Below are 72089 nucleotides of genomic sequence, written 5' to 3' on the forward strand. Positions count from 1 at the left end.
CTTGAAAATACATAGATTTTCATTTAAATCCCCAAGTTTGTCAAGAACACTACAAGTTGGGATTTTTATAAGTCTCACTACAAGTGGTATGTCTACCATCACTAACTAATCTATGGGGATTATTTATGTATGGAATATGTGTTATAACTTAGGGTATGGTGATTGGAAGCCATAAGTTCCCAATTTAAATACATAACCATTGTAGAGATTGAAAGGTAATTATTTGATGGAATTTTGTTGGTTGGGTGTGGATGGATGGTCATGTATGTGATGTTGGAAGTTAAGAATTGTTTAAGAATGATGGTGGGATAAATTATTGGTAAATGGTACTATTTGGATGAACTAATTCTATGGTTAAGAGATGTATAGATTCATGCCTACTAGGTATTTGATAAAATGCTCTAATGAGCTGAAACCATTAATATCTTCCTAATTTGTGTTCAATTTTGTTATGTCTCAAATAGATTGGGATTGCTAGAATTTTCGGAACGTTGTACTAATTTAAGGAAATCTCAAAGCGAGGTGTGTTGGCTAAACTTTCTCTCTTGTAATTGAATTCCATAATGTCCCCATAAGTTTCAAAGTATGGGTTGCATATTAAAATGTTATGACTTTGAGTCGTGTTTCAATGAAAGATAGTATGCCAAATTGTGTGAGAAAATCTCAATATTCTTACGACTATTAATTGCTCATATGTGTAACTAAAGTCTTGATTTGGAAATGTCTTATTGTTGATAATCTATAAAGATGGTTGTAAGTGAAATAAGTGAATTGGGGATATAGAGTGTGGCCAATGTGCCAAGAATTTAAGTTATGACTGTGGCTAGTATTGCAAATGATTTGATAGAATGCGATAAAGAATATGAAATGAGCCTCGACTCAACTGTGTTAAAAGTGATTTGTAAAATATAATTTTCCTAAGAGCTTTTGTACTAAATTCATGCCCATTAGTGGCTGCTTTAACTAATGCTTTGCTTGATAAATATATCCAGTGTGATTCGAGTTCTATATACTCATGTGTTGAAATTGTACTTTGTCATTTCTGGGGAAGAGTATTGCAAGAGTAAATGGTGTATTGATTGTTTATGATTTTTCATGTGTGTTTCTATTGTTGGTTGGTATGCCTCATTCTTTGGAAGAAACCATTTGTGTTTGAAGTTCCTATTTCAAATGGATTTGAAGTATATGATTTCTGAAATTTTCTATATGTTGATATTTGATGATGATCTTTGAAATTGAAAGAGGTGAAAGTGTGGAATATGAAATACGGCCATCGTGCCAGGAATAAAGAATTTTGTGAATGGCCAAATGAGCCAAGGAAATATTATCGTTACGATTGACTGGAAATACTAATGAGAATTTATACAATGTGAAAGATGTTGAGGTGAGTACAATTGTAATTATCTTACCTCTATGTGCAAATCAAAAATAAAATGTTTTTGGGAGCATCATTAGTAAAACCGAGGAAGGGTGGGTCATAAGGCCCACACCTGAAATTACACGTGCCGGTATAGGGGTGGATTGTGGTTATTCCCCTTATTTGGGATGAAATTATGATATTATTCCCCTTAATTGGGATGAACTGGTAATAATTGTGGAATGGAAAAGTCAACCCAGACGGAATATGTGGGAAGACGGCCTAGATGATCGGGTGGAGATCGGACTCCATGTTGCGCACATAGTGGTACTACCCTTGGTGACAACTTTCGTTTGCATCACCTGTCAAACCACATTGTCCGTGGAGAGATGGCCTAGCCGATCGGGCGTGATCGGACTCCGTGCTAACAAAGACGGTGGAATATTGATGCTAATGATCTCCGAACCAAAATTGTTTATGAAGTTCGTATTTTGAAAATTATTATATTTTAACTGGACATATGGATATTGTTGATTGAGACATGCTGTTTCTATGTGTTGCCTTTTCTTATATGGGCAATCTATTTTGAAAGAAGACTTTTAGCTATACATATTAGTATTATTCGACAGTACTAACGTCCCTTTTGCCGGGGGCGCTGCATCTTTAATGGATGCAAGTGGTTTTATAGCAGGCGGCATTGATCAATGATACTAGTACACTCTTTTCAGCTGATTTGGTGAGCCCCACTTCATTTCGGGTCATGTATCTTTTTTTTTCTCATGTACTGTGTTTTGAGGTATAGCTAGGGTCTTGTTGTCAGCATTTCCATATTACTCTTCTATTGTACTTAGAGGCTCTGTAGACAGGTTGTGTGTTGTGGTTGATGTCGGGAATTGAACCAGAAGTGTTGGTATTTGGAAATCATATTTATTCATTAATTCTATAAACTCGTAATATTTTGGAAATTATGAATGAAGCTGCAAATGGGAATGAAATGGAAATTATTAATGAAATCTTTTTAGTGTTGATTAATGGAGTACATCTACTCTTTATTCATGGATGAGTTTGGGTAGAAGGTAATCTAACAGTCTTGCTCAGCCGGGTTCTCTCGATTGAGCGCCGGTCGCGCTCCCCGATTTTGGGGCGTCACAAACTTGGTATCAGAGCCTAATTTTTTAAAGTGTTCTAGGATGTCTCGGAGCCGTGTTTAGTAGAGTCCTTCTTATCAGTGTGTTGTCGACCACATCTATCATGAGGAGGCTACTTGGGCATTTAGGAATTTCATACTTCTTTGGTACTCCATATCGTGCGATAGAGCTCAAGATAGGAAGCTAATTTCCTCACCATGTCTCATTTTCCAGATGAGTAATCCACGAGTTCAAAGTAGCGAGGAGGGAATGACCACGCCATTGAATCTGGGGGAGATTACACAAGAGTTTGTTGGGAGAATGCGTCAAGCCGTGGAGGGATTTGAAGAACTTGTTGCTAAGGGAAGTGTCCCTGTTCCTACCAATGTCACCACACCACCGGATCGCATGGTGAGAGAATCTAAGAAACAAAAGAGGGATGTTGGTGCTAATGAACTAGGTTGTGTGATTTTTAGCAAGCGACACTTGGGAACATGTTGGATGACCCTTGAAATATGTTACGGTTGTGGAAAGAGGGCGCACAAGAAGAACAAATGCCCTAGGTTGGGTACACATATCCCGGTCTGCCCGATGTGCGGGAAGGAACATTTGGCATCGTGTGGTGAGTATGCTCAGCAGCATGTTAGGGGTGGCAAGTTTGGGAAATTCCAAAGGCCCATACAGCAAACCGATACGGGGTTAGTTACTCCCGCATTGGAAGCTTGGAGGAAGGATAATGGGGATTCTTATAATGTATGCAAAAAGGGTAATTATCAAGTCAGTGGGACGAGTGAGTTTAGCAGACCTCATCCCCATTGTGTGAAGTGTGGGAGATTTCATCCAGGAGTATGTCACTATAGTACCTATGTACGTTACAAGTGTGGAATGAGGAGTCACATTCAGAGAGATTGTCATTCGTCTCGCCAGAGCATGGGCAGGGGTGCGACACAACCATCCAGTTCTATAACCACTACCTCCACAATGCCTCCCCCAGCTAGAGGCACTATATCGCCCGCAGGGCGTGGAGCAGCTAGGGGTGGTATTCAGAGCTCGGGAGGGCCCAGCAGGTTTTATGCTATGAGGAGGCATCAAAAGTTTAAGGCTTCTCCAGATGTGGTTACAGGTATATTGACTGTCCAATCTCATGATGTATTTTCTTTTATTGATCCCGGTTCCACTTTGTCATATGTCACTCCTTATGTTACTATGGAAGTTGGGATAGAACCGGAACAACTTTATGAGTCATTCTCTGTATCTACTCTTTGAATGAGATGCATTATTCGTGAATCCACTATATCACAAATTCTCTTATTTACAACCTCTTCTGGAATTGAGCTATATAATTATGTCCTTGAATTGAGTTATAACTCTAGGATTAATACTTCCCACTTGATTTCCTAAATTCTCAACAAGAGACCATACCTGATGAATTTCGTACAGAACCTTTTGATTCAAATGTATAACTTCTACTCATTTGTGCTTATGCATGCACAGTCATAAAGTTTACCTATGCGGTATCAAATCCAATGTATAGCGGCCTAGTGTTGAGATCATTCTTGAGACACTATTTTTCTCTCCTGTGTATGTGCTCCTAAGATTAGAACAGTCGCTTTACACATTTATGAGTAGTATCATGAATTGTTTTCACTGTAGAGTAACATGAGAGTATATCTCAGCACCATCATATATGTACCTGTCAATTGAAAGGGGTCACTTGTCCGCATAAAGTTTCTGGAATTTTGAGATTTTCACAAATTCGTCATAGGAAGATCTTATGGTTCGCCCATCTCAGTATGACTTTCATGTCCACCTAGATCATGTCTTAGCGAGTAACTCACACTGTTCCTAGCATTGTAGTTGCCCATGAAGTGGCCAAGTATTGCATCTGAGAGTTGTTATGGCAAAAACATGTCTAGCTCACAACAAAGTATTCATTCTCTCTAACCAATACATGATTTCATCGCAACATTAAGATGTCCTAGATAAATGATTTCACTTGTGTGAGGTTGAAAGTTAAGCAGTCTTATGATGAGCATATTGAATTGAAAGACAAATTTATCGTATCTCTAGTCCTCTCATATAGGACCAACTATTGGCAAAGGTTAAGTTGTGAGAATGATAATAATCTCACAAGTGTTCAACTTCTTTTTCATCCTCATGGGCTTGTGGCATATCCATTCCTTGTGTAAGTTAATGTTAAGAGCGAAATGCAACTACATGTGTTTTGAAACCCATATCACATTCAGGGTGCCAGAATATTCTCATTTCGAGTTAAACTGATTTTCCCTACATTCCAAGAGCGACTAGTGTCACGTACTTGGCTATTTATCTTTGAGTCCCACTATTGCCGAACAAGGCCTGTATGGAATGAAACAATTGTTGATGTCCTTTTCATGGCTCATAGTCTTCCAAGAATAACTGACGCTAATGTCTTTATCCTTCCGATTATGCCTCCCATATATCACATGTCTAAAATGACTCATTTTTGTTACACCTTAGGATCATGTACATGGTCCCTACATTATCAATGCCTACTAGGCAACTCTATGCCTCATGTGTCGAATCAATGATGTCATCATAATGATTAACCATGTCAGCACTATTGGTAGTATCCTTCATGTCTCTTAGGATATAACCTTCTGAAATGCCCTGCTCAGCACATTGATGGAATCTTGAAAACAATTCCAGCCCAATATCGGACCTCGTTGTTCCTATTTATAGTAACCTATAGGGGTTGAAGGTTCAAACATGTCAAAGAAGAAGCGACATCCAGTGAACAAACATATTGGATAGGAAGTTTTATGGTAATATTAAAGCTAGCACATCTTAGAGTAATTGATGGAGGTCGCTAAAGGGTTTAGTTTGGGTGTTCGGCGTAGTGATTTAGAGTTGAAGAAAGTGAACGGGTTATTCTCAAGATTTTCTCTATGAATATATTGGGTGAATTGTTAAGGAAGGTAAAGTATGTGTAGTCACATTAGGCCTTATGGAATATTGAAGGAAATAGGTCAAACTATGAGTATGATGTTTTCCCATTGTTGTCCTCCATGCACCCGATGCATCATGTATCTAGGTTCTAGAAGGTTGTTGGAAATCCTTTGCCTATCGTTCCGGTGAAAATTATTGAAGGTAAAGTTAATGGGTAATTTGCTTATAAGAGGTACCTAGTTGGCATCCCTGTTAGATAAGTTCAGAAATTGAGATCTGCCTCTGTCAAAGTATAGGAAGTATTCTCACATGCTTGTATAACCAAATGGTTGTGATTCAAAAGGGTACTTGTTATATATTATGATTTAAATTTGTGCAACGCATGTCTAGATACCACTTCTGTTAATGTAATGGCCTTAATATTGAGCTCAATGTTGTTGAAATATACTGTGATGCTTTGTTGAGTTATGGATATGTTGTTAGGATGGTTTTGGTGATTCTCTGGCAGGTGGTTAGGCCCAATTACATGAGAGACTCTGCCAAAATTTCTGAAAAGTTTTGGAGTTAGTCAAATTTGGGGGATTGTAATGTTTGAAAGAAGAGTCGAGTTATGTTAAGTGTTTGGTGCCGGACTCTACTCCTCATTCGAGGACGAATGATCTTAAGTGGGGGAGAATGTAAGGCCCCGTAAAAATGTTCTAATGATTTAAGATTTTAATGTGGGCCAACCATATTTCGGAATAACGTATTTGAGTATTAAAGGATACCTATGGGATAGAGCCACACCATGTTGAATTGATAATGTATGTTTAGGGTGTGTTGGAACATACTAAGGTGTTTTGGGAATGGCAAGAACTTGTGTGGAACAAGTTGGACACATTAAGTGGAAAGGATGTTTCAATTGGCACAAGACCCAACTTCAAATGAATGGAAATCCCTTGATATAATGACTTAGGTAGTGATCTACCTATCACATTAAATCCCTCTGAATCTAGTTTCCAACGCATCAAACAGTTTGTCATTTGGATATGTATACAGAAAGTTATGGCCATTTGACTAGACCTGTGTCATATGCGCGCCCAGATGCGCGACCTCGCATATTTTAGAGTTTCTGCCTCAGGTGTGTGGACAATGCACGGCCGCACACGTAGGAACACATTAAATACTCCCAAGACCGGGTGGAGAGAGATATAAGTCATTTCTTTGAGCTAGGGCTTGTATATCAAGGGGAATCCACCCAACACCTCCCTCCCATGAACCAAGGTAATGTTTTTGGAGTAATTTTTAGTTGATTACTACTCATAAACACTTGTATTAATAAGGATTAATCTTAAGATCCATAGATTTCCATTTAAATCCCCAAATTGGTCAAGAACACTACAAGTTGGGATTTTCATGAGTCTCACTACAAGAGGTATGTCTACCATCTCTAACTAATCTATGGGGATTATTTATGTATGGAATATGTATTATAACTTAGGGTATGGTGATTGGAAGCCATAAGTTCCCAATTTAAATACATAACCATTGTAGAGATTGAAAGGTGATTATTTGATGGAATTTTGTTGGTTGGTGTGGATGGATGGTCATGTATGTGATGTTGGAAGTTAAGAATTATTTAAGAATGATGGTGGGATAAATTGTTGGTAAATGATAGTATTTGGATGAACTAATTCTATAGTTAAGAGATGTATAGATTCCTGCGTACTAGGTGTTTGATAAAATGCTCAAATGAGCTGAAACCATGAATATCTTCTCAATTTGTGTTCAATTTTGTTATGTCTCAAATAGATTGGGATTTTTAGAATTTTCGGAACGTTGTAGTAATTTAAGGAAAACTCAAAGCGAGGTATGTTGGCTAAACTTTCTCTCTTGGAATTGAATTCCATAATGTTCCCGTAAGTTTCAAAGTATGGGTTGCGTATTAAAATGTTATGGCTTTGAGTCTTGTTTCAATGACTTCCTCCAAAGATCGTAAGTGCCTGTCTCAACAACATGAAGCTTAGGTGCAGCTTCTTTGCTTGTTCCTCCCAGATTCTTAGGTGTGTAAACTATGCCAGTTCTAGTCAAACCTTGCGCGGCACATGTTTCTTCCATTTTGGCTTTTCCTTTTCTTCTCGCTTCCGCAACATAATCCCATGGGACGGCATCAGACTTGTAAGATGGTGTGGAAGCTACCATTATAGTGAAGGGTGTAGCTATCTCGACTTCAAATGGTACCTGCGTTTGTACCACAACTGGTGTGAGGGTGACTTTGGGATGTTTTAGGATTGTTTGCCTCTCGAATGAGTCTGGTGGACCCTTCTTGAGCCCATTCCTCATCAATTTCTATCACGTTCACCCCCTCACCCCTATAATTCGTGAGAGGGTTATTGCAGACATTCGGTGTGGCTTCCTTTGCTTGTATAACCTTAGTGCCGATCAGTATCTGAATCTTGTCTTTTTACATGCTGCACTCCTCAATGGTATGACCCTTCATGCCTGAATTATAGGCACAAGTTTTGTTGGGATTGATCCATAGGGAAGGGTTCTCAACATCAATAGCAGTAATAGGGGTGACGTAACCAGCTGCCTTCAGTCTCTCATATAGTTGGGCTATGGTTTCAGCAATTGTGATGTATTGTCTAGGAGTTATGCAGTCAAAATTTGGGCGTGGCTTTGGGTAGTTTTGGCGGGCAGGTGGAGGTGAAAGGTAATATGGAGGTTGAGTGTTATAGGTATGGTAGGTGGTTGCAGGGTATTTGTATTTTGGGGGTGAGGGTTGATATGTGGGTGGAGGTGTTTGGTATGTGAGGGGAGACTTAGGGCCCTGGGATACCATCACAGCACCCACTTCATTCTTCTTTGAGATACCTCATGATTGCAAGGCTTTATTTGTGGCTTGAAGCGCCTCAATATTAGTCACCATCCCACTCTTCATTCTTTTTTCTATTCTCTCTCATAACTTGATGGTGTCTGAGAACATCTGATTCTCGATGACCATCAACCTTTCATAATACTGTGAATCTTGAGCTCTAACAAAGAACTTGTTCATTTGTTCTTCTTTAAGTGCTGGCCTTACCTTTGTGGCCTCTGATCTCCAAAGAGTAGCATACTCGCGGAAGGTTTCTGTCGGTTTTTTCTTCAGGTATTGGATATAGAAAATGTCTGGTGCGTTCTCTGTGTTAAACCTGATTTTGTCCATGAAATCTAAGGCCAAACCTTCCCAATTTGCCCACTTCTTCGGGTTTTGACTGATATACCAAGACAAGTCATCTCCTGTAAGACTTCGCATGAACAGTTCATGCGGATTTGTTCATTCATACCCACTCCTACAAGTTTGTCGTAGTAGGTTCTTATATTCACCTTCGGATCACCAGTACCATCGAACATTTAGATGCACAAATCTTCATAGTTTAAACCTTCGACGCCTTTCCCACCTTCAAAACTCTGGACTCTCCCTGTAAGTTTCTTGAGTTCCTCTGTCATGTTTCGAATGAGCATGTCCTTCTCAATCAGCTAAGGTATGTATAGGGTTTGCTGCGGGGTATGGGGTAAGGTTTTCATATATATCGGGTTGCTTTGATGAGTTCCTGGAACTTGGGTGTATGGGTGATCGTTGGTTGCATTTTGGGGATTGAGAGTAGGTTGTGGTACATTTTGAGGAGTGTGATAAGTAGTGGTTTGAGGGTATTGAGTTCGGTGATGGTGGTGTTTTTAAGGGGTTTGCACTTGTGGTGGGTTATGATTTTGGAGAGGCGCGGGATTATGTTACTGGTGCAGTGTGGGAGGATTCAGAGATATGGGTGGTGGATTCTGGTTTTGTGTGTTTTGTGGTGGTGTTTGGTTTTGAGTGGTTGGGTTTTTCTGGTTGATGTCGGGAACATTGAGAGTAAGTTAAAGTTTTTCCAGATTTCGGACCTGCTCAAGCTCGCCTTGTAGCTCCAGGATTTTCTGCTCCAAACGTAAGACCAACTCATTCCACCCTGGTGTACTTCTCCCATCTAAGGTTTCAACATTCTTTGTCGCAGTAGCATTATCTTTCCGAATAACACTTATGTCATCCATCGTTGCTTTGCCCTTGCCTTTGCTTTTCAGGTCGCTAGATAGAGGAGGAGGTGGAGGACCTCTGGATCTACTGTGGTATGCTGATGATGCCAGTATGCACGAACTAACCTTTGGAATGGGAATAAATAAATAAATATAAACAAAAGGTAACCAAGTCAGTAAGGTAAAATAAAAGAGTGTTTGCAATATTTAAACATATTTTTTTTAAAGTCATGCAATAATTTGCATCCTAATTTGGGGGACCTCGTTGTGCCTGCGGTAGGCCTAAGAGACACATAGACTTGGAGAAAATTTATGCCAATGTTTGCTTCATCTCATTAGTGCGAAAATATAATAATAATAATAATAATAATAATAATAATAATAATAATAATAATAAGAATAATAATAATAATAATAATAATAATAATAATAATAATAATAATAATAATAATAATAATAATAATAATAAAGTCGCTAATGGCATTAAGCCTTATTACATAGAAATCTAATCTAAACTAAAAAGCACTAAAGAACATCTTCTCCTAATCTATTTGGTCCCTGGAGGACCTTCTCCATGCCTGGATCTCTTGACGCCATCAAGCATGTTTCCCAGATCGCGCATGTCCAGCAATAAGTAAGCCTTTGCAGCTTTCCTCGTTCATCGCCGTCCATGCCTTGAAAATCCCAAAGTCTCTTTCTCATCTTCCTTTCTAACTCCAGCACTCCTTGCTCCAAGTATTCTAATCTCCCCATCGACTTAGTGGCAATCTCTTTCCATTCCCTTATAGCCTCCTAGTTTACTCTATGTTGCTTCAGATGCTCAGATTCAGATTCGAACACCCTTTTGCGTAGCCTCTTGTACTTATGTGCCTCCGCCACTTCGTTTATGATCCTAGCCTTCAGATTGATTCCCGGTTTGACATCCCCAGTTATATCCTCTTCTAACCATGATAGATAGTAGTACATATGGCCAGCGTGATACCTGTCTAGCTCAATAGTTTCTCCTTCCACGATGATCTTTTGGTTCCACATGTGTTGCGCTTCGAACTTAAATGGGATGACATCTCACTTGAAATCTGCCTTGTACTGAACCATGTTGTAAACCCGAGATATGACTTGATTTCTTCCAGCTTACCTTATTAACCTTATAAGAGCGTAAGGGTAGATGCCTCGCAGCCCGATCAGTACCAAGTGAGTAGTTCCTTTTGATCGGTTGATGAACTCACTAATAGGAAACCGTTCAAACATCTAATTCACTTGCTCGTCTGTCAAATTGCTGAAGAAACGTACCCAGCCTACAGCATTTCCAGGCTTTGAAATCTGTCCAGAATGAATGTCATTTTCTTTGGGTGATAGTTGGCTATGTAGTCTTTCAGTGGCCTTCGCAAGTGATCTTGACGATACTCTCCCCTTTGAAAGTGTTCCAGCAGCCAAACTTGTAGCAATAGATTATAACACTCAAAGTGTCTGAACCCCTCCCTGCACCGATCCAGAGCACGGTACATCTCAGCTAAGATCATGGGGATGATAGTGTAAGTTTGTCCTTCGATGTCATCCATTATTGTCCTGGAGACCATGGCTAAGAGGGTATGAATCATTCCTCCTCGCATTAGAAATATCAACAATCTCAATAAGCAGAAAATGAAAACATAAAATCGTCGGTGCACCCATCCCAAATAGGTAATGGCTAGTTCGTCATGATGAAGGAGATATGATTTACTATGTCCATAACACTCGTACAGAAACTCAAAAGGGATGTATGATTTCGTTAGACAGAGCAATTCATCATTCTTTTTAAAACCCAACATTTTCATAAAACCACGGGGAGTGCGATTTTCTGGAACCTGTAGTTTCGGACTATCCCATGGTAACTTGGCAAAACTACCTATTTCTTCTAGGAGAGGAGTCATTTCTATATTGCCAAATTGAAAAATTACTCTTTTCTCGTCCCAGAACATGGTAGTAGCCTCGATCAGTTCCCTATTTGATGGAATGTTCAGCAAAGATGGAAAGTCACCATGTACTCTCCTCACATGATTTTTATCACAAGGTGCAAGGTCTTCCCACTAGTCAATTAGCAAAGGTGGGATATTTTGGACCATACCGAACCTGGGGACTTCATGCTCCATTTTTTGCAAACAAACAAAGGTTAGCCTTTTTCCCCCTCCAGATTCGACTACTTACATAATAATGATCAACATGTTGGTAAATGTTCTCCAAGTAATGCACATAGAATGATAGTGTCCTTTGGGATTATGGAATTCCCGTCGAACATTGGACAAGGTTTATCTAAGTGGGTTGTTACATCACTGACGCCTCAATCTGTATTAGGTTCAGCATGATGCATGTACATTTCAAATTAGAGTAGGGTTTCTAGAAGGTTGTAGACCGGTACTCTCAAGTGCACAACTCATGAGGGAAAAGCACGAGACCGTCAACTGCACCACTAATCGACTAGTCTACCGCAAATAAGCCTTTCCGATTTAAAAGGGTGATTTAAGGAAAGTGCGGACACTCCTCAAGTGCCGGTATGTTGATAATAAGCATGAGTGGAGTATGATGTGGAGCATGCTTTATGCATAAATAGTAACACGTTGCCAAATATTTGAATGATAAAAGTGCATAAAAATAGTAAATAACACGATAAAGATGAACATGAAAAGAAGAGCAACGAAAAGAAAGAGAAAAGAGAGAAGTCGGTCTAACTCATGAAAACACGTTAGAATGTAATAAAGCAAGTAGGGAAATAGGGACGGGAAAGTCATGATACAAAAATCTTTAGACAAGATGTGGGAAACAGATAGAGATCATACATATCATATCAATAGAGGGAAACATGGAGGGGATGTGCATGTTATATCAATTTAGACAAATATAGAAAATAAGGGAAATAATCCACATAACTCAATTTCTCTATGGTAAGAGCCTAAGTAATCCCCAGCAGAGTCGCCATGCTGTCGCGTCCCGTTTTCTCGCAAAAGCGAGTTTGGGCTTGTGACAACTCTTTTAAATGAGTATTAAATGAGAAAAGTCACCACGTAACGATTTTCAGGTGCGTTAGGGCAGCTATTTGCAAATAAATCTGTTTGACTAGTCACCGCCACTAAAGATTGGGTAAGGGCTCAAATTTCGTCAAAGAGAAGGTGTTAGGCTCTCTTCGAGGTCCACAACTATGGTTCCCGGCCGAAGTTTACGCTATGTGGATTAGATAATTAAACTAGGTGATCAAATAAGCAAAAATCGTAGAAGTTGAAAACTCTATTACACCATATGAATTAACTATATGACTAATTGATACAAGTCTTAAAATCACAAGGAGTATAATTACGTCGATCTATGACTAAGTGTGAACAACAAGTATATAAAATAATGGGGGTCCTAAGTGTTTTAGACTAAAAGATCACCCCCATGCAACATAAATAATACTTCGCAACTCCCTTAGGGTAGGGGTTGCTCATATTATTCAGCGGGCACAGACTATCATCTCCTGCTACCCGATTTCTATGTTGAAGTTATTACTTAAAGGCGCTCTAATTGAATTCTAATCCTTATCCTATGCGTGCACTACCCGTCCCATACTTATGGTCTAGGAGGCTTTGGACCTACTATCGGGTGGTTCTAGACTTTACTTAGGTTGCTCAAAATGATAAAACTAGGCGACATTCCAAAAATATAGGATTTCACACAATTGCAATTAAAGGCTCAAGTGGACCTCCGCACATAAACAACAAATTGCACGCAGGCAGATTCAGCAATATACAATAGATAGTTTCAGAATTAAGGCATGCTAGAGTCGTTAAGTTCTATAGACATAGCTTCTATGTGATCCAAGTTCAAGACGTCCTACATGCAATGCTTCTGTTACAGACAATCGACTTTGCCGATTACATGTATTATCAAACCTATAGGCATGATCTCTAAGTTATTTGTGCCATGGGGTAGTAAAAGCTATTAGAAAACTCAGAATTATTCGTATTTGATCCTATAGACATGCTTTCTAGGCGAGTAACAGTATCGTATAGGCAAGAACTCTAATAGTTGGTATTTAGACCAGACACATCATGCATATTCCTACAGATACATTATCTAGGCGGACAATGTAATAAGAACAACAGAAGTAGTCTATTAATTAATTAATTAGAGCTCTATAGACATGGTATCTAGATGAGTATTAGCAAAGGTATGTATTATTGCAATCCTATTGGCATAATTATATAGAAGTAGACATGGGAGCAGGTAAATAATTTACTAAGACAAACATGCTTTTGATAGTGTACGGGCATCATGCAAATTGAGTAAGTGACGTGTGTGATTCCTTATAGGCATGATTTCTATTAGTGTATAGAATTAAAGCACGGCAAACTGCAAGCAAAGAAAATAAGACTTATGGACAGGTTTTCTACCGATTTAGGAAAAAATACAGTATACCCGCTTCCCCCATTTTACTAACTCCCCAGCTATTTGTTTGAAAATTATTACTAGCCCAGAAAATGAACATAAGTATAAATATTATAAGGAACAACAGTAGGCCCAAATGAAAATAACCAGTACTGTCCGGGCCTTCAACGGGCTCACTTTCACACGAATAGCAATCCCAGATCCAAATGCATCTCAAACAAGATAGTATGTCCATTTGCACAGTCCAAGGCCATACCTGAACTTATACAAACCCAACAGTTACAGATTAACCACTTAAAACAATAAATTAATGAACCACACAAGAAAATCAATTAAACAGCCCTGAAGCAATACCTCATAGAGATAAGATTTTATGATATTTAGCAAGGTTCACATAAACACATTGGCATTCCGAAACCAAGAGTGAAAGGATTGATCAGGCCAAAAACATGAGAACTAGGAGAATCACTAGGTCTTAATATTTAAAAGGGTGAGTATTACACAGAAGAAAACATAAGTACATGCATAAGAAATTATTCAACAAAAGGAATAAGAGTAGCATGCTGAACATAGTCAAACACTATGAAAACTTCAGAGGCATATCTATTTAGGGTGAACAAATACAATGCCAAGTTTCAGAAATAATGCTTAAGGCATGATCTAGAATTAGTCAAAGGGACTTTAGCTATAAGACTTAACACGAGAACATGGCAGAGTCATAGACAAGAATAAGTGGGATACAATAGAATGTCCAACATAAGAGCCTAGTGAGAGTAGCATAACAGAATAGGTCCACGAGCAAACACTTTAGTTGAACGTGAGATAACTTTAACATACCAAGCATCAGTCAATACCAGAAGGATTTATGGTAAACAAGCAACATGTCAATTCCATATCAATAGGACGGGCAATCATCAAACTGTGCACTTGTTGGCCACACATAGGAGAAAAGGCTAGGTATGAGGTTTACCCTAAGGTCTCAAACAATACTAAAGAACTCACGATTGCACAAGTCAAATGCATATACTAGAACCCAAATAACATGGAAGCATGCCCTAGCTAACAGCATAACCCTAGAAACGTAGCAGGTTGGGCGAGATTGACTGACCAAGGATTGGGACACATGATTTGGTTACCATAATAATCCAGAACAATGCAAGGAGAAGACTCAGGGCAAGCATCATGTATCAACATAGATATGGCAGGCTAAACAGGTAAAAAAAAGTTATTTATGCTAAACTCATGTGATAAGAATACACCATAGTTTGAACCTAGGAAAGTTCAGATGCTAAGAGTATAGTGTCACAATAATATTTAAGAGCAAATAAGCTACAAAGAAGATGGGATAGTAGGACACTGATTAATGCAAGTTTCAGTGTCACAAATCATAGATATGAACAAAAGATAAAGAAATTTCGAAGGCAAAAGACTTACCAATACAAATTATAAAACAAGCAAAACAAGAAGAACGATCTCAACAATATCCCAATCGTCAATAGCCAAAAGAGCAGCAGAACCCTAGAATCTTAGTGCGTTAGAGTTGCCAAGGATTTCAAGTGAACCCCAGGCAGTACTCGCACTGAGAAAAGAACGACAATTGAATTCTGGCGGCCTTGGCTTTCAGTCGGCTCATGTTTAGAACAATGAGAGAGTAATAGCAGTAGTTTCGTAAAAACCATTCCGACTACTTAGGGAAATGGGGAATGGGGGTTTATATAGTGACAAATTAGGACGAACAAACAAGGAAACAATCAATTAAACCTAAACCAGGAAAGACAATATCATATGCATTCTAGTGTATGCATGAGTTATTTTCTCTTCTCTAGTGTATAGAAGCACAATCGCACCTAGAATCATAAATGAGTAATAGTAGCAATAAAGGTAAGTAAACCTCGCGTATGGACGCGTGTAAGGAAAGAAAAAGAAAGAATCTCCATGGTCGAGTAGGGTTTAGTATGAGAGTGGAGATGAGAGAATGCAGGGGCGGCTGAGTGAGGGAAATAATCTCCAAAGTTTGGTGTTAGAGTATAAGGAGAATGAGGGTTCTATTTTGGGCCGTTGATCATTTGAGATCAACGGCCAGGACTAAAGAATGTGGGCGGGTCTAAAAATGGGTCTAGGCCGGGTTAGGTAGATGGATTGTTTGGTTTGGGTTTCTGAAGGATAAAATAAATGGGCCAGGTGCCTTGGGATTGTTTTTGGTCTGAAAATTAGCTCTACGTTGGGCTATAAACTAAATACATGAAATTGTTTAAACAAAAATAACTAACAAATAATAAAATATTACTTATGAAATAAATGATTGAAAATAATAACTTAACATTATAAAAAAATATAAAAATACTATTTTAACATGAATAATATAATAAATGTAAGTATGCATATAACACAGGTTATTATTGCAAAATTATGTGAATGGCTCAAAAATGCAAAGATAATTATATGAAATGAAGTAAAATATTATAAAACATATATGTAGATGTAAATAATCAATTTTTAAAGCTTTAAAAATTATGAAAAATTATAAGAAAAATACTTGTATGACTCTTGTAAATACAAAATGATATTTTGAAAGTATATAAGACATTTATAAAACATGAGGACAAAGTTGGGTTTCAACAATACAAATACATCATTTCTAGTTTGACTTCCCAAAACAAAGGTGCCACCCATGCTATGTCTACGAGGCCTCTAATAGATACAAAAGAGTAGAATGATGGTGCAGACAATAAGGCTCCAACTATACCCCAAAAAATATACATAGAGGACAAGAGATACAAGACCCCAAAATGAAATGGAGCTCACAAAGTCAGTTGAGGAGAGGGTGTGTTGTTATCACTCATCAATAACACCTGCTATGAAACCATCTGCATCCATTAAAGATGCAGCGCCCCAGCAAAGGGGACGTTAGTACATATGGAATAGTAGTAGTATGTAAAACTAAACACCCTCTCAATAGAACGAGTAACAATAAAAGGAGAAGGAAACATGAAATCAATAAGAGCCTCAAACAGATCAGGGTGTCAAGTTAGGAGAAAAGTAAAATTCAAGTAAGTTTCAATATTTTTAAGTTGGGAGATCTTTAGTACCGATATACCACAGTGTTTTTAGCACAGAGTCCAATCTCAGCCCGATCGGCTAAGCCATATCACCCCGAGATATCCAATCACAATACCACCATGTGCGTGGCATGTCATCCGACCTCAACCATATCAGCTAAGCCGTCTCACCAAAATGCCGTGTGAGTCCACATCACATCACATCCTTCTAGAAATAATCTCATCCCACTTAAGTTGATATATCTCAACACAATAATCTTATCACATATATAGGGGAAACAATCTCGTCACATCATCACGGGCATTTACCCCTCAATCACTCCAACACTGGTACGTGTAGTTTCGGGGTTAAGTTATTTTGACCTACCATTTCTCAGTGACTAAGCGATACTCCCAAAGCATTTATTGATTAAGGATTTACAACACATTTCACAATCTCACACAGATCTTTCCATTTTATTGGCACTAGTGGCCACAATTGTACTATCATTCTCGGCACGTCGTCCGTATTTCATATTTCATACTCACCCCTAAAACTTTCAGGCGTTACCAAGGATTATCATCAATAAGAGAATTTCAAATCTAGACCTTAAGTACATATATGAGCAAACACGAGTCTTAAGCACATTGAGTTTCTCTACCGTGATTAGGCATACTAGCTTGGAATTGAAACATGGTTTTTAAATCACAACAACTTTGATACATTGATCATAGTAGATTACATTCTCGGAAGGAATCATGATATGATAGGATGATTTGGAACGTATTTTGGGTACATACATCTTTCAAGCCAACACTTATTTTACGATAATCAACTCTATTAGGAAGGACTCGGAACATGAGATATAAGAAATTGAGCCAAGCATAATCGCAACTTACAAGGACATTATGAAAATCGATTCTACAAGAGTAGTTTAACCAACATACCTCCCATAAGCTTCCTTAAATCATTACAATGTTGCGGAAATACTAGTGACTTCAATCTATTAGAAACATGACAAATTATAATTAGGACTATACTCGGGGTTTCAGCTCATTTTAGCATTTTATCAAGCACTAGGTGTGCATTAAGGTTTCAAGGTCCTCCTATAGTAGATTCCTTTACCCCACAATCAATCTCCACTTCAATAGGCAAATACTTCACAACCTTCCTACCACCCATATTAGATTATACATGCATAAATACAACTCTTATTCTCAAAACCTTCTTCCCCATTACCTATTCCCAACCCAAATTTCGAAATTGAAGGCAAGGGCTAGAGTCTTACTGTAACACCCCGAAAAATTTTGAAGTACTTAAGCGCTAATTATATTAATTTATGTGCAGACAAGAACTATTAATATGATGGAACCAGTCCATGCCCATGATAGCATCAAAATCCAACATCTCTAGCTTAACTAGGTCGGCTGAGGTCTGACGACTATAAACTATCACCTTATAACCTCGGTAAACCAGTCTAGCAATAATCAATTCTCCGACCGGTGTAGATACCGCAAAAGGATAACTTAGTATTTCAGGCACTATACCAAACTTCCCCGTGACAAATGGGGTGATACACGATAAAGTAGATCCTGGGTCTATCAAGGCATAAGCATCTTGAGAGCAAATGGTCAATATACATATCACAACGTCTGGTGAAGACTCCTAGTCCTGTCGACCCGCTAATGCATAGCTACGATTCTGGTTACCACCTGAAATGGAACCTCTACCTCTGCCTCGATCTCTAGCCGCCGAAGACTAAGACTCGCACCCTGAAGGATGCACGGACATAGATGATCATGTTGCTGAATTCGCTGGTTGTGCCATAACCCAGAATCTCTATTTGGGCAATCTCGCATCATATGCCCCGGGCGTCCACATGTATAAAAAGCATCGGAACTGGCTCGGCAATCGCCCAAGTGTCCTCTACCATAGATGTCACACCGCGGCGGAAATGACCATGTCTTCCCTGAACCTCGTTATCGCTGTAAACATGACGCCCGTGAGCTCTCACCTGGTCCTGAATGAGTATACCGATCATACCGGTAACCCTGTAACTGAGGTAGCGGAGGCCTATGTGGCCGTTCCAAGTATTGAGGTCTATAACTACCCTGAGACTGCTCCTAAGTCTTGGCAAATCTCATCCTCTTATGATGCCCTGACTCAGTCCTCTCTGTAACCTGCTGCTGATGCCTACCCCTTTTTATATTCTGGGAAAATGCCTGAATCCAGGAGATATACATACTATCGTGCAATGCAGCGGTGGCACATGCCTCGGTCAACTCTAGGGCCAACCCTGCTATAAACCTGTGAATCCTATCCTACATATTAGCAACTATGGATGGTGCATATCTGGCCAATGAGTCAAAATGGAGACTATACTCTCGAACACTCATATTGCCCTGCTTGAGGGCTAGAAACTGATCTACTCGAGCCTGTTGGATCTCCCGTGGTAAGTACTGGTCAAGGAAGGCATCAGAAATATTTTCCCAAATAGCAGGAGGTGTATCAGGTCCCCTGGACCTCTCCCATCCCTCGTACCAAAGGATGGCTATATCTCGGAGTCAAAAAGCTGCTAGCTCAACTGCCTCTTTCTCCGTGGCATGCATAACCCGAAAGATCCTATGAAGCTGATCTATGAAATCCTACGGGTCCTCCCTCGGATATGTCCCCCTAAACCATGGGGGACTCAAAGAAATAAACTCTCGGACCCTTAAACTCCCAGACCCCTCAGAAGATCATGCACTAGCGGGTGCCCTAGCCTATTGCTGGGTAGCTTCCAACTGTGTCAACAAATGCACCGAACACCTCAAGTCCTGATCTGATGGAAGCGGAGGGGGAACTGGATGTGCGGTCTCCCTAGGAATCTCCTCAGGTGGTGGAGGAGTCAGTAATGGTTGATTAGGGGTCTCTCCCTGGGCCTCCGATTGGGCCCCATCTACTGGGGGTACCCTACTAGTCCCCTCACCTACTGTTGTATCTCTCCTCTGGCTAGCCGTAGTCTTCCTAGTCACTGTCATTTGTGCATACAGATGCCAACACGTAAGTTTAAATAGAATTTCCTATAACTCAGTTCTACAACACGATTTAGATTTGAAAGAAGCATAACAGACTCCTAAATGCCCTGTAGTCCCCTATTTATATAATGTGGTGCACAACACATCTATAAACAAAACCCTACTAGACACGGCTTGTAGACTCCCTATGACATAACTGCTCTGATACCACTTTTGTCACACCCCGAACCTGGGGGGCGAGACCGGCACCTGGTGCCTCACCTATCCTAGCATACCAACTTGAGATGAAGGGACTCTAAGCATATAATGTCATACTTCGGCCATGTCTACATTGCAAGACAATTTGCGAAGCAAAATATAAAACTGAACGGAAGCTAACGCTGACTAATCATCAATATAAAGCTGGGCCGACAAGGCCGCCATAACTACTATAGCTGACAAATCAACAAAATATGCATACAAGGCCTACAAACCCAACATACTGCACTAACTGACAGGATGTGTCTACAAGCCTCTGCTGATGGATGTACTGTGATCGGAACATGGCCCCGACCTACCCATAACCTATTTACATATATACACAAGATGTACACAAAACTCTAGAACTGGCAACTCCGAAGTACGTGGATCTTACTGATAAAGCTGAACTTGGGCAATACCTAGTGAGGAGGTCTACCCGTCTGTCTGTCTGAACCTGCATGCATGAAATGCAGCGTCCCCAGAAAAAGGGACGTCAGTACAAAATAACGTACCGAGTATGCAAGGCAATAAAATAACTGAAAGCTGAAACTGAACTGATAATATAATAACTGAAAGTAACTGGGAGTTAAAGATGATCTTGAGATATACTTACCTGCTGATACTGACTCATCTCTCTCAATATAGTAAGTAAAATAGATGTCCGGCCCTATAAGGCTCGGTATGTGTAACTGCTCTGCCGTAGTAGGCTCTCTCATAGGCGCTCGGCCATACTAGGCTCTGTATCTCGGCCATTCTGGGATCGCTCATAAGTGCTCGGCCATAATAGGCTAGGTATATAACTTACCATCTGATCAGAGGTTGCCCAATAAGGGCCTGCCCATCGATTATAGCTCGATGGTGGTGAAAATACTGTAATACTGTATATATATATAGACCCTCTGTTCTCTTGACTGGAAGGAAACAATACTTAACTGAATATAAAGTCCCGATAAGGGAGAATACTGTAACTTCTAAAACTAGTGTAATGGGAAAATACTGTAACTTATGAGACTAGGATAATGTATATAAATTCGGGAGTATGAACTTCTCTATGCCTAGTTATCAAACGCATGTAGTTACGAGATCATGCCAAAATGAAGGAAGGGCTTAACCTTAACATACCTGGAGTAAAAAAAATCCGTATGATATTCTTGGGAAAGATTGCACCGTACTCCCTTAGAATCGCAAAATCCCGTTGCTATTATGCAGTATAATTTCGTATGAAATGTTTGCTTAAGATCGTTACCTTGCTGAATTTTTAATCCATCTCTCTTAATGAATTTGATCACAATATTATATAACTTTTCTTGTTGAAGCTATCTGTCACTTTGAGGATGTAAATGTCTTCATTTTTATGAATTAAAGAAGTCTTTTGATAACATTCTTTATCCCAAAGAGATAAGGTGATCATCTCTTGAAGTGTTGCCACCTTGCAAGCTGATTTAAGACTCAGTTAATGGATTCCATGTGGCTGCCACGTTAAGGAGTTAATTCTTATCCCATAATTATCCACTTAATTCCTTACTCAATTTGTTAATCCCCTATTAACCAATAATTACCCAATTATCAACAAAATTAGGAATTATCTCAAATTATTTAAAATACTACTCGCTTTTAACACATTTTATACACCTTACTATCATGGTCACGTAGTACCTTGTATGGTACTAGTCCATAAATACCGGGTACTATAGCTCGGACCGTATTTTTTTCCCAAATCGACAATCTTCAGCGAAACTCATTTTCTTTGATTCGTTTACCCTTTAACCTTCACGGAATTTTACTTATCGCCTATTATAAATAACATAAATTTTAATAATCTTAAGATAATCTCATCCCTGAATCTACATCGATTATCTTATGACGAAACTTTAACGTATGAAAACACGAGATGTAACATATCCCATGGCAACTTGGCGAAGCCCCCTATTTCTTCTAGGAGAGGAGTCATTTCTATATTGCCAAGTCAAAAAATAGCTATTTTTTCATCCCAGAACATGATAGCGGCCTCAAACAATTCCCTGTTTAGTTGAATGTTTAGCAAGGATGGCAGGTTATCCAGTACTCTTCTCACATGATTTTTGTCGCAAGGTGCAAGGTCTCTCCACCAGTCAAGTAACAAAGGTGAGATGTTTTGAACCATGCCGAACCTGGATATTTCATGCTTCATTTTCTGCAAACAAACAAAGGTTAGCCCTTTCCCCCTCCAGATCTGACTATTTACTTAATAATAATTGACATGTTGGCACATTTTCTCCAAGTAATGCACATAATATTATAGTGTCCATTGGGATTGTGGAAATCCCGTCGGACTTTGGACAAGGTTCATCTTAGCGGATTGTTACGTTAATAATGCTACAACCCATACTAGGTTTAGCATGATGCATGTACATTTCAAATCGGAGTAGGGTTTCTAGAATGGTCTAGATAGGTACTCCCCAAGTTAACAACTTGAGAGGGAAAGGCACGGGACCGTCGATTGCACCGCTGATCGACTATTCTACTGCAAATAAGCCTTTTCGATTTAAAAGGGGTGATTTTCAGGAATGTGCGGACACTCATCAAGTGCCGCTATGTTGATAATTGGCATGAGTGGAGTATGATGTGGAGCATGATTCATGCTGAAATAATAACATATTGCAAAGAATTTGCGTGTAAAAAGCAATAAATAAAATAGCAAAAGTGAGCATGAAAAGAAGAGAAAAGACAAAAGAAAAAATTCTGTTTGGCTCATGAAAATGTGCAAGAACGTAATGAAGCACGTATGGAAATAGGGATAATGTAGCGGTCAAGATGAAAAGAAATGAAGAGCATGTCAATCAAAGGAGAACAATGAAAGGGACGTGCATGTCATAGCAAATTTAAATAAATAAAGATGAACAAGGGAAGGGATGTGCATGTCATAGCAAATTTAAACAAATAAAGGTGAATAGGGGAAGGGATGTGCATGTAACAAAGAAAGTAATCCACATAAGTCATGTTCGTTATGGTAAGAGCATAAGTGTAAATCCTCAGCAGAGTCGCCATGCTGTCGCGTCCCGTTTTCTCGCGAAAGCGGGTTTCGACGTGTGACAACTCTTTTAAATGGGTATTAAAGAGAAGAGTCGCCACCTAATGGTTTAAGGTGCGTTAGGGCACATATTTGCAAATAACTCTGTTTTAACTTGTCAACACCACCAAAGATCGGGTAAGGGCTCAAGTTACCTCAAAGAGAAGGTGTTAGGCACTCTTCGAGGTCCATAACTGTGGGTCCCGGCCAAATTTCAAACTATGTGGATTATATGATTAAACTAGGCGAGCACATAAAGAAAGATATGAAAGTTGAAAGTCCTACTATAGCATAAACCAGTGTAAGGAAAAACAAACTATATGAATAATTGGTACAAATTTAAGGATCACTAAGGATTACAAAAGCGTCGATCTATATTTAGTGACTCAATCCTTTAGCAAGCATGTAAGGGAAAAAAGGGGGGTCCTAAGTTTTTTAGCATAAAGGATCACCCCGTGCAATATAAATAATACTTCGCAACTCCCTTTAAGTAGGGGTTGCTCATATTATTCAGCGAGCACAGACTATCATCTCCTGCTACCCAATTATTATATTGGAATTATTTACTTAAAAGCACTTTAATTCAATTCTACCCTATGTGTGCACTACCCGTCCCGTGCCTATGGTCCAGGAGACTTTGGACCTAATATTTAGGTGGTTCTAGACTTTACTTAGGTTGCTCAAAATTATAAAACTAGTTGCACATTCAAAACAAGTATGACTGCACATAATAGCAACGAGTAGCTCATGTTAGCCTCCACACATAGCAACAAAGGCACGCAAACGGATATTAGATTAGGTAGTGAAGAGTCGTGAGCAATTTTAGAATTAAGATGTATGAAAGTCGTTTAAACCTATAGGCATGGCTTCTATGTGACCACATGGCTTAATAAAATCTTATGGGCAGTGCTGCTAATCAGATTATCGAAGTTACATATTATAAGTATTATTAAAGTCTATAGACATGATCTCTAGGTGGTATGCGCCTGGGCAGTGAAGACATTGGAAAAAATTCAGAATTACTCATTTTGATCCTATTGGTACGTTTTCTAAGCGAGTAGCGATATCCTATAGGCATGCTCTCTAGTAGTTGATATTCGAACACAGATTCATCATTTTTATTCCTATATGCATGTTGTCTAGGTGGGCAGTATGACAAGAACAAAAATACAACAATTTGATTAGTCAATTAAAGCCCTATAGACATTGTATCTAGATGAATATCGATGGAAGCCGATCTTAATTATTTCACACGATCCTACAGGCATGTTATCTAACAATCGCACAACAATAGCACAAGTTGGGCAAATAATCTAGGATATTTGAATCTGATAGGTATGCTATCTAATATTGTATAGAAATAAAGCACACGAACAAGGGAAATACTTATATTTTAGACATGTTTCTAATGTTAGCAGGTAACACATTTAAGTTCTTATAGGCATGCTTTCTATCACTGTATAGAAAATAGGGCTTGTCAAACAAAGTAACAAGTAAAGCAATTAAACCCTATAGGCATGCTTATACCCATTCATGTAAGAATTAAAGTGCCATATCCCCTTTTTCACTAATTTCCCATTTGTTCTATTTATAATTTATTACAGGCCCAAAATAATGAATGCAAGTGCAAATATTATATACTAAAGGACTACAGGCCCAATAAACAGAGCAGGCTCCAATGAGAAATAACCCAGTACTGCCTGGGCCTTCAGCAAGCGCACTTTTCACGCGAATAGTAAACTCAGATCCAAGCACACCTCAAACAGGAGAGTGTATCAATTGCACAACTTGGGGCCACACATGAGCTCATACCAGGCTTAGATGGAGGAACCATACATGGCAACCAATTGACAACTCTGAAGTCTATATTACCTCATAGGGACACGATTACATAAAAATATAGGCACTTGATTTTTAGAAGCTAAGAGAGCAAGATTGATCAAACAAGAGGGCTTGAACATCCAACTAGGTGGACCAGCAAGAACCATCTTTAACATAGCAAGTTGACATAGGAAAACTAACAGCATATTGAGCAATCATTCGGCAACGAAAAAGGTATAGCATGTTGGATACAGTCACACATTAGGAGGACTTAAGAAGCAGGTCTATTGGGTTAACAAGGTACACACACACACATATGCTAAGTTTTCAGAAATCAAGTTTAGCATAAGGTATTCACCAAAATTAGTCAAAAAGACTCTAGACATATGAGCCTAATCATAGTAGTTATAGTCAGAGGGATAGCGATTTAATGGGAGCCTAACATTATCACAATCAGTACAACAATCCTAATAGTGTGGTCTATAGCAGACCACAACAGTGCCAAAATCCAAAGAACTCATGAAAGCATATCAACGTAAGAGGAACAGGACAAGCAAGTATAATAACTCATACCAATTACCCAGACATAAGAGAAGAAGCTAACATAGAAATTTTCCTTAGAAGCAATGCTGAAGACAACAAATCAAACATACATTAGAACTTAAATGGCATGGAAACATGCCTTAGCTAATTAGTACAACCTCAGAAACTTAGCAGGTTGGACAAGAATAACTCAATAAGGTCTGAAAACCAGGCATTGATATGTCACAAGGATACATGACAAGGTGGGGAACACACATTATTTTATGAATAGCACGTTTAGTCTAATAACATAATCAGGGGTTAACTCTAGAAGAGTATTAATTTGCACATAAATGATTTAACAAGAATTAGAACAGGTTTTGGGCATGATACAGAACAAAGCAAGAAGTTAAACTCAGAATGAGCAACAGTAATAAGCATTCGAACACATACAGTAGAGCAAACAGTCTTAAGCAAACAAAATTTAGGCAACAAATAGGCAAATTTGATTACTAGAAGGTATATAGCCTCAAGAAGAACTTCAGAGCATACAATAGTATGTCGATTCATAAAAAGGATCTCGGAAACATAGGCATGCAGAACAGGATTTCAAATGAAAGAGAATGAAATTGCAAGGGTCATAGGTACTTACCAGTTACAAATTGACAAATGAATAAATAAAGAACAATTTCAGCAATATCTCGAACGTTAGTAGTAGAACGAACAGTAGAACCCCAAACTCTTAGTGAGTAAGAGTTCCCAAGGGTTTCAGATGAACCCCGGGCAGTGCTCGCACTAAGAAAGGTTGAATAATAAAATTTCGGTGGCCTTGGCTTTCAGCCAGCCAAGAGTTTAAGTTTCAAAATGGTGTAAGGAGAGAATAAGAAAGTCAGTAGTAGTTTTTTAGCGATTAGAATCTGTTAAACGGAAAATTGGGGCGGGATTTATATAGTAGTAAAGATCAACACACAGAATAAGGAAATATAATCAATCAAACATAAATAAGGAAAGAAAAGCATACAAAATCACTCAGAATCAATTTAGGAGAAAATTGGGCAAACCCTAGTTCAAAAAGAGGACATAGATAGTCGAAATATCACTGAATCAGACCCATATAGCCTGGTAGTAAGTGTATCCTGACGAAATATCGGTTAAGTCTCAAAATTTAAAGGTGATGGCACGTCATCTGGGAGATTGGTACTTGCCAAAAAAGGGGCAAGTACTATGTAATACTATAGTCTTGTAAGAAACAACGAGATATTGCATACATGGTAAGGGAATCATAGATTGATTCCATTTTGGCGTTGGGTTTGGAGAAGATTCAGAGATACGGTAGCTAGGGTTTCTCGGAGATGAATAGAATAGTGAGGATTTATGGGCGTCTATTAGGCGGAAGTGTCTCTAGGGTTTGGGTGAGGAAGATATAAGGAAAGGGGAATGGCCATTGTGGGTCGTTGATCATCTAAGATAAACGGCCATGATTAAAGGGGAAGTGGGGCGAGTCAGGAGATGGGTATAGGGTAATGGGCTGCTGATATTGGGTTAAGGAGTATTGGACCAATGTTTTGGTCCGAAAATTAGCCCTATATTGGGCTAAGAATTAAATACACCAAAATTGTTTAAAATAATTTATAAAAAAAATAATAAATAATAAAAATATTACTTATGTAATAAAATAATTTAAAATAATAACTTAAGATTATAAGAATATAAAAATGCTATATTAACATAAATAATATAATAAATGTAATTATGCGTAGAATATAGGCTATTACTGCAAAATTATGTAAATAGCTCAAAGAATGCAAATATAATTACATGAAACAAAGTAAAAATATTATGAAATATATATGTGGATATAAATAATAAATTTAGATGATTAAGTTATCACAAAATAATTTGATGGAGTAATAAATATTTTGAACAATTAAAATGTAAGAAAAATTAATTTTAAAGCTTTACAAATTATAGAAAATACTTACATAACCCTTGTAAATTGAAAAATGATATTTTGAAAGTATATATACTATTTGAAAAATTATTAGGGCAAAATTAGGTATCAACAGATATCTTGTTGAAGAACTAGTTACACTCTTATGGTGGTTAACTCTACCTCTAACGAATCTCCGGAATCAACACATCAAGGCAATGAATATAATAGTTATGATTAAACCATCCTCATGCTAAATATGTTAGATTCACCTTCGGTTTGGCCTTAGATTGAGTGAATTTAGAGTGGATGATATTTCCTAAAAGTAAAGATAAAGAGTTGTTCTGCCTTTTATACCATATCCAGCTTATGATATTCCGCCGCCCCACATGCAAAATGTGTCACCCCGCATCGGCTACTGTGCCCGGTGGGACAGCTGGAAAAATTTGGTTTCATGTAGTCGCCTCTTACCTGTTAAATCTTCAACTTCACTCGTGGGGAAAATAGTGTGTGTGTAACATCATCCCCCCTCCCTGGAACATTCATCCTCGAATATTGAGCTATAGTCATTCCTTGCAAACTTCATTAGTCGTTCTGAGTGGATCTCGCCGTAGTAGTTTCATTATTGTTTTCCGCAGCATGGAACAAGTGGGGGTACCTAGATTTCATTTCTTCCTCATCTTCCTAAGTTAGTTCTTTTGTATTATTGTTACTCCAAAGTACTTTCACTGAAACTACCTCTTTCGTTCGCATCTTACGAACTTAACGATCTAAGATAGCCACTGGAACTTCCTTGTAAGATAGGTCCTTTGTGACTTGAATATTTTCAATAGCGATAATACAAGTAGGACCACTCAAGCACTTTCGGAGCATAGAAACGTGAAATACTGAATGCACTTCTTCCAATTCCGGATGCAACTCAAGCTTATAAGACACTTGACCAACTTTCTGAATAATGTGATATGGTCCAATATATCGGGGACAGAGTTTTGCCCTTTTTACCAAACCTCGTCACGCCTTTCATAGGTAACACCCTTAGGAACACCTAGTCTACCACCGAGAACTCCAAATCTCTTCATCGGTTGTCCGAATAATATTTTTGTCTGCTTTGAGTAGTCAACAAATGATCTCGAATTGTTTTCACCTTCTCAACAGCCTGTTGTACGAAATCAGGACCCAATAACTTTGCTTCATCAATTTTGAACAAGTCGATTGGAGATCTGCATTTCCACCCATATAGTGCCTCATACGGTGCCATCTAAAAGCTAACATAGTAGCTGTTGTTGTAAGCAAACTCGATGAGTAGCAGATGATCTTCCCAGTTTCTCTTGAAGTCTAGAACACAGGCTAGTAACTTGTCCTTGAGCATTTGAATGGTGCGTTTGGCTTGGTCATCGGTTTAAGGATGAAAAGTCGTGCTGAGGTTGATCCTCGAACCCAATCCTTTTTGGAATGATCTCTGTCCGATATGATGGAAACTTGTTTCCCATTAAGTCAAACTATTTCTTTGACGTATATCTTAGCATAGTCTTCTACTGTAAAGGTAGTCTTAACCGGTAGAAAATAAGCTGACTTAGTGAGTCGATCCACGATAACTCATATGGAAAAAAATATCCAGTGTGATCATGGTAATCTGATAACAAAATCCATGTTGATCATCCGCTATTTCTAGATCAGAATTTCCATATTCTGTAGAAATCCTCCAAGTTTTTGGTGTTCAATCTTAACTTGTTAGTAATTTGGACATTGGGCGACATATTTAGCAATATCATTCTTTATGTCATTCCACCAATACAGTTGCCGAAGATCATGATACATCTTGGTGGTTCCCGGATGAATAGAGTACCGATATTGGTGAATCTCTGTCATGATCTGTTCTCGGACTCCCCCGACATCAGGTACTCATAACTAGTCCTTATATCTATGTACCCCATCATTAGATATCACGAATGATGGTTTCTTCTGAAAGGGAATGTTTTACCTTATTTTTACCAAAATTGGATCGTCAAATTATCGTGCTTTCACTTCTGCCACTTGCGAGGATTCGTCAGTATTTCAATCGATGGCTCTCCCATTAACAGTATGTTGGCCAACCGGTACAAATATTTAGTCATTTCCAACATATAATCTTCCACATGCCGTACGCCGTCCATGGATTCTGACTTAACGCATGAGCCACAACGTTGGCCTTCCCAGGGTGGTACAAGATATCTACATCGTATCTTTTAACAATTCAAGCCATCTTCCATGCCTAAGATTTAATTCTTTTTGTTTGAATATGTACTGCAAGCTCTTGTGATCGGTGAATGTGTCCACATAAACTCCATACAGGTAGTGACGCAATATCTTCAAGGCAAATATAACAGCCTATACCCATCAGGTCCTTCGAGAAGAGTTAGAACTGGCGTCGAGGTTAACTCGCCCTTTAACTCTTGGAAGCACTTTTCACAAGTGTCGGCCTACTAAAGTTTTGCTGCCTTATGCATCAACCTCGTTAATAGAGAAACTATAGATGTAAAAGTTTCCACAAATCTTTGGTAGTAATCGGCTAAGCGTAAGAAACTGTGCACCTCAATTGGAGTTGTGGGCCTTGGTCAATTCTTTACTGTCTTGATATTTTGACTATCAACCCTTATACCCTCACTTGATACTATATGCCTAAGAAAAGCCACTAAATTCAGCCAGAACTCATACTTGGAGAACTTGGCGTACAATTTTGTGATCCCAGAGTGTGTGTAAAATATTTGGCAAATGCTCTGCGTGCTCTACTTCCGATCGAAAATATACCAGAATATCGTCTATGAACACGATTACGAAGAAATTTTAAAATGGCTTGAACAATCGATTCATTAAATCCATGAAAGTCGTTGGTGTATTGGTTAGGCCAAAGGACAAAATGAGAAAACTGTAATGGCCATATATGGTCCGAAAAGCGGTCTTCAGAATATTTTCTTCGTTCACTCTCAACTGATGGTACCCAGATCTGAGATCAATTTTCAAAAAATATTTAGCGCCTTGTAATTTTTCAAACAAATCTTCAATCCTCGGGAGCGGATACATGTTCTTTATTGTTGCCTTATTCGGTTGTCGATAATTAATGCACATTCTCAATGAGTCGTCTTTCTTTCGAACAAATAGCATTGGGGCTCCCCACGGGGAGGTACTAGGTCTGATAAAGACCTTATTAAGAAGGTCCTTTAGCTGCTCTTTTAGTTCCTTCAACTCACTAGGAGTTTTCATGTATGAAGGAATAGATATCGATTGCATATCTGGTGGCATATCGATGGAAAACTCAATTTCCCTCTTGGGTGGAATACTAGGGAGCACATCTGGGAACACATCTGGAAATTCACTAACAACTTGAACCAATTGAAAGGTTGTAGGCTTCACTTTTGCATCATGTACTCGCACCAAATGATAAATACAACCTTTTGAAATCATCTTCTAAACCTTAAGGTAAGAAATAAACTTTCGTTTTGGTGCTGCACCATCGCCTTTCCATTCGATAACGGGCTCTTTTGGAAAGTTAAAGCGAACAAATTTCTCCCAACAATACATTATAGCATAACAAGAGGCTAGCCAATCCATGACAATGATAACATTAACTTATACCATCTTTAATTCATTCAAATCGGCTAAGGTATGATGATCATGAATCATCACATCGGATCCTCGGAATACTCATCTAAATATCGCAGACTTACCTATGGGTGTTGACACTCCAAATGGCTGATGTAATAAGTTTCTACCACATTTACTAGCAACAAATGGAGAAATATATTACAAGGGGGAACCTGGATCTATCAGAGCATATATTTTAATGAAGAATACGAATAATATACATGTAACCACATCCGTTGTTGACTCTACATTCTGTCGCCCTGATAATGCTTAAATACGATTCTGGTTTATAGCTGACGTAGATGCTCCACCTATACCTCTACCTCTACCTACCGACAATTGCATACCTTGCTCATGAAGGAGTGCTGGGGATGACGAAGGTGTTGCAGATATCGTTGGAGGCATCATGTTACCAACCTCTCTCATTAGGCAAAAATGCATTATGTGACGAGGCTGCCACAATAATAGCTTAAATCTTAACCCTATCGACACTGTCCATAATGTTTTCGACTGCACCGGCCACAATGAGGATGGGGGCCTTATCCTACTAGGGTCTCCACCAAATTTCAAGCTCTTCCCTCATAGATTCTGACTTTGGCCGAAATGAGTTGTTCGATCACGATGTTGACCCTAGGACTGTGTGATTGCATCAATGTCCATATTTGGACTCAGGGATGCAATGGTACATATGTTGCCATCAGAGATACAACCATCATTTACACATATCGAAACACCAGTCTGCAAGTATCTAAGAGTACCAAAGGACATATACATACACATAACTTGGTTGGGACAGGCCCTCACCGTACCCAAAATAACAGGAACATACACTTCGGTATCTATTGACTTCTGAACAACTACTCCGAAGAAGTGGAGTGTAACGACCAACAACTGGAACAAATACTTACTGGGGAGGGACGTCATCGGGATCTATCTGTACCTGTGGGCAAAAACACAACACTCAAAGAAAGGGGCGTCAGTACATAAAAAGTACTGAGTATGCATGACAATAATGTACGTAAATCAAGGACATAATCATAAGAGATAAAAGTACTCAAGCTTAACTCGGATACTTAGACAAGCCACCGGGGGCGTACACTGCTATAACCATGAAACATGAATGTATGCTTAAATGAAATTGCCATTATATATATATATATATATATATATATATATATATATATATATATATAGAGAGAGAGAGAGATAGATAGATAGATACACTCGGCCACTCTATAGGAGTATTATTTCACGTCATCTCCATACCCGGCCTCATAGAGGACTCAGTTGTACTCGGCCTCAAGAGGTCTCGACTGTACCCGGACTCAACAAGACTCGGCGTGTTCTGCCGCAACAGGACTCGGTAGCCTCACTTCACACATCACTCTATACCCGTCCTCATAGAAGACTCGATCGTTCACAGCCTCATGAGGATTCAGTTGATCCCGATCTCAATAGAACACTGTGTGACTGGCCTCAAGAGAGCTCGATAACCTCACATCACACATCATCATAGCCGATCACACAAGGGCTCGGTAATATCTCATATCATGTCTCGCCACACCCAAATGATCAGTGGTTGCACAGTAGGTTATGTACCCGGACGACTATAGCGCGACTCGGTAAGGTAAAATATACCTATATATATAAGTGCAATGCAGAGTCAATTTCAAGAAATATAAGGACCACCTTAGAATGAATCATATTTTTCGAACTCACAAAATTATCTGGTAAATATTTCAAACTAAATGAATGCAACCGGTAAGAATAATATACAAGAATAGAAACAACACTATTGAGAAAGAGAAGACCTTCAAAAAAATCAATATCATAACACATAAATTCTTGAAGGAAAATGAGACGTGCATACGAAGAAGAAAGTTGTCCTACATACCTTGTTGAAGTTCTAGTTATATTACTATGGTGATTAACTCTGCCTCTAACAAATCTCAAGAATCAACACATCAAGGCAATCAATATAATAGCGATGATTAAAGCTTCCTCACGCTAAATCTGCTACATTTACCTTCGATTTTGCCTTAGACAGTTAGAGGGATTTTAATGGGGGGTTTGAGAGCATTTGAGTGAATTGAGAGTGGGTGATATTTCCTAAAATGAAATTGAAAGAGTTGTTCAGCCTTTTATACCATATCTAGTTTAGAAAATTTTGCCGGCCCACTTGCAAAATAGGTCGCCCTGCAACGGCTGTTGTGCCCTGTAGGACAGCTCGGAAAACTGGTTGCATGTAGTCGCCTTTTTCCCGTTAACGCCACCTGTTTGGTTCTACTTAAACCTCTTAAATCTTCAACTTCACACGTTGGAAAAATAGTGTGGGGTGTAACATGTTTGATCCACGAGCTCTCTCTTGATTATTGTTATGAATTTTTCTCTTTTTTTCTAAGTTATGAAAACCCATATTTATAGTTGTGGGAGGGGTGTAGCTGTGCAATTTGATTGGTTGATTTTGACCAATCAATTGAAGCAGTGACAAGGCCGCATTTGATTGGCTAAAAAGCATGTCACTTGCACGCATGGCACAATTTTATTGGACTTTTAATTTGAGTTAGCATGCTATGTCATTTCGACACGTGGCATGATCTTATTGACGCATCAGTTTGACTTGGCATGCCACATCATTTGACACATGAAAATAAACCGGGCCTCTAAGGTAATATGACTTCGTGGACAAAATTTAGTGAGCTCATCATTTATAGTCCAATTAAATGGGTAGCCCAACCTATTTGGACATATTAATTAAATCCATATTTATTGAATTTAAATAATTAATTCAATTATATTAGTCCATAATATTCTTTGGACCAAATATATTTAATTTATAATTCAATCCAAATTTCTTATGGATTTAAATTTTATTAAATTTTAATTGCCTACAAATGTCCCTTAATTCGAGGTTTGTTGAGGTGTAGGCTTGTCGGATTTCGAGGATAATACTTGAAGTATGCATGCTTGAATACTCGTATAAGAGCTTATACATTTGCAAAGATAAATAAACCTCACAACACTGTTAAACTTCAAGTGAATATGCTCACATGAAGTACCAAAGCACTTGTCATATAAAATATTGCTAAAGTTATTTGGATTTTTCCAATTCTTCCCACGTGAGTCCTACAAATTAAGAATCTTTAAACATGTACACCATAAAATTGTGAAGACATACAAGTAATTTGTTGCATGTCTCAAATGCTAATAGTATGTACACGTGAGTCCATTGGAACTTTGGACAAAAAGACCGAATAAAAATCCCCCAGAACGTGATATTGTTCCGCCAATCATAGTTGGATAAGGAATTTGACAAACGAACGCCTCTGCCAGCCTAATTTTACTGGGAATGGCAAATGTACTTTGACTCTACTTAAGAGATAACTATAAAGTACCACATCTTGTTATCCATAGCTGCTTTTGACAATCTATAAATAGTTGCATGCTCTTCCTTTGTTGAACATTAATTTACGGTGTTTGCAAGTAGTTTGAGTCGTCCTTTGGCGCTTGGAAAATTTTAAGGTAAATTTTTCTTCTACTCTTGTATTGTTTTTTAGGAGAAAATGTTAAAATTGTCCCTCTACTTTGAATAATTAGTCACGTTTATACCCGTTTCTACTTTCTGTCTAAAACTGTCCCTACCGTTAACATAGTAATTAAAATTATCCCCAACCCTAACAGATGTCCAACATGGCACCTAGGATCCCATAATAATTTGCCAAATAAGCAAATATGAACCTAGGTGCCATGTTGGACATCTGTTATTATGGGTTCCTAGGTGCCATGTTGGACATCTGTTAGGGTTAGGGATAATTTTAGTTACTATGTTAACGGTAGGGTCAATTTTAGATGGAAAGTAGAAACATGTATAAACGTGGCTAATTATCCAAAGTAGGGGGACAACTTTGGCCTTTTTCCCTTTTTTTTTTGGTATGTTGTCTATATTCTTTTTAGACAATGTGAGTTACTTCGTCAAACTACCAAGTACATTAAAAGTTCTAGACGAATACCTTTAAAAGTTCGCAATGAATACCCTTAAAATTTGTGGCGAATATCCATAAAATTTCGTGCAAGGATCCTTAAAAGCTCGTTGTCATGATTTTTAAAAGTCACAATGAAGACCTTTAAAATTCGCGGTGAAAACCTTTAAAATTTGATGGCCAAGTTCTTTAAAAGTTGTGACAAAGCTCATAGTCAAGATCTTTAAAAGTTCATAGTGAAGACCTTTAAGAGTTTGCGGTGAAGACTTTCAAAAACACGCGATTATGACCTTTAAAAATTTGTGGTGAAGAATCTTAAAAGGTCGTGGTAGAAATCCCTTAAATTCGGTAGTGAGGATCCTTTAAAGTTCGCCACGAGCACCTTTAAAAGTTCGAGACATACGCCTTTTAAAAGTTCGGAATGAAAATCTTAAAATTCGAATGCCTGTAAAAGTTCGAGATGAACACTTTTAAAAGCTCGCAACAAAAAATCTTTAAAAGTCCAAGACGAACACCTTTAAAAGTTCGCAACGAAAATCATTAAAAAGTCCGATATGGACATTTTTTTACGTCTGATGCGGAAATTTTACTTATCTATGCTCTCTTTGAAGATCATGGTTGTTACTCATCCATTTTGACTTAGGTACTTACAAATATATTTTTTTTTCATGCAGCATGAACATGATTTACTTTAGAGACTCAGCATCCACTTGTTCCACGTCAAAGTATCTCATAAATTCGAAAAACAGGGATAGTAAAACGGAGACCAAATTGCTAGTTGATACACCATTAATTGGCTTATATGCAGCTTCGTGGCCACCCTTGAAAAATCCATTTCATTTGGCGGATAGACTTTCAAAAATATAAAATGCAAATTCAAGACGTGGACTCTTCGTTCCCATAATCACGAAGTTAGGAATATGACAAGTTCCTTTCCATGCTTAGGACGGCGAATCCTTAAAGGAGAAGTACACTAGAGTGATTCCTTAACAATTGGCGGCCAATTTCATTATGTTCTCGGCTATTGGGAGTGGACAGAAGATCTGCTTAGTAGGAGCCATCGAACAATGAGGACCATCAACATTTACAATGATGTCTACGCTTTATTGTTTACTTATGATCATTACAAGTATCATGCATGCTTTTTGTGAGGCTTGGTGTCCTCTTAAAAACACGTTGCTCGCCTAAGTTGGAGAGTTACCCATATACCTTTTGGACTTATGCACTATTGAGGGTCTACCTTTAATGGGATCTCCTTATGAGGAAGTTATTCTAAATACTCGAGCACTTACAGGTGCTTACGAAAATGATAGAAGGTTCCTTCCACAAGTTTGTTAGCAATTATTTGATGCATATCACCAACTCCGAGAGAGAAACACTAAAAGTTCCGATGTCCATGTGAGAAGATGGATATAGTTTTGCGGTAAAAAAATTGCAAAGTATGAACAAACTCCATCGAGAAAAGAAAATAAGTCAGCTCGTCCAAAATAAACACACAACCCTACTGGAGCAATAGATAAAATGGTCAATTGGTTGGAAGTTAAAAATACATTATTTATTAAACTTGGCATTAGAAGTAACAAGAAAGATAAAGTATACTTGAATGCCTTTCTATCATATTGGTTATGTGTCTTTGTGCTCCCTACAAAAGAAGGCAATATTATTTGGCCTGAGACCTTCAAGATTGCAGGCCCACTGGCATGTGGGTAAAGAATTAACCTCGATGTTCTAGTCTTAGCTAGCATCTACAGGGGCTTAAACACAATTTTAAATTGTTCACAAACTCGATCCTTCTAGAGTTCATTACCCAATTTATTATGTGTATGGTTGGCTGGCCTGTTACTTCAAGACTCATTTTTCTCTAACAAATTGGCCAACTACTCCTCTGATGATTATATATTCAGTTGAAGAAACAACGAGATACTTTAGGAATGAATGGAGGAGAAAGTACCGCATGGACTTCCACAATGCTAATTAATTCTCAACCGTATTATTATCACGATGATGGCAATAAGAAAGAGTCCGAGTCAAATTATTTTATGAGTATTCGCTCCAATTAGCGTCCTTTGAGAAATTGATCAACCTTCATCATGGAGCCTTATAGCCCTCATCTCTTCATCTGTCAATTCGATTTTAATCAAGAAATCCCATGTTGCTTGGATCAAGATTTCTTTGAGGCCTCTTTAAAAGAAGGATTTGAACTTTTATGAATTTGCGTATTGTCTAAATGTAGGTCAAAGCTCACATTTCCCCCTATTATGCCCAAGATGAAGAAGTATGTCTCGTCCGATTATAAGTCTTGGTCGGAAAACGTGCATGGAAACTTCTTTGAAAATCACTTATAACTGTCGGTGAATACCGCTAGGTTAGTTACTGCTATGCCTTTAGAGATCACGCCTCAAGAGCATAACAAGGAAGACAACATCCTACCTTAAAAACTAAAGATCCATATAAAGAAGTTAAAAAAAAGAAGGGACCATACCATCCTATTATCATCAGCTAGAATGTTTGAAAAATGGATGTGGTGCTATGTATGGAGGTAGGAGATCCTCCATGTCCAGAGTTCTGTTCTCCATTCATTCTAATATCCATCTTCTTCTCATAACTAACTATACCTACATTACACGGCCTCTTAGCTAGAATGAGATCTAAATACTTGCTGAAAGCTTGAAACATGCCACCACCATCACTTAGGTGAAATGGGAGAAACCAGATAGCAGTCTTGTGAAGGTGAACTCTAATGGTAGTGCTCTCACCAACCCTGGGAAGATAGGAGCCGGGGTCATTATAAGGGATCATCATGGTGAGTTTATTCTTGCCATAGCCTGTCCACTTGGAGTTGGTACCAACAACTTAGCAGAAATAGAAACAGCTACTATTAGGGTCAAGTGGTGAATTGATAATGAATTCACGAGAATTCACCTGGAAGTTGATTCATATTTACTGGTACATTGGGTCAATATGACTTCAGAACCTCCATGGACCATAGTCATGCAACTGCAGAAGCTGCAAAATCTATGCCAACAATGTGAAGAATTCAAATGGACACATGTTTACAGAGAAGCAAACTTCCCTGCTGACTCATTCTCCAAACATATCCATGATATTCCCCAACTGACACACTACTATAGCACACCTGAAATACCTCTCACATTAGAGGTCAAATTCTACTTGACCAATTGGGAACCCATTCTTTTGACACAAGGAAACAAGCGAAATCTAGCCTCATCCAAACATGGCTTCAAGTTCCAACTCCTCTAATGCATATGATTGATTATTAGAAATATTTGGAAGCTGAATCTTTTGGCCAAGTCATCTCCATGGTCTCTATAGACATTGGCCAATGTACCATGACATTCATTAGGAGTCCACAAAATTTTTTAAATAACCTAATTTTGTATTTTGAAGGCACTATGAACACACCCAAAGTTTTGATAGAAATCCAATGTGTGGTATTAGCATCTTTGATGCTCATCTTACTAGATTTCCATCAAAACAGCTGGGCAAATTTTGCTAATCTCCCTGTTGAACACCATCTGTTATCCACCAATAACATCTTAGTCACACCCACTCAAGCTCACCTTTATCTGTACTACTACCAGCAACACCATCACAGAGGAAAGCCAAAGACCAACACTGTCAACCACTCACCATCATATCATTGCTCATATACCTGACACATAACCTCCCCGTATCACCCTTCAAACATCAACACTAAACATAAACTCATTGCTCATATGTATCCACACCAACATCACCTCAACATATACACACTCATCACTCCATCACATTACATCTTATCTACTCTTACAATAGCCACTCATCAACTTCAAAGAACCTGCTCCTTGACAACATCCCACACCACCTCAAATCAGGTCTTAGAAAATACAAGAACCTAAGTGCAGGGGTTAACCAGTTCCATAACCTAAACAGCAACCTACACCATCTCACCCCATGCCTAAAAAAACACAAGAACCTGAGTATAGAAGTTCAAAAACCTGGAATGAATACATAATCAAGGAAAAGGAAAGAAATGCCCATATTACTTCTAACTGTGTTTTGTGTTTTACAGGTAACACGGCATATGTCATTCTAAAACTATTGATATTCCTTAGTGTGTGGTAATAACATTTGTAATATTCATTCTACTGAGGGTGTATCAATGGCTTAAAAAAAGCCAAACTTGGACTGTCACACATGTATAGTATCACCTAAGGATCATAACATGGATCACTTATGAAGTTCCATATTTAACTTAGCTTCATCCAATGAGTTGCAGTAGAAACAAACCTAAGTATTCAATTGCTCAGTCCAGAAACCACAGTAGGGAACCAAAAATGCCAAAGCGCACACCCTAGAACAGTGAATCACAACACACCTTCCATCAAAAATGTTGTCATCCATTACTTATCCACCACATATATTCCAATATCAACCATTTTCACTCTCAGAAATTTCATTCTCACCTCCTCAACTACATCTCACATCCAACCCCAGCTCTCAGAATCCACAAGAACCTGAGAGCAGATTTTCATAATCACAGAAAAAAGGAAAGAAATGGCCAAAGCTTACAGCAATCCCACACAGTTATAACTGAATCCAGAATCATAGACATGGAAGATCAATAAAATAACATGTTTCCATGGGAAAAGAGCAATGATGTTTCTTTATTTCTAACTTGTTTGTTGAATTTTATAGGTTTATAGACAAGCTTAGATCATTGTTGTAATTTCAATGTGTGGTATTAGTATCTCAGATGCTTATTAAGTTGAAAGTGTACAAATTTATCTAGGCTTGAAAACCTAACAATGGCAAATTTGATCCAAACAAAACAGTCATACATAACTGATATGATTGCACACTCTGAATGCAGTTACATCACATGGCCACATCCATTAGCAACCCAGCATGCCTTCACTAGTGTTCTTGCTCACACAATGCATGAACCTAATGTTCAGATTCAATACTGGACATCCCAGAGGGAATAAAACAGACAGCCACAGTCAAGATTGCAATGCTCCATCTCTTCCGTCAACATCATCACACACAGACATCTCACTGATATCTCCATTTTGGCTACTATTATGCCTATCTTCACCTTGGCTTTCTTTATTGACAAAGCTATGATGAAGATAGGTCCCATGGACTTCAGAACTGTTCCCCATCCATATTTGTATATCTTTCTATCACTCTTCTTAGGAATAGTTTATTTAACATTTAGGATCTATTGTAAATGGAAGGAGTCATTCCATATTTTTTTCATAGTTGACCTAGGTTATATTTTGTTTGGTGTCCATTTGTCTGTCATCTAAGGATGAGTATATGATACCAACTTACAGGTCTAACTTCACACACTGTACAGGATCAAATTGGTTTTCTCATGCTTGGACAACAAATTGGCTTTCCATTATATATTTGGAGGTAAGGTTCATGTCCCCCTCAGTTGGTGTAATCCTTTGGCTTATATTTATGAAAACCAACCCTATGCACAAGGCCTAGTGGACTTAGTTTAAAAAAAATAAGGGACCTGCTCGGGCTCCTAAAGTGAATGAGAGTTCATTTCCATTAGGCACTATTATTCCTACCTCCAAAAGACGTCCATCCCAAAATGAGAGTAATAGTAGTCATGGTGAACAAAACTTGAAGAGGGTGAAGCGATATTCAAACAAAAAAGGAGACACTTATTTGGGTGTAGTCAAGATTACTGATATCATTGACAGTTCTTCAAGGACTTTGACGGCTATTAAAAGTTAATGATTAAAACTTTTAGATTATCCTATAATATCCAAGTAACTTCACTGACCGTCTATCTTTTTCTATGCAGCCAAACGATGTTCATATTTCGATAGCATCAGACCAAAGCAAGACACATGGTAGTAGTGAATCTGTGGCGGATCCAGACTCGAGAAAATCCCTTCTAAACACCTAAGTGAGGTCGAGAGGTGACTTCCATTCCTAACTTGGATAAAAATCGGGGCCTAATTTTCACCAACGACCAGCACCAACAATTTCAATCTTTGACGGAAGAAAGGATGTCTTGACCCTTCGTCAGAATTTCATCTTGAATGCATGGGATAAAATTCATGCCAAACTCTTTGACCTTACTGCATATGTTCTTCTTCTCTTCAATTTGAGATCCAAGTGATTCTCGAGTAGATGGATGGAAAAGGATGTGGATTGACGTCTTTCTTTGAGCTTGACACTTCATATGACCAGGCACGATCAACTCTTTCTGATAAGGTTGTGGACATTGAAAAATTGGAGTCATTTTTAAAAGCCAAGGAACATCTTGACCTTGTCTTGACTAAAAAGGAGGAGAAGGTCGAGAAACTGTCTTTCATCAGTCAATCTCTCAAAGAGGCCAAGGAGAAGGTGAAACAATTAAGATCTCTCCGAGATGCGGCCAAGAAAGAGGTTAAAGCGATTGAATCTAGAGTCTCATCTACTGAAGAGGAGTACTATAGATGTTCTGATGTTTTCTTGGCATCTGGTGATGACTTGGCCGATGTGGAGACGAAAAAACAACACTTAGAGACCACCCTTAAAGATTTGGTCAATTACAAGTTGTGTTTATATTAGCCCATATAGGGTATTTTATTTTTCCCTTGTTTTTTTCTTGCATTTGGTTAACTAGCGACTATTCTTGAAAATGAAAACTCCATCGGTTTACTTTATATTATGCATTTTAATTGATGTTTTTTGTTGTGTGGATCAATATCAATAGTTTCTGGCTTAGCATGTTGTATTGACGTCCACGTAATAGAACTTGACTTTCTTTTAAATATTATTGTCCTTCATGTCTGTAAGTTCTCTGTATTTGAATATACATCCTCCTTTTTCTTTGAAGATAATATTGTTCGTCACATTTGCACCTTTTTGATATATATATATATATATATATATATATATATATATATATATATATATATATATATATATATATAGAGAGAGAGAGAGAGAGAGAGAGAGAGAGAGAGCAATGTGAGAACGTCAAAAATATGAGCTATTTGATTTTTTACCAACTAAACTTTAAAATCTAAGACATATCTAATATGTCCAATTGAAAAATTTAAGAGTCACCCTAGATAATATTTTGAACCGGACTTTAGATTCCACCACGTTGACAATTTTTTGAACTTATGCAGTCTCACCAAAGAATTTATATCTTGGAGAAGACACGTCAAAATTATGAATTGTTTGATTTCACGAAAATTATACTTCAAAATCTCAGTCATATCCAAAATTCACAATTAAACACCTTCAGAATTATCCCACATAATATTTTGAATTCAACTTTAGATTCTGACACATTGACAGTTTTAGATTTGCGCAACTTCACCAAACAAATTCATATCATAGTGAAGAAATGTCAAAATTAAGAACCGTTTGATTTATCAGAATCTAGAATTCAAAATTTATGAAATATGAAAAATTTAGAATTGAATTCCTCCAGGATAGTTCTAGGTAATATTTTATGTTTTACCTTCGCATTTAGCTACGTTGGAATTTTCAGCTTTGAGCTCTTTTGCCCAAAAAGATGATACCTTGACGTAGAAGCGCCTTTAATTCAAGAACCATTTTAACCTGAGACTTGATGGATTTTACGGATTCTGCTTCTGTACTAGGCGAACTTTTAAAGACTTTCACTTGAAAACCGGTAGACTTAAAATTTCTACTTTAAGATTTCGCCTCCTTCAAAATGACTATAACCATCTCCTCGGAGATACTAATCTACTATTGAGCCTATATACTTGCCCACTTTCATACATCAACCATTTGATAAGGTAAAGGATACATGTAAGACCCATGCTTAGGTGCTAACAAGCAGATTTTACTCTGTCATGCCTTACTTGAATAGTGTTAGGGGATATATATATATATTTTTAAACTCATGCGACTAAACTTAGAATGAAACTCTAAGCCGCCTACGTACCTCGGTGAAGAGGATCAAGTCATACCGTACTTCAGATTTTGTTTTTTTAATGTCCTAAATTTTGCCTAGGCCACCTCTTTCGAGGTTTTCAACCTAGTGGACCTCTTCTTTGTTTTTGAGCCGTACATAGTTTATACTCTTGTGGTCTAGGAGTAACATGCAGTTTATGTTCTTGTGTTAAGGAGCGCATCTTCTTTCAAGGATAGTACTTTAAGAATTTTTCGTTGATAGGACCGATTCTTAAGCGTTATGCATCAATAAGCTTGTAATCACCACTCGACTAAGCTTCTTGCACAATATATGGCCCATCTAATTTTTAAGTGAACTATCCTCCAGAAGTATGGGTGATGTGCCGTAGAATTACGGCACTTTTGATACTAATTATATAGACTTTCGCTCGTCTTTTAAAGCATTTTAAGGTATTTCTTATGTAGTTTTGGTGTTTTGTAGCATACCAAACTTGAAAAACGAAGAACACGGAAAAGATGACAAAAACCCATAGAAGGGCAAAAATGCGGCAGGTTTGCGACCACAAAAGTGAGGTTGGGACCGCATACCAACCGCAAAAAGAAGCAGTTATTCCCAGTTTTTGAGAGAAGAGTGTGCGTCTATTATGTGGTCGCATAACGCTTGTGCGGATCGCATAATGACCACATAAGTACAAGGAAGTGTTCTCCAAGAGCAATTTTGCGGTGGCATCTGCGATCGCGAGATCAATATGCAGACCGCATAACAAATCTGTGATGAACAACTGGGCAACTGGACACTCAATTATGCGACAGAGTTGTAATTATGCGGGCCGCGAAGTGATTCTGTGACCCGTTCTGCGATCGCAGATGTGATCTGTAGGGGTATTTTTCCATATTTTGACCCCGACTTTTAGCCCATTATAAAGATAATAACTAAGGTTTTTGTGGGACATCTTGTCTGAAAAAAGGGTTACATTTAGAGCATTGAATACACTATTATTTTGGAAGCTTTTGAAGAGAGAATCTTGTCTCTTTGTAAGCTTTATAACTTTATTTATTGCTTTGTTCTTGGATTCTAGTATGAGTAGCTAGTTTAAATACTAAAGTTGTGGGCCCTAAATGGGTGTAATATTAATGGATATTTACCATTGAATATATATATATATATATATATATATATATATATATATATATATATATATATATATATATATATATATATATATATATATATATATATATATAATGGTTGGTTGGTATTTATTCATTTCTCATGCTTCATTTAATGTTGGTTGTTGCAAATATTGACTAATGCCATTTCATTCTATCTTTACTTGGAAAAGTAGGTTAGGGTTTGGTAGAATTGAATAGCAAAAACTCAAGGCTTTAAACCTTGTTTAATAGAATCGCTTAGGGATAAGTGGGTTCTATTTGGAATAAATTGGTTGTTCTTAATTGTAACTCTTTTATATTTGGAAAAATCATAAAGAGAAAATACTACTTAACTATTGGAAAATATTGGGTAGTCATTTAGAAACCATGTGCATTTCAAAGGACTTTCCATTAGGAATATATCATATTAACACCGATAACATCATATTCCACTGATGGGGACACAACCTTAGTTTCCTTAGTCAAATTGATTGCATTATCATAACAAAATAGTTTTCTCGATAACTCATAATTACAACACTCTTTTTTAAGCTAACAGAGTAGGATTACGAATTAAGTAAAGTTTCACACTATTCAAGTAACCTTTTCGCACCAATTCCCTGTGGGATTCGACCCCAACCTAGTTGGGTTATTATATTTGACATCGACCGCCTTACACCATTTATTTAGGTGTAATTTGAGCATATCAAATTTTGGCGCCGTCTCCGGAGAATACGATTTTGAAATTACTAATTAGTGTGTGCTTTACTTTACGTCTTATTTTATTCCATCATACTTTGCGTGCTTTGCTTGGTGTCACTATGTAAACATGGGTGAGCCGGAAGAAGAAAACATATTTGCAGATATAAATGAGTATATTGAGGATACAAATGCCATTGTCCCTCCAAGAGTTGATGCTGCTACCTTCAAGGTGGAACACAGTCTAATCCTAATGCTCAAGGCAGAGGGGGTTTTCCGAAATTCCACAGATGATGATCTGACACAACATCTCAGAAACTTCTTGGGTGTGTGTGCGATGTACAAGAAGAATCACGTTTCAGATGATGCCCTAAGGCTGAGGGTGTTCAAGTACTCACGTTTCAGATGGTGCAAGACAATGGATCCAAAATATACCGCCTAATTCCATTCATACTTGGCCCGAACTTGTCCGAGCTTTCCTATCAAAATGGTTCCCGCAAAGCAAGAAGTCTGAGCTCCGGGATAAAATTTGCTTCTTCAAGCAATTACCGGGAGAGCATCTACATGAGGCATGGGATTGATTCAAGCTATATCTAGTGAGGTCACCGAATCATGGTTTTCCGGACAACATCTTGTTGGAGAAGTTTTATATGGGCTTGGATCCTATGAATCAATCCATAGCCAAACATGCAGCTGATTGATCCTTTATGGATAAAACATTTGCAAGGGTCACACAAATCCTTGACAAGATGGCAAAACATAACCAAGCTTGGCACTCGAAAGACACCATGGGTGGAATTGCATATGGTACTCCTTTCTTGACCAACATGATTAAGGAGAACCAAGAAAGAGATCAAGTAATTGTCGGGCTTGCAACCAGCATCAATGTGTTGACGAAGATGTTCACTGAAAGCCAAACAAAAAAGGTGAATATTGTGGAAGATGTGCAACCCTTGTCAAATGAGGATTACGAAGAAGCAAATTATGTCAACAACTCTCAAGGTGGTTGTCAAAGACAACTCTACCAAGGTGCAGGACAACAAAACCAATGGAGGTCTAACCCGCAAGGGCAAGGCCATCAACAGTGGAAAAATGATCAAGGTAGTTCAAATCAAGGTAATAGGAGTAACAACAAAAAAAACCTTTCAAATCGGAGTTCAAACCCCTATGTTCCACCAAAGGGGCAATATTCTAACTCTCCACATTAGAAGGAAAGTTCTTCAAGTGAGTCCAAGTTGGAAAATATGCTTGAACTAGTATTGCAAAATCAAGAAAGATCTGACACTTCAACGAAGAACACGACCAAGCTTGTGGGTTCTCACACCGCATCCATACAAAAGTTAGAATTGCAAATGAGATATCTATCAAGAGAGCAAAATCTGAAGCAGAAGGGTAGGCTCCCAAGTGACACAATAGCAAACCCAAAAGATAATGGGAATAGTCCGGCCTCTCATTGTATGGAAATCACAACTTGAAATGGGAAACTACTTCAATGAGAAAATGAACAAGTGAAAGATTCTGAAAAAGAAGTTGAGGCACAAGTTGAACTGACAATTGTTATTGAAGCTGAAATACTCCCAAAGGAGGTGAAAATTCAAAAAGTGAATCGTGAAGTGGTTAAGGAAAAAGTAAAAGAGACACAAAAAGCTCTAGTACCAATTATACTACGATCTCAATGCCAAATATCTTAATAATCTCAACATAGAAAATAACATGAATATGAGAAATTAAATAATTATACAATCTATCTAAAGCATTGAAGACATAATGCACAACGTAATATGGCACAAATATGGTTAATTCTACCTGCATACTTATCACATGGACAACACATATACACTCGTCGCCTTGTATATACAACCCTCCCAACACGTAGTTCATGTAGAAAATAGACTCAATTACACCCTAATTCCCTATATCAAGGTTAACAAAGACACTTACCTCTTTTGGAATACAATCAATAATCCCACGCAACTTTCCCTTTAGAACAAGCCTCCAAACCAACCGAATCTAGTCAAATATTGTTCAAACAAGTCAAAACAAGCTTTAGAAACTACCCTCACTCGAAAAAGGTTCAATTTTTAATATAATTGTAAAAGTCAACAACAAGTCAACCCGGGCCCACGTGGTCGAAATCGCGATTATCCATCCACCCTCAAGCCCGAATATGTGATTTATATCGAAATCGACCTCAATTTGATGTCTAAAATTCAATTTTATAAAGTTCCTAAGTTCTACCCAAAACCCCCAAGTACTACTCTAAGAATCATAGATTTGATAATGAAAATCATCAAAAAGTAATGGAAATTAAATGAAAACAAGTTAAAGTTACTAACTTATCAAGTTGGGAAGATATTGCTCTCCCAAAATGGCCTCTATGGAGTTTAGGTCTCAAAATGGTGTAAAATAAGCTATGTCCCAAAATCCTCAACTTCTACCCAGTCGCCGATATCGCAAATGTGAACCAATGAGATCAGTGCCTGAGCCTCCTAGTTGTCACAAATTCGACAAAACCTTCACATTTGTGAAGGTCCAACAACTGGGAAAAGTGAACAAAGATTCGCATATGCGAAGCTGTCCAGCCACAGCCCAGTGTCGCAAGTGCGGCCTAAAAATAGCAAATGCGACATAAAAATAGCATATGTGATTTCCCCAGTTCGCAAAATACGGCATATATTTCTCAAAAACAAAGTGCCCAGTCATCGCAAATGCGAGCTAATATTTGCAAATGCGATTCTTACATTTGAGAACAGGTCCTCGCAAATGCGAGAGCTACAGGCCGTCAACAATAGCAATTTTCTTCAGTTGTTTAAAACCATCTGCAACATATCTGAAACTCACTCGAGCCCTTCAAGATCAAATTAATACATCCACACAAGTTTAATAACATCACACAAACTCGCTCATAATCTAAAAACATCAAATTAATATCAAAAATCAAGAATCCAACAAAAAAACTCAATAATTTTCAAAGTTCAACTCAATTTTTCCAACTTTCTACATAAAGCGCTGAAACGGCCCCGGGTAACCCGGGACCTCAGCCAAACATGCTTATAATTATAAAATCATAAAAACCTATCGAAATTATCAAAATACCGATCCAAGATACATTACCAGAAACGTTGACCGTGGTCAACTCTAGCCACATTTAAAGTCAAAAATCATATTTTTTTCAAAAATTGACATTTAAACTTTTCAAAAATTTACACGGTCCATGCACGCAAGTCATAATCACCAAATAGATCTATGAAAGGTCTCGAAACATAAAAAGGGGAGTTCATACTCAAAATGACCTATCTGGTCTGTCACGACCCAACCTAGGGTGGCGATGGAAAACCGACACTAAGTGTCAATCATCACTAAACTTGCTGATAATCTACTAATCATAAATATAAACAGATAATCTGAACAAGCATAAGCATAGTTGATAAGAACTGTACAATATGGAAAGCTGACAAGGCTAACACAAGTAGACATATAAAAACATACTAACTTCACAGGTGCATATCTACAGGCCTATAGGAGTGCTGAACGGAAAAAGTACTAGACGGATCGGGGGCCCGTCATACCCAAACTAGCTGATTTTATACATACCAAAAGATAAGTAACTCCGGGAGTAAGCGGAGTGACTCCAACAGCTAGTGGATGGCCTAGTGATGTGGCTCAAACACTGATCTATCTATACCTGCACGACATGAAAGGCAACGCCCCGGAAAGGACGTAAGTACAATATGTACAAAGTATGTAGGGTGGAAAGCATATGTAAAGCATACTAAAGTATTATTGTAAGATGGAAATCCGAATATAAGCTGAAAGCTAAATAAAAGTCTGAACTAGTAACTGATCTGGAACTGAACCAAAGGTTAAAATAAAATTGTGCTAAAACCGAACTACTATCTTAACTGGTACATGTCCGGTGTTATGGGCTATATCCTCTAAATTAGGTATCTGTAAAACTGATCTAGCCTCATGTATAGTCATGCAATGCAAAATGTAGCTATATACGTGTATATAACATGTCTGACTGGTGTTAGGGGCTATATCCCCCCTGCAGGTAAATATATAATCAACATGCCCGGCTGGTGTTATGGGCTATCTCCCCCAACATATAATCAATAGGACTTGCTAGCGTTATGGGCTATCTCCCACCAGCATATAATCAATGTGCCTCGCTAGTGTTATGGGCTATATCCCACCAGCATAATCAATGTATGCATGTATGAGGCATAAGAAATGTGGAAACATCATATGGACTCAAGAAATCAGGAAGGAAACCATAAACGGAATCACAAACGTAATCTGACGCTTGTCATCCATAAGTTAGACGGAGGTAATCTAAAGGAGATCAAGTTATCCACAATAGTGTCAAACGATCGACAAAACAGAATTGTTACTGTAATGTCGACTTATAGTGGCTAACTTGTGACATGAAAGTCAAAATATGATTTAGGAATAATCTAAGAATAAACACCTGATAATTAAGATTATATATTCTTAAGTGAAAATATTAGGATCATATGGGTGTTAGGTATACATAAAATCATCAAAGGAACGGAACAAAAGGATGTCCGGATGGCATAGGCCAAATGGGCAATTCGCCTTTTTTATTTTTGTTGTGTTTTGAAGTTTTAACCTAAACTACTTTCTTCCATAATTCACTTATGGAATTTTATAATATACAAGGATATCATACATGCTAAAATTTCCCTTGAACAACCCTTAAAATATCAATAGGAAAGGCTAGAACATAGCTAAACCAAATTATTCCGAAAACGAAACGAAAACCCTACATACCTCTTGTGTTCTTGATTCCAAACCTTGTTTCCTTTGATCCACACCCTTAATTATGCTTGTATAACTAAAATACAGAGGTGACAAGCTTCCTCAGCCACGAATCTCTTTCCAAAATACGAGTTATATGGAGAAAGGGGGTGGCAAAGTCTTACATATGTTGTAAGGATCGCGTTGATGTGTTCGCATCTTGATTTTTAATTGCGGATGATGGAATTGCTTTAAAACACTAAGGACGTATTTAGAATGTCTAGAGAGAGTTTTTAGGTCTGATTGGGGTCTAAATGATCCTTATAGACGAAGGGTACAAGTTTATATAACAAGATAAACCTCAACCGACCTTGTGGGTCCAAAGGGTGCTACTTGCAGAGTCTCGCAAAAATGTAAAAATCTCTCCACTCTGACATTGTATCGATAAACGGTTTAATGCATTGGAAAATAGACTCCTAGAACTTCAATTTGGTGGGTATATCACCCCGCAATTACAAATCACATTGAGAGAAAAGGTATGTAACACTAGACCTAAATGTTAAGTAAAATTATGAACGTAACTTGCGACAACTTTTGTTGACTTTTGTTTCCTATCTCGTTTGACTTCAAAACATAACACACGGCAATAATACGACTAACATACCTTATAATATCACCTCCTTATCATGTTAATCACCCTAGTATTATGGGTTATAACATACCCAACTTGACGTTTCGACGAACCTTTATTTCTTCGATTTGTTTAGCTTCTAAATCATCCAACCCTCTTGGTTCTTGTAGTTCATGATCTTAAATATTTGTAACCTCCAAAGTAACATGATTAACTTACTTTATGTACTTTCAAATATGATCTAATTTTGAGCATACATCAACTAACTTACGATGCACTTTTAGTTACGAAAACATGAGGTGTACCACCATTCCCCCCATTGGAACATTCGTCCTCGAATGTTGACTGCTGTGCTTATCAGTATCATAACCTATAACTCTTAAGAATACTTTTATACTATCCTTTCAATGTAGGAAACTGTTTTGCGAATAAATCCAAATGCCAGGGCATTCCTCCCTTAAGGCCTCTTTCTCATACCACGACCTGCGTTAGTAATTCTTCCAATATCGTAACTGTTGCTATCTTCTGTCACGCAGCATGTACAACTCTGTCCATGTACGCACACCTATGCGAGTTTTCTCTCCTTTTTTCCTCTAGCATTTATCCAATCTCTCTAAGCCTCACTGTATGAACATATACAGAACTATGACAAACTGTCCCTCTCGGCATCTATAGGCGTACTGAAGTTCATTGCTTTGTACTTTGTCGAAAATACGAATATTGCTATATTTTTTTTCAAAGCCTCGATTATCTATCCTTATGGAATTACTGCATCTAGGTAGGTCATACTTACTTCAGTTTATTATTATCGAGGTCTGCTACCCAACCCTAGGTTACTCTCTCCCTATTTATCCTTTATGTATAAATCTAAGTCCTTTAATGCTTCCTCATTCTATTCATCTTAAGAATGACAACCTAATCTCATCTCAATTCACTTAAAATACTCATTATTTTTAACATACTTTATATACCTTACTATCATGGTCATGTGGTACATTGTATGGCACAAGTCCATAAATACCGGGTATTATAGCTTGGACCGCATTTTATCCCAAAATGTCAAACTTCAAAGACACTCATTTTCTTCGATTGTTTGTCCTCTGAACCTCACGACACTTACTTATCACTTGTTATACATGGCATAAATACTTATAACCTAAAAAATAATCTCATTCGCGAGCTTACGTCGATTAACTTACAACGAAACTTTAACGTATGAAAACGTGGGATGTAACATCCTTCCCCTCCTTAGAAACCTTTGTCCTAGAATGTTTCAACTTGCAGGATCTACATGAAATACTTATCAATTCTACATGTATATACCTTCCCGAGCTATACTCCAATGAAGCAACTATCGGGCTCTCATGGGGTTAGGAAACGCTCCCTCCTTAAAACTACTTGCAAATCCATTTGTCACCTACGAGTCTGTTAATCAAATCTTCTAGGAACTTGCACCTTATAGTTGTAAACTTATTAACCGGATTCTTAACTTTCTATTCCATTATATTAACTTCCCCAAAATATCGTGTACTATCCAGGGTTTCCTCCCTAGGGCATTAGAGCCATCAGAGTTCTAATTACTTAACATCCTAGGTCACTCCCCTCTCATCCCTTAGTCCTCGAATGTTAACTCTTAGAGACCTATGTAGCTTTTGCCAAGGTTTCCTCTGCAAACTGAACTAAAACCCATATTTTATTAGCCTGCTAGAGTAGTGTTGTGGTCCCGTTACTTCTACTCTGGTCCCCCCTTTACATTTTACAATCATAGTATATTGCTACTAGAATTGCATTCATTCCTGTACAGCAAATAATAAGTTTTTCCTGAATTCATAATGTAGGAAATTTTAGTAGAGGGATTAATATACCTCTAACCATCCTGTCTCGGTCCTATATGAGAGCTTCGATCAGACATACTTTGAAGCAGTATCAGCACATTCTTATTAGCTACCTCAATCCTCTTGGCCTGACTACTCTCCTCTTCCTCCGCATATCCCATGACATACACAAACAAACCCTGATTGACGGACTCCCAAGACTGTGGACTATCCGGCACCTCGAATGGATCCTCTTTAATAGAACCCATGATCTCTGATGGGTCTGACTCTAGTGTAACTTATACTTCTTTTTAAAACTTTCGTAGTCTTATGACACGTACTAGCCGTTGGCTCCTGTCGTCTAGTAGTAACAGGCATCGCTGAGAACATAAATAAGATAAATATTAGGAGCTAATACTTACGACTCAGCTCTATAGCACAATCAAGATCAGAATGAAAAGTAACCATCTTAAATATCTTTTAGCCTCTTGTCTATAAGTGTGGTGCACAACACACCCATAAACAAGACTCTACTAGAAAGGGCCTGTACACACCCTAGGACTGAACAACTTTGATACCATGTTTGTCACGACCCAGCCTAGGGCCGCGACGGAAAATGACACTAAGTGTCGATCATTACTAAACTTGCTGATAATCGACTACTCATGATTATAAACGGATAGACTGAGCAAGCATAAGCATAGTTGATAAGAATTGTACAATCTAGAAAGCTAACAAGACTTATACAAGCTGACATATAGAAACATACTAACTGCACAAGTGCATATCTATAGGCCTCTAAGAATGTTGTGAAAAAGTATTGGATGGAACACGGCCCCGTCATATCCAAACTAGCTGATTGTACACATACCAAAAGATAAGTAACTCCGGGAGTAAGCAGAATGACTCCAATAGCTAGTGGATGGCCTACGATGTGGCTCAAACACTAACCTATATGTGCTTGTGTGGCATGAAATGCAGCGCCTCGGAAGGAACGTGAGTATGATATGTACAAAGTATGTAGGGTGGAAAGCATAAGTAAAGCATACTAAAGTGTGGTTGTAAGCTGGAAATCTGAATAAAAGCTGAAAGCTAAATAAGAGTCTATACTAGCAACTAATCTGGAACTGAACCGAAGGTTAAGCTAAAACTCTACTGAAACTGAACTACTATCTAAACTGGTACCTGTCGGGTGATATGGGCTATATCCCCCCAATCAAGTAACTGTAAAATTGAACTAGCCTCATGTATAGTCACGCAATGTAAACTGTAGCTATATACGCGTATATAACATGCCTGACTGGTGTTAGGGGCTATATCCCCACCCAGCAGGTAAATATATAATCAACAGGCACGGCTGGTGTTATGGGCTATCTCCCCCAGCATATAATAAATAGGCTTCGCACGCGTTGTGGGCTATCTCCCCCCAACATATAATCAATAGGCTTCATTGGCGTTATAGGCTATATCCCCCGGCAAATAATCAATGTAAGCATGTATGACACATAACACTTGTGGCAACAACATATGGACTCCAAAGATCTTGAAGAAAATAATAAACGAAATCACAAACGTAATTTGACGCTCGTCGTCCATAAGTTGAACGAAGGAGCCTATCCCCATTTTAGAGAGAAACTATGTATGTACATGAGATACTAAGGTTAATTAACTCATTATTATCCCTCTATAATCAATTTAGAACCAAGGAACTCAAGATTTGTCCAGCTCTTAGAATTTCACAAAATTACGATAGAGTTTCCCCTAAACCTGGATGATCCCCAAAAACAACAGCAAGCACCACAATATACAAGGGAATGGATACCCGTGTAAGATAGTAACATAAAACTAAACGAGATCCAGTTATACACTATAGTGTCAAACGATCGACAAAACGGAACTGTGAATGTAATATCAACTCATAGTTGCTAACTTGTGACATGAAAGTATAAATATGATTTAGGAATAATCTAAGAATCAACACCAGATAATTAAGCTTATATATTATTAATTTAAGCTATTAGGATAATATGGGTGTTAGATATACATAAAAACATAAAAGGAACGGAACAAATGGATATCTGGATGGCAAGCTTTTTGTGTTTTAAAGTTTCAACCTAAACTTGTTTATTATATAATTAACATATGGAATTTAATACTATATAAGGATACCATACATGCTGAAACTTCCCTTGAACAACCCTTAAAAGATCAAGAGGAAAGGCTAGAACATAGTTAAACCAAATTATGCCGAAAATGAAACTAAAACCCTACAAACCTCTTGTGTTTTTTCTTCCAAACCTTGTTTCCTTTGATCCACACCCTTAAATATGCTTGTATTACTAAAATACATAGGTTACAAGTTTCCTAATCCATAGAATATCTTTCCAAAACACGAGTTATAAGGAGAAAGGGGGATGGCAAAGTCTTACCAATGTCGTAAGGATCGCGTTGATATGTTTGCGTATTGATTGTGAGTTGTGTATGATGGGATTGCTTCAAAACTCTAAGGATGTATTTATGATGTCTAGAGAGACTTTTTTAAGCCTTAGATATGAAGGCTACCATTTATATCAATATAAACTTCAACCGACCTTGTGGGTCCCAAAGGGAGCCGCTTGCTCAATCTCGCAAAAATGTAAATAACTCTCTACTCCAAAGTTATATCGACAAATGGTTTAATGTGCTGGAAACAAGACTCATAGATCTTCAATTTTATGGCTGAATAACCCCGTAACTCCAATGACATTGAGAGAAAAGCTCAGTAATATTAGACCTAAAGTTTAAGTAAAATTATAAACGTAACTTGCGATAACGTTTGTCGACTTTTGTTTCCTAACTCGTTTGACTTTAAAACTTAACACATGACTGTAATACGACTAAAATACCCCATAATATCACCTCATTATCATGTTAATCAAACTAGTATCACCCCCAAAAGTACGGGTTATAACATACCCAACTTGTCGTTTTGACAAAACTTATTTTCTTCGATTTGATTAGCCTCTAAACCTTCCAACCCTCTTGGTACTTGTAGTTCATGATCATATTTTGTAACCTCCAAAGTAACATGATTAACTTACTTTATATACTTTCAAATATGATCTAATATTTAAGCATACATCAACTGACTTACGACGTACTTTTACGTATGAAAACGTGGGGTGTAACATCATTCCCCCCTTTGGAACATTCGTCCTCGAGTGTTAACTGTTGTGCTTATCGGTATCATAACCTATAACTCTTACAAATACTTTTATACTTTCCTTTCAATATAGGTAACTGTTTTGTGAATAAATCCAAATGCCAGGGCATTCCTCCCTTCAGGCCTCTTTCTCATACCACGATCTGCGTTTGGAATTCTTCCAATATCGTAACTATTTCTACCTTCTATCATGATGCCCATACAACTATATCCTTGTGCGCACACCTATGAGACTTTTCTCTCCTTTTTCCTCTAGCTTTTATCTAACATCTCTAAGCCTCACATTATGAACATATACAGAACTATGCCAAACTATCCCTCTAGGCATCTATAAGTGTACTGAAGTTCTTTGCTTGGCACTTTGTCCAACTTACGACTATTGCTATATTTTGTTTCATAGCCTCGATTATCTATCCTTATGGAATTACTGCATCTAGGTAGGTCATATTATACCATAACACTTACTTCGATTTATTACTACTGAGGTCTACTACCCAACCCCAGGTTATTCTCTCCCTGCTTATCCTTTATGTATAAATCTAAGTCCTTTAATGCTTCCTCATTCTGTTCATCTTAAGAATGATAGCCTAATCTCATCTCATGCTTTTGAACTTTTATCCATTCACTGTTGATTCACCTTAATGTTGATCTATAATCTACCACCTATACATAAATACCGGGTATTATAGCTTGGACCGTATTTTATCCCAAAATGTCAATTCAGCGAAGCTCATTTTCTTCGATTGTGTATCCTCTGATCATCACGACACTTACTTATCACTTGTTATAAATGGCATAAATACTTGTTACCTCAAAAATAATCTTATTTTCGATCTTACGTCAATTAACTTATGACGAAACTTTAACGTATGAAAATGCGAGACGTAACATCCCCCCCCCCCAGAAACATTCGTCCTCGAATGTTTAAACTTTCAAGATCTACATGACACACTCAAAAATTCTAAATGTATATACCTTCCCGGGCTATACTCTAATGAAACAAGCATTGGGCTTTCAAAGGGTTAGGACACCCTTCCTCCTTAAAACTACTTCCTAATCTATTCGTCACCTATGAGTCTGTTAATCAATCTTCTAGGCACTGCACCTTCTAATTGTAAACTTATTAACCGATTTCGTAACTTTCTATTCCATTATATTAACTTCCCCAAAATATCATGTACTATCCACAGTTTCCTCTCTAAGGCATTAGAGCCATCAGAGTTCTAGCTTCTTAATATTCTAGGTCACCACTCCCCTCTCCTTCCTTAGTCCTCGAATGTTAACTCTTAGAGACCTATGTAAAGTTTGTCAGGGTTTTCTCTGTAAATTGAACTAAAACCCATATCTTATTAGCCTGCTAGAGCAGTATTGCGGTCCCGTTACTTCTACTTTGGTCCCCCCTTTACATTTTACAATCACAAGCTATTTCTACTAGAGTAGCATTCATTCCTGTATAACAAATAATAAGTTTCTTCCTAAATTCATAATACAAGAAATTTCAGTGGAGGGATTAATGCACCTCTAACCATCCTGCCTCATTCCTATATTAGAGCTTCGATCAGATACACTTCGAAGCAGAATCCTCACATCCTTATCAGCTACCTTCATTCTCTTGGCCCGGCTACTCTACTATTCCTCCAAATATCTCATGACATACACAGACGAACCCTGATTGACGGACTCCCAAGACTATGGACTATCCGACACGTCAAAAGAGCTAGTGTTCGTAAATACCCTGACATAATTTTGACCCTAGGGGGGACCCGGTTGTGCCAATCCCTACACCACTCCTATTAAAACTGATCAACGGGCCCTGATAATGAAACTAAGGTCCTTGGTGAGGTCGGAAATCCTCTCACCCATATGCTACTGGAGAAATCGAAACTATGCCAATAAATGACTCATATGGATCCTTGGATGGATCCTCCTCAAGAAAACCCATGATCTCCGACGGGTCTAACTCTATAGAGTAACTTGTACTTCGTTTTAAAACATTTGTAGCCTTCTAACTCATACTAGCGACTGTCGCATGTCGTCTTGTAGTAATAGGCATCGCTGGGAACATAAATAAGATAAATGTTAAGAGCGAATACTTACAACTCAGCTCTGTTGTGCAATCTAGATCAGAAAGAAAAGTAATCATCCTAAATATCATGTAGCCTCATGTCTATAAGTGTGGTGCAAAACACACCCATAAAGAAGACTCTACTAGACACGACCTATAGACACCGTAAGACTGAAATGAACTGATACCATGTTTTTCATGACCCAGCCTAGGGCCGCGACGAAAAACCAACACTTAGTACCAATCACCACTAAACATGCTGATAATCTACAAATCATGAATATAAATGGATAAATTAAACAAGCATAAGCATAGCTGATAAGAACTGTACAATCTGGAAAGTTGACAAGGATTACACAAGCTGACACATAGAAACATACTCACTACACATGTGCATATCTACAGGCCTCTAGGATTGCTAAACAAAAAAAGTACTGGACAAAATAGGGCCCTGTCATACCCAAACTAGTTGTCTGTACACATACCAAAAGATAAGTAACTCTGGGAGTAAGAGGGGTCACTCCAACAGCTAGTAGATGGCCTACTAATGTGGCTCAAATGCTAATCTATCTGTACCTGCACGACATGAAATGCAGCGTCCCAGAATGGATGTTTGTACGATATGTACAAAGTTTGTAGGGTGGAAATCATATGCAAAGCATACTAAAGTATTACTGTAAGCTGGAAATCTAAATTTAAGCTAAAAGCTAAGCAAGAGTCTGAACTAGCAACTGATCTGGAACTGAACCGAAGGTTAAGCTGAAATTGTGTTGAAACTAAACTACTATCTGAACCAGTACCTATCTAGTGTTATGTTGTCTATCCCACCAATCAAGTAATTGTAAACTAAAATAGCCTCATGTATAGTCATGCAATGCAAACCGTAGCTATATACGCGTATATAACATGCCTGACTAGTGTTAGGGGCTATATCCCCCCTGCAGCTAAATATATAATCAACATGCCTTGCTGGTGTTATGGTATATCTCCCCCAGCATATAATCAATAGGCCTCGCTGGCGTTGTGGGCTATCTCCCCCCAACATAAAATCAATAGGCCTCGATGGCGTTATAGGCTATCTCCCCCCAGCATATAATCAATGTGCCTCGCTGGTATTATGGGCTATATCCCCCCCCCAACATAATCAATGTAATCATATATGAGGCATAACAGATGTGGCAACATCATATGGACTTAAGAGATCCTGAAGGAAACCATAAGCGGAATCAAAAACGTAATCTGACGCTCTTCATCCATAAGTTGGACGGAGTAGCCTATCCCTATTTTAGGGAGAAACTGAGTATGTACATATGATACTAAGGTTAATTAACTCATAAGGATCCCTCTATAATAAATATAGAACCAAGGAACTCAAGATTTGTCAACCTCTTCGAATTTTCCAAAATTTTGGCAGAGTTTCCCATAAATGTGGATGATGCCCAATAACAACAGCAAGTACCACAATATACACGGGAATGGATACCTGGCCAAGATGATACCATCAAACTAAAGGAGATTCAGTTATCCACAATACTGTCAAGCGATCGACAAAACGGAACTGTGAATGTAATATCGACTTATAGTGGCTAACTTGTGACATGAAAGTCTAAATAGTATTTAGGAATAATATAAGCATCAACACCTAATAATTAAGCTTATATATTCTTAAGTGAATCTATTAGGATCATATAGGATTTAGGTATACAAAAAAACATCAAAGGAACGGAAAAAACGGATGTCCGGATGGCATAAGCCAAATGGGCAATTCACCATTTTTGATTTTGTTGTGGTTTGTAGTTTCAACCTAAATTGGTTTCTTCCATAATTCACATATGTAATTGAATACTATAAAATGATACTATACATGCTTAAATTTCCCTTGAAAACCCTTACAAGATCAATAGGAAAGGCTAGAACATAGCTAAACCAAATCATGCCGAAAATGAAACGAAAACCCTACACACCTCTTGTGTTCTTATTTCCAAACCTTGTCTCCTTTGATCCACACCATTAATTATGCTTGTATAACTAAAATACAGACGTGACAAGCTTTGTTATCCACAAATATCTTTCCAAAACACGAGTTATAAGGAGAAAGGGGGATGCAAAGTCTTACCTCTGTCGTAAGGATCGCGTTGATGTGTTCGCATCTTAATTTTGAGTTGCGAATGATGGAATAGCTTCAAAATCCCAAGGATATATTTAGTATATCTAGATAGACTTTTTAGGTCTGATTTGGGTCTTTATAAACCTTAGAGACGAAGGCTACAACTTTATATAGCAAGCTTAATTTCAACCGACCTTGTGTGTCCCAAAGGGAGCTGCTTGCGCAATCTCGTACAAATGCGAATATCTCTCCACTTCAAAGTCGTATCGACAAACGGTTTAATGTATTGGAAACTAGACTCGTAGATATTCAATTTGGTGGGTGGATCACCCCGTAATTCCAATAAAATTGAGAGAAATGTACATTAACATTAGACCTAAAATTTAAGTGAAGTTATGAACGTATCTTGCGATAACTTTTGTCGACTTTTGTTTCCTAACTCGTTTGACTATAAAACATAACACATGACTGTAATAAGACTAAAATACCTCATAATATCACCTCCTTATCATGTTAATCACCCTAGTATCACCACCAAAAGTACGGGTTATAACATATTCAACTTGTCGTTTCAACGAAACTTATTTTCTTCGATTTGTTTAGCTTCTAAACCTTCCAACCCTCTTGGTACTTGCAATTCATGATCATAAATATTCATAACCCAAAGTTGTATGATTAATGTACTTTTTGTACTTTCAAAGATGATCTAATTTTCGAGAATACATCAACTGACTTACGATGTACTTTTACATAGGAAAACATGGGGTGTAACAGAGTCATTACAGATTGTCTGGCCAGCGGTCAAGTTCCAAATATCTAGATTATGCTTGATAAAGCTACATTAATATTAGTGAAGAATTGAATAAGGCATTATCTTATCTCTAAAGCAGGGGAGCGAATTTGTGGTTAGTGTAGGATTATATCTAGTCACCATGGTTAATTGAATATCGTGATCTTAACGCGTTCTTCATGGATTAATTTCATTGAAATATAGGCGATAATCTAAGGCTGGCAAGTGGGCCGGTCCAGGCCCGGAACCGGCCCGGGACCGCGGGCCAAACGGACTAAACGGGTCAGGACTGTTAGGCCCGGTTTTAATGGGCCTAGGCCGGTCTCGTGGGTCGGTCCTATGCTTTGGGCCCGCCAGGCCCGGGACCATTTGGCCCGCCATGGACCCGGACCGGACCGGTCCCTTAGCGGGCCAAACGGTCCCAACGGCTATATAAAAAAAAAATTAAAAAAAAATATAGCCGTTGGCTATTTATAAAATAGTCATTTAACCCCCTCCCCCCCCCGCCCCCCAACTTTGTTTTAACCCCAAACTTTTTATAATTATATTTTTTTCCTATTTTCAACTATAAATACCCCCTCATTCTTTCATTTTTCTTACAAAATCATCAATCTATCACAATCTCTCTCTAATTTTCTTCTATAATTGCTATTATTGCTTACTTTATTGTTACAATTGTGAAAATATTATGAAGTTGGTGAATTGAAATCTTCAACGATATATATTATATATATTATACTATACTATACTATATGTACATCTTATATAGCTTATATACTATACACTTAGTATATATATACTTTTTAGTAGTAACATGAAATGACCAAAGTATGGTACTTTTTAGCTGGTATAAATATTGAATGATAGAAGATCAAGTTTTAGCTCAAGCCAGTTTTAGTTGAAACTTTAATTTGAATTGAGCTAAAACTTGATCTTCTATCATTCCATATTTATATCAGCTAAGAAGTACCATACTTTGGTCCTTTCATGTTACTACTAAAAAGTATATATATATATATATATATATATATATATATATATATATATATATATATATAAGATGTATATATAGTATAGTATAGTATATATATAAGCTATATTCGATAAGCTATATATACATCTTATATATCTTATATACTATATATAAGATGTATATATAGTATAGTATAGTATATATACTAAATGTATAATATATAAGCTATATATATATATACTAAATGTCTCTCTCTCTCTCTCTCTCTCTCTCTCTCTCTATATATATATATATATATATATATATATATATATATATATATATATATATATATATATATATAAAAGTTATATTCGATATAAGATGTATATACAGTATAGTGTATATATATATATATATAAGCTATATTCGATATTAAATATTGAATATTAAAATTTAGGATGTTAAATAAAATTTAGGTCACAATTCTATAATAAAATTTATAAAGCATTGCCTTAGATATTTTTTTTAACATCCTTTTGACTCTAATATCTATTTAATTTTTTTTAAAAATCCGTTGGGCCCACTTAGCCCATTTAGCCCACGGGCCGGGACCATTTAGCCCGGGACCGTTTGGCCCGTTTAATTTGGGACCGGCCCGGGACGAGGACCGTTTGAATCGGCCCACTTGGCCCGTTTAGGCCCGGGACCGGCCCACTTGCCACCTTTACGTTAATCTATCATGAACAGGAACTTAGTAATTCGGAAGAGTACTATGAGCATATATAATTTGGTAAATTAACAACCACATGTGAATTGCATAAAGGGGGGATTGAATAGGACACAATAGAAATGGTAAATCGATCACAAACTTGGAATATTTATATCTAATGACTTCGCAACACAACCAATTTTCTGCTGTGATAGTTTAGTTCTTTGTTCAATTTACATGTTTTAGTTAATAGTAACAAAACTCAACCATTTGCTTGACTTGACTTAGTAACAATTTAATTGAAATTAGTAGGTAGATAACGACAAGTCTTTGTGGGTTCGACACTCTTTTTAACACTATATTACTTGTTAACTACGTATACTTGCGTGTGCAGTTGGGAGCAACATTACTATAATTGATTTAGCCGTAGTCATGGTTCTCACCTTGAGCACACATCCGCACTTTATTATTATTAGGTCCTTGTGCACCTTATTTAGTACTTGTGAGCACATGTCTCTTTTATGATATAAATGATATCTCATTATTATGAATATGGCATATATGGACATATTGAGCGGATTAATTTTGAATTGACACGAGATTTCTGCCATGTAATTATTGTGATAATGATGATGTTGTGGTACAAGGTCTTTGCCGTGGAGTTATGATAATATTGTTGTTGTTTTTGTACGAGTATTATACTGTATACCGTGTGAATTTGGATCCATCATCCTAGGATCGCCCTACACGCGGATTGGGAAACATTGATTGATGTTGGTTGATTCTGATGTAGAATATGATGAAGGTGAGTTTCGAGCATAAACATGTGATGATTTATTTTGCTATTTATGTTATTTTAGTCATATTATATCTTGTTTCATTGGTTTGAATCTATATTGCATGTTGGCTTACCTAATCTTGGAGGTTAAGTGCCATCACGATCATTGGTGAAATTTTGGGTCGTCACAATAAAGTTCTCTGCAACTTTTAAAAGGATTGTGATTTTATTCATATTTAATTTATAAGTACCAGTTTGTGAAATTATAATTCTTTAGTTGGCATATCGTTTTAGTAATCTATGATGAAAGAAATTTCATAATTTATAAGTAACAAACTCTATGTAATTATTTTAAGTTATGAAAATATGCATTACAGTGATTACTATTATTCTTAGTCGTTTTAATAGGAATGCTAACAATATATTTACCGGCCTACTTTAAATGTGTAAAAATGGCGTGTGGTAGCCACTAAATAAGGTGGTATTTAATTTTTATCCACCAATTCTAATGTTGAGCAAAAATAGCCACTACTCTATTAAAATTAATATGAAAAGATATTTTTACCCTTTCTTCTATTTCTTTTATTTTCAAACCCTTCCTTTATACGCTTTTCTCATTTAAGTTCAAAGCTAAAATTTCATAGGCAAAATTTCGCTCCCTCAATATTGTTCCTGCATGCAACTCTCTTCTCTCGATTGAAGTTCAGAGCCAAAATGTCATAAGCAAAATTTCGCTCCCTCAATATCGCTCATGCCCATCCCACAATAATTTTCTGCGTATACTTTGTCCAACTTAATCTATTCTCCTTTGTCATCCTCTCTGCAGCGAATCGGCGTACTGGTATGTTTTCGATTTTGCTTTTATGTATTTTTCTTTTTGTATATCTCTAATTGTGATCAATGCTGTATTTGTCTTCAAGTATGTGTGAAATGTCCAAAATAATAATTATAACTTGATTCGCTGAGGAATAAGGTGCAGATTTTTGTGAGAAAGTTATTGAGAACCTTTTGGTATTGAAATGTGTTTGTGGTTCAATCAATATATTGATTATGTAAGGACATTTCAGAAAAATAGTCCTAAGAATTTGTAAGCTAACTGTGTTTAGGAATTTTAGTTAACTGTGCTTCTATTAAAGATGCATCTAATTAGGTCCTGGATTTTAGTTTTTTAGTTTAAATATTAAGGACATTTCAGAAAAATAGTCCTACGAATTTGTAAGCTAATTTTAGTTAATTGTGCTTCTATTAAAGATGCATCTAATTAGGTCCTGAATTTTAGTTTTTTAGTTTAAATATTAAGGACATTTTAGAAAAATAGTCCTAAGAATTTGTAAGCTAATTTTAGTTAATTGTGCTTCTATTAAAGATGCATCTAATTAGGTCCTGGATTTTAGTTTTTTAGTTTAAATATTAAGGATATTTCAGAAAAATAGTCCTAAGAATTTGTAAGCTAAGTTTAGTTAATTGTTCTTCTATTAAAGATGCATCTAATTAGGTCCTGGATTTTAGGTTTTTAGTTTAAATATTAAGGACATTTTAGAAAAATAGTCATAAGAATTTGTAAGCTAATTTTAGTTAACTGTTCTTCTATTAAAGATGCATCTAATTAGGTCCTGGATTTTAGTTTTTTAGTTTAAATATTAAGGACATTTCAGAAAAATAGTCCTAAGAATTTGTAAGCTAATTTTAGTTTATTGTTCTTCTATTAAAGATGCATCTACTTAGGTCCTGAATTTTAGTTTTGTAGTTTAATTATTAAGGACATTTCAGAAAAATAGTCCTAAGAATTTGTAAGCTAATTTTATTTTACTGTTCTTCTATTAAAGATGCATCTACTTAAGTCCTGGATTTTAGTTTTGTAGTTTAAATATTAAGGACATTTCTTAAAAATAGTCCTAATGTTTACGTTCTATTTCCTTCTTTGTAGTGTGCTAATGGAAGGAGATCGTGTTTTCAAGTTTGATGATTGGCGTAATTCGATGAGCTATTGGAAAGGTGATTTTCAGTATAAGGAAACAATAAAAAGTTTCTTGTCGAACACGCAATGGAAGAAGTTGAGGGATGGTGTTTTCGGAAACTTTTTCCGATTACAAGGTGTGAAGTTCTGTGGTAGACTTATTCATTGTGTGTTGCTTTCAGAAATTACAAGCAATGACTCGCATTCAATGACATTCAAGGTTTTTGATCATGAAGTGAAGTTTACACGTGAAGCATTTCAGATAATTACTGGGTTGAAATGTTCTTCTTCAGTGGACTTCAAAGTTTTATGTGACAGAGAGAATAGGTTTTCGAAAGTATACTTTCCTGGAAAGGATAGAATCGAGTTAGGCGATTTGTGGCATTTTATTACTAGTCACCCATATGGTACAACTGCATCATTTGTAGGCAGCCATGATGATGCGGTGAAGTTGGCAACAATTTATTTTGTTGAATCTGTGTTGATGGGAAGCGCAAGAATCGGAATGTGTCTGAGCGGCTAATGAAAATCGTAGATGACGATGAACTCTGCTCTTCTTTTAATTGGGGCTCACTTTGTTATGAAAAGTTACTAAAATCATTGAAGAGCTACTTGAAGCCCAAACAAAATACTTCAGACAATGAGAATGAGAAAGAAAAAGAGAAAGAGAAAGAGAAAGATAAAGAGAAGGACAGTTATACTATACTTGGCTTCCCTTTCGCCTTCTGTATTTGGATTATAGAAGTATTCCCAAATTTTCAGGAAAAATAATTTGTGAACTTCAGAGAATGTGGGTTCCCCCGGATGCTATGTTATTCAAATATGAAATCTCCACATTATGACACCCTATGTAAAAAGTACTTCCATAATAAAAAAGTAAGTTAACAGGATTACTAGCTATTTTTTTGTTTATGTGTTTTAGTTCTGAATACTTACATTTTTTTTCCTTATATAATAGTTGTATCAGTTGCTCGAGATGGTACCATTTCTTTCTTCTGAAGTAGATGCGGAGCCCACTAGTGTGCATGTGCCATTGTCTCAAGATCAAAGTTCAATGCCTTCAACATAATTTGATGAAGTCTTGCTTAAGGAAATTGTTAACGTAGGTTTTCTGACTTTAAAAACCACTAGTTTTTTATTTGTTTATTTTTGCTTAAGAGACTTTTTTGTTTTTATGGTTTTTGATTCAGAGATTATCGGAGAAGTTCAAAAAGGATATGGAGGTAGAATGTACTAGAATACATCAAAAAATAGCTTTATCAGAAAAAAGGATTCAAAATGACATCAAGGTAATATCCTTAATTTCTGTGCTTGTAACTCTAAGTTAAGGACACCATGTCCTTAATTTTTGAGCTTGTAACTCTCAGTTTAGGACTTCATATTCTTAACTTTTGAACTTATAACTCTAAGTTCAGGACTACATGTCCTTAACTTTTTAACTTGTAACTTTAAGTTCAGGACTACATGTCCTTATTTTTTGAACTTGGAACTCTAAGTTAAGGACTACATGTCCTTAATTTCTGTGCTTGTAACTCTAAGTTAAGGACCAAGTGTCCTTAATTTGTGAGCTTGTAACTTGAAGTTTAGGACTACCTGTCCTTAACTTTTTAACTTGTAACTCTAAGTTCAGGACTACATGTCCTTAACTTTTTAACTTGTAACTCTAAGTTCAGGACTACATGTCCTTAATTTCTGTGCTTGTAACTCTAAGTTAAGGACCAAGTGTCCTTAATTAGTGAGCTTGTAACTTGAAGTTTAGGACTACCTGTCCTTAACTTCTTAACTTGTAACTCTAAGTTCAGGACTACATGTCCTTAACTTTTTAACTTATAGCTCTAAGTTCAGGACTACATGTCCTTAACTTTTTAACTTGTAACTCTAAGTTCAGGATTACCTGTCCTTAACTTTTTAACTTATAACTCTAAGTTCATGACTACATGTCCTTAACTTTATAACTTGTAACTCTAAGTTTAGGACTACATGTCCTTATTTTTTTTAAGTTAGAACTCTAAGTTCATGACTACCTGTCCTTAATTTCTGTGCTTGTAACTTGAAGTTTAGGACTATTTGTCCTTAACTTTTTAACTTGTAACTCTAAGTTCAGGACTACATGTCTTTATTTTTTGAAATTGGAACTCTAAGTTCAGGACTAACTGTCCTTAATTTCTGTGCTTGTAACTCTAAGTTAAAGACCAAGCGTCCTTAATTTATGAGCTTGTAACTTGAAGTTTAGGAATACCTATCCTTAATTTTTTAACTTGTAACTCTAAGTTCAGGACTACATGTCCTTAATTTCTGTTCTTGTAACTCTAAGTTAAGGAACACTTGTCCTTAATTTGTGAGCTTGTACCTCTATGTTAAGGACCAATGTCCATAACTTATAAAAAGCTAACAGTCTGATTCTTATTTTAAATAATATCTCACAGGCTTTAAAGAAAAACCTAGGATCAAAGATTGATACTTTATTGAAGCTTCTTGACAAACCTCATGAAAGGACCATAGAGAGAGAACCTAGTGTTCCAATTAGCAAAGATGCAGTTGATGATCAATGTGATGATATAGATGTGCATGTAGAAGATCATTATGAAAGCGATTATAGAGATGCGCATCTAGAAGATGAAACTGATATTGGCATCGAAATTGGGAAAGGTTAGATACAGTTTTTGAATTTGTTATCATTGAAATTTATATTCAATAGCATAATACATATAAACTTTTTTGTGATTACAAATGTGTGTAGAATCTTTTGATGGAGTGCAAGTTCAAGATGGAATGGAATGTCAAGACCAGGAAAATCCAAAAGAGACAAGTATAACAGACATAATTTGTAAATCTGGAGTGCAATCTCAGGATTTAGAAAATCCATTGGGAACAAGTATAAGTGAGATTGTATGCAAATGTGTTGAAAAAATATATGATCTATCTACACCTCTCTCACTTAAAGAGAAATTTGGAAATCAAAATGATGCCAATCAAGGTTAGATGGAATTTTCATGACATGTTGAATGTTAGTTTTAGTAAACTATTAGTAACAAGTATTAATTGTAAATGTTACAGAATCTTTTGAAACTGCAAGGAAAGAAGATGGAGTGGACTATCAAGATGATGAAATTTCAAAAGAGAGAAGTGGAGGACAATCTCAAGACATAGAAAATACCCAAGGAACAAGCATAAGTGAGATTGTTTGCAAATGTATAGAAGGAACGTATGATATCTCTACACCTCTCTCTCTTACAGACAATATTGGAAGCCAAAAAAATACTAGTCAAGATAATGATTTAACTGGCATGATCTTGACAGTTGCAAAAGATTAGACGGAGTTTTTTTTCATCTTATACATGTTTGTTTTAATCAAAGATTAGTAACAAGTACTAATTGTGTTAGCTCCTATTAATATTTTGCAGAATCTTGTGAACTTGTAATCGAAGAACATGGAGAATAGTTGCAAGATAAAGAAAATGCAAGAAATATGTCAGCACTATTGTCTGTTAAAGAAATACAAGAAGGCAACGTGGCCAACACAAGTATTGATTGTGTCCTTAATATTGTATTCATAATTCAAATTGTCAAGACATTTCAAAAATTATGTCCTTAGTTTTTGTCTCTTCATTTGACAATTCATAGAATTGACGACTTGCAACAAACTAATGTATATGTAGTGTTGCTTGCAGAGCAAAACAAAAATGAAGCCGTTAACCAATATACTAGGAAAAGGAAGAGAGATAGTATTGGTTTTGATGGTCCATCATTTGCTATTCTTACTCCTACTCCTCCAACTACACAAATGAGCATTGATGAGGGTTTGTCTATGGAGGTTGAAGGAAATGTTGAAGAAGAGCTTGGTCGAGGGAAAAGGAATAAGAAGCTTAGTTGGCAATTGAAATCTCCTTTTGAACAGAAAAGGAAAAAGAGGAACATCGATGGCGCACAATGAAAATACTCCTAAGTATACAGGCTGGATAAAATCAAAATATACTCGTACATGTATTTTTCATTATACCAAAGATGATGAAAACGTATTGAAGAAATTCATTGGGTGGTTGGGCAAGGAGAAATAGAAAGGTCGCAAAAAAGTGTAAGTCCCTAAATATATTGATTATTTCTTAATTGCTTACATTTGTGTCTTGAACTTGTAATTTTAAATTCAGGACTAAGTGTATTGAGTTTCCAACTCTAACTTCATGACTAAATGTCCTAAATTTTTGAGCTTGTAACTCTAAGTTAAGGATTAAGTTTCCTTAACTTTTGAGATTGTAAGTCTAAGTTCAAGTCTAAGTGTCCTTAACTTTTTAAATTGTAACTATAATTTAAGGACTACCTGTCCTTAATTTTTGAATTTGTAACTCTAACTTCAGGACCAAGTGTCCTTAATTTTTGAACTTCCACTCTAAGTTCAAGACCAATTGTCCTTAACTTATGAGCTTGTTACTCTAAGTTTAGGACTTTAATTTATGAGCTTGTAAGTCTAAGTTCAGGACCAAGTGTCCTTAACTTTTGAACTTGTAACTGTAAGTTAAGGACTACCTGTCCTTAATTTTTGAATTTGCAACTCTAACTTCAGGACCAAGTGTCCTTAATTTTTGAACTTCCACTCTAAGTTCAAGATCAATTGTCCTTAACTTATGAGCTTGTTACTCTAAGTTCAGGACTTTAATTTATGAGCTTGTAAGTCTAAGTTCAGGACCAAGTGTCCTTAACTTTGGAACTTGTAACTGTAAGTTAAGGACTACATGTCCTTAATTTTTTGAATTTGCAACTCTAAATTCAGGACCAAATGTCCTTAATTTTTGAACTTCCGCTCTAAGTTCAGGACCAATTATCCTTAACTTATGAGCTTGTTACTCTAAGTTCAGGACTTTAATTTATGAGCTTGTAAGTCTAAGTTCAGGACCAAGTGTCCTTAACTTTGGAACTTGTAACTGTAAGTTAAGGACTACATGTCCTTAATTTTTTGAATTTGCAACTCTAAATTCAGGACCAAATGTCCTTAATTTTTGAACTTCCACTCTAAGTTCAGGACCAATTATCCTTAACTTATGAGCTTGTTACTCTAAGTTTATGACTAATTATCCTTTAATTTATGAGCTAGTAAGTCTAAGTTCAGGACCAAGTGTCCTTAACTTTTGAACTTGTAACTGTAAGTTAAGGACATCCTGTCCTTAAATTTTGAATTTTCAACTCTAACTTCAGGACCAAGTGTCCTAAACTTATGACCTTGTTACTGTAAGTTCAGGATCAAGTGTCCTTAATTAGTAATTGAGGACTAACTTATAAACTTTCTAACTTTGATATTTTCAAAATTTTCAGGGGACAAACTGATATATATGCTGAGGATAATGGTGTGAGAAAGAATCCATATAAATTGTACCATCAAAAAATCAGTAGAAAAATATTCTTCCTTGAGCTTGCAGATAGTAGCTTTGTACTTGATGATAAGGTTTGATAATTCACAAGGAATTTGTTTTCTTTCTTCTTAATTTATTATTTTTTAATTATTTATCACTGATGGATTTTTTTTCTTTTTTTGCCTTTTTATGAAGCATATTGACATTGCCCTGTATTATTTGAGAAAGAAGGAATGCTACCACCCTTGCGCCCATCCTTTTCGTTGCACAACTACAGATATACTTTTTGATAACTATATGCTAATTGTGTATAAGAATTTCAATGAAGATGCTTTAGATTTATTTTGGTGTGATAATAATCAGTTGGTTCTCACACCATATGTGTGGGGTAACAATCGTAGATATGGAATTGCTTGGATGGAGGTTGACAAAAATATTTTTTCATGTCGGCTTCCTTTAGAAGATAATGATGTTGTGACACATTTTCTTTTGGGGGTATTGGACTTGAATAAGAGAAAGATTGATGTGTACGATTCCATATATAGTGAGCCATATGAGCAAGAAAAAAAACACATTGAAATGTATGCACGCATGATCCCCCACTTGCTAAAGTTTTCATAGTTTGAGAAAAATCACAAGTCTTTTGGAAATGCATTCAACAAATTTGATATTCAGTGGAAAAAATTACCACACAAAACTGGATCGTACGTGTTGTCATTTGCTAGATTTATTTTATTAAAGATATTATTTAATTGACTCCATATTTTTCTTAGGACTGATTGTGATGCATTCCTAATCAAGTATGTGGAGTTGTTGATGATGGGAAAGGATGTGGAGAAATTCCAACTTGAGGACATATCAAACTTCAAAAAAGAACTTGCAGCAAACCTTTGGGCACATAGAGAGTGGAAAAGAAATTCTGATTTTGATACACCACCAGAAAATATCGGCGACGACTATGATAGTGAAAATGAAACTTCCTGCCCAAAGGAGCTGTAGTGTAGTTGTAAAGAAAGTCAGCTGTAGTGAAATTGGTATAAAATTGCTGTAATGAATCCATATGAATTCTGAAATATCTTGTAAATTATCACAAGGCACTTTATTTTATTTGCATAGCATAAATTTTTGGTCACAGCAATGCTAAATTACAGTTTCAGTAGTAATATGAAGGCATCGTGTTATTAATTTCTTTCTTTCTGTTAACTATTGATTTGTCCATTTTTTCACAGTTTTAAAGGGCCAATCTTTGATTAAATTGTCTTGAAGTTTTTAGAAATTCAAAGCAACACACATTGATTGTTGTAGAACTTCAGAATCTATTAACTACAACCTTATTTGTTGAAGGATGAAAATAATATTCAAGACATATTTTTTTAAATGTGTTAAAATTCTGGAATATAGACAATAAACTGAGATTTCTAGAAGTTAAGGACATTTTAGAAATTTATGTCCTATATATTAGATTCATACTTCAAATGTTCATGACGTTTCAAAAAATTATGTCCTGAAGTCTACTTGTACCAATCTCATTTTAAAAATAAGAAAGTAGCAAGCTGTGTTTAGCAAGCTGCAGATGTCAATTTTATAACTACTGATTTGTCCATTTTAAATTGCCAGTTTTTTATTAAATCTGTAGAGATATAGTAAAAGATATATTGATTGTTGTAGAACTTCAGGACATTATGTTCATAAACGTCCTGATTTGTTAAAGGATGAAAATAATATTCAGGACATATTTTTTTTGAAATATCCTGAACTTCTGGAAATCTAGATAATAATATGAGATTTCTAGAAGTTAAGAACATTTTAGAAATTTATGTCCTTAATATTAGATTCATACTTGAAATTTTCAGGACTTGTAAAAGATTATGTCCTTAAGTTTTACTTGTACCAATCTCATTTTAAAAATAAAGATGTAGCAAGTTGCAGGCGTCAAATTATATAAAGAAAAGGACTTTCTTGTTTACTTACGGCAAGAATAAAATCACATAAGCAATAATTGGTCTGACAAAGATAAATTGAACTCCCAGAAAAAGAAAAAGAAACAAAGAGCAAGTAAGTGCAAAGAAACTTTAAAAATTCAGGACATCTTTTATATAACTATCTGCTAATCTTTACTTGCTCAAATAAAAATAATCTAAATGAATCTAATTTATAGCAAAAA

Source organism: Nicotiana tabacum, chromosome 9 (genome assembly GCF_000715075.1).
Source record: "Nicotiana tabacum cultivar K326 chromosome 9, ASM71507v2, whole genome shotgun sequence".
Lineage (NCBI taxonomy): Eukaryota > Viridiplantae > Streptophyta > Magnoliopsida > Solanales > Solanaceae > Nicotiana > Nicotiana tabacum.